Raw genomic sequence first — 72089 nt, forward strand, 5'->3', positions numbered from 1 at the left:
TTTGAAGTAGGAAGTTGGTGTTATCTCTTCCTTCAATTTTATCAATCGTTTCCAAAACAAGATATTTTAATTGATTAATGTTGTGTCTGTGTTCGGTGAAATGGCAAGCTACTGTTGACATTGTGTTCTTATTACGAATGCTGCTCTTATGTTCATTGAGTCTTTTCTTGATTTTCCTTTCTGTCTTCCCTACGTATACCATTCCACAAGGGCATTTCAAAAGATAAATTAAGTTCTTGGAATCACATGTAGCCGAGACTTTTAGATTGATGATGGTGCCTTTCCTTGGATGAGTCATCTTAGTTCCCAGAAACATATTGTTGCAATTATTGCAATTGTAACATGCTTGAGGGCCCTTGTATTTGATATTTTGGGTATTCCTTCTGGTGTTTTTCAATATTTCTCCCAAGTTTTTTTCTCTTTTATATGCAAAAATAGGTGGTTGTACAAACAGATTTTTGAAATCTGATTCCATCCTCAAGATCGCCCATTGTTTTTTGATTATCTTTTTGTATGCATAACTGAGAGTGGAGAATTTAGACACTAGTACCATGCATTTTTGGGTTGGTTTTAGCGTGTTTTTTATCAATTCTTCGCGAGATCTTGTATGACATCATAGTTGTGCTTGGTCTAAGATGGCTTTGGGATATCATTGTTCTGCAAATCGTGATAACATCTCCTCTGTTTGGTTTTTGAGTCTGGTGGGTTTAGAAACAATTCTTTTGACCCGTAGCAATTGAGAATATGGTAAGTGATTTTTAAGCGATTGTTGGTGGAAGCTGTTATAGTGAAGGATGTTATTTCTGTCAGTTTTCTTTCTAAAGAGATCTGCTTCAAAACCATTGAGTGTTTTTGAGATTTGTACATCCAAGAATGTGATTTGTTCTGGTTGAATGTCGAATGTAAATTGGATTCTGCCGTTGATTGAATTTAGTTCATTTAAAGCCGTCTTCAGTAATGTGTATGGTCCGGTTCATATGATGAATATATCGTCGATGAACCTCACATATAGCTTAGTGTGAATTTTCCATACCAACCCAAAACCGCATGGTAGTAGTGTCTAAATTCTCCACTCTCAGTTATGCATACAAAAAGATAATCAACTATCGATACTAAATTTGACCACGCTCACGATGACACTGTCTCCAAAACTGTTGCTTTCATGTCAGTATAGAAGTTAAAAGAAACTGTATTTTTCTATATTTTCTATATTTTTTTGCGAAGAAAAAATCTCCATGGGACATGGAATCACAACGACAGAGCGCTTCGGGACTCACTGACAAAGTTTTTTTTGAGTTTGGTCAGACACACATGAACACTTGGAAGAAGACAAAGACAGAGGCACTGAAAATAAAAAAACAATAGACATGAATGCGACAAGAGACATGAATGAAGAGAGACAGTCACTGCATCACCCGCTAATACAGCTCTAGTCTGCAAGGCACATCTTTGAAGAAAAAGTACACAGCATTAAATGATGAATTAACAGGTGACTAATAACACAATATAGCTCAACCACCCCCACCCCTGGCAGACATCACCAAAGAAAGCAACATTAAAAAATGCTTATTGTTGGTCATTGTTGGAGATGCCAGATGCGCACTAGATGGCCACCTTAAGAGATCCCAGAACAATGCTCCCTTCAGGACTCTCTTTTTTTCTGAAATACTCTACACTTCCACCGACATGTCTTGTGCCAGTTTCAGCTACAGACACTCAGTGCCAGATGTATCAATATTGGGGAATAGCGATAACCTAATTGTGAGTTTTTGCAAATCGCAAATCACTAATCACTGTTCCTAATGTATGAAATTCACAGAGTTTCATTTAACGGTTCCTAGTGGGCCACAAATTGACCTACCTCATAAATATTAACGAGGTAGGTTGCAATTTGCAACTCATTAGGAATCGCTAAAATCAGGGGCATGTCCTTAAAGGAAAACAAGTGTTGTTTAAAAAGGAAAAGGAAAAGTTTAATTTTCATTTTTTTTAGAGCAGGCATTGGTCCGTTGGACCACTGCCCGCCAGTGGCGGCCACCACAATGAAGAGATGGTGGGAGGCTGGAGGGGCTGCGGGGATAGTCCACAGGGGTTTAAAAATAAAAAATAAAAAAATTAAACACTTACCTGAAGCTGTCGCCTGCCTCCCATGTCTCGCCTCATCCTTCCTGGTCCCACCAAGCACTGGGGCAGCATCACGGACTCCCTGTGCAATCCCCGCACTGCTCTCATACTATGAGAGCAGAGCGGGGATTGGCTTGGGCGGGCTAGAAAGATGCTCAGACCAGGGAGTCTGTGTGGGTTTTGGTCAGCCTGAGACAGTCTGCCAAACACATATGCGCACTTAGGGAGTGCACATAGAACTACTCCTCCCCATGCACCACCCCGCCCCTCCCTGCACAAGCTGGCTCAGAGCCGGTAAATAAAAAATAAAACGATACTAGAACATAATTTTATTTTTCATTTGCTGGCTCTGAGCCAGGCAGTGGGGCGACGCTCCTCTGCCTTTGCGGAGAAGACGCCGCTGCTGCCTGCTCTGAAAAAACGTTTTCGCTACCATATTCAATCCCGTTTGCAAACGGGTTACCACCTACTTGAAGAAGGTGGTAAAATGTGAATGTTTAGCGACCGCATTTTGGTATTAGGAAGGGACTCCCTAAACATGCCCCTTCCTAATACCGAATCGGTATGTACTCGCAATTCCAAATTGAAATTCGGTAACATGTTACTAGATTGGAATTCATGCATACAAAGATGCATTTTACAGGTCGCAAATGCCCCAATTCTGCAAATCTGTCAGTTTGTGGTCGGTAAAATGCATGATACATATGGCCCTAAATGTAAATAAAGTCTAAACACCCCTTCCATTCCATAATACTTTCCGTGTAGTGTGAAAAACAACAGATGATGTATACCATCACTCACTCCTCTGTCTGCCTCTTCTAACTCTGCTTACTCTAGGTTGAAGTTCCACAAAATGAAGAAAATGAAGACAGGCTTTAATAACAAGAGGCGAAAAGCAGAAAGAGTACCGGGTCAGGGAAAGGGGTTCAGGATAGAGAAAAAAACCCTTTACCATTACTAACACCAAAGGACATTGTGACTGGTCAGCTTATTGGGAAGTTCTTTACGGGAGATTCCTCTCATTTTCAACATGTGGCCCATCATTCACCAAACATTGATGTCAGTGTAGAGACTGGGTCCCGACAGACTGTTGAAGACACTGTGTCTGCTGGTAATTTCACCTCACCTGTGCAGATCACTGACACTTCGACTGCCAGTTCCCGGTTTCCAGTGACCTGATCAGGACATGTGATTCAGGTGCCACGACACTTAATTAAAGAATTGTAGCTGCCTGTATATCTATAATTATCTGCATATTTATTCATGTATTTTTTGTGTATTTATTTATTTACTTACTTATCTATTTTGTAAAAGTTTTAACTTTTAGTTTTGTAACTTTAAGTTTAAAAAAGCGGGAGATGTAGTGTTTTGTAAATAAAAGAATGTTGGAACTCTTTTGGTTCCCACTGTACACCATAGGCCTGTGGCGTAAGTGTTTGAGAGATGAGTTGAAAGCAGGCTTAGAATGTTGAGTTTTGACTTACATGCAGCAAAAGTAAGATGTGTAATATTACTCTCTCTGGCTTGGTTATTGGAGAGTACCTGGGCTTGGCAGGACTTTACAGGGGTTAGTCCTATTTGGCCTGAAATCCTATTCTGGTGGTCATAGTCTGATCTGAAATAATGAAGGAAGAATGTTCGAATGGGTAAAAAATGTACCCAAGACTCAAGGTTAATTGGTGATAGGGTTGATTAGCTGAGTGTACTTGAATATTTTCAGATGGGTTGGGCTACTAGTGATAATGTAGTTGAATGTTTCTTGGGAGAAACGTAGCATGCCCGGTGTCTAGGGCCCTGCTTCACAGTGTCATTTCAAAAAGGGTCCTAAGAACCATAACAATGCATACCTGCTCCCAGCTTAAAGAAGGGCAGGCATATTTTGAAGTGCTATAAGTATAGTAGTTCAAAGGTCTTTAAATGTATGATCAAATGGTCACTGTAAAAAAAAATCCCAGATCGTTCATGAATAGAGAAAGGATTTGGATTAAACTTTATTATAGAAGCACCTCAGCCACAGTTAGTCCAACAATCTTTTCATTAAAACATACAGAATGTCTCAAAGTATAGATTGTATATTCTAGAAAAGAATACTCATTGTTGTATGATCATAACAGGCCTGCCACTGGGGCAGCACAGACAACCTCTGTGTAAGATACTACAGTTGCATATCTTGTAATCGCCGGGAAGGTGATTGGTTTAATCTAGAGACTATGTCTTGCGAGATTATAAGTGAAAATGAATGTGTGTAGATATATCAACCCATATGGAATAGGTCAGCAGAGAAGGAGAAGTCAAATGATGGCAACATGTCTTGGGACAGGCTGTATTTGCACAACAGAATGTGGTTTGTTTACAGAAGTTTTGAAAAGAAAACAAAAGTTGCATACCTTGAAAATCTGGCATGTGACGCATTTAGGGCAACTGCAAAGAATGGGTGCATACATACCTTCACCATATGGGCCTTAACAGGGAGAGGGAGGAGGTGAAGCAAATGGGAGGGTGTCAAGGTTTACCGGGTCTGGCAGTTCTAGCAGGCCATGTAATCCATTGCGTGCAGAGAATTCAGGCTGGATCTCCAATCAAAGAAGCACACTGTGTTAGGATTAAATCCAGCATTTTATGCTTCCTGTTGACCTAACTGATAGACACGCATTAGGGTCAAAGAAACGCAGCGGACATATTGGTGGACTAGAGTGACACCACAGAGAGCATACACTTTATATAGTAGGCTGAGAGTTTTTGCTTACCGTTTAGGTGAGAAATTTGTGATCAATTTGTTAACACAAATGGATATGCATAGACTTATCTTTACCGATTGGTTTGTTGCAGATTTAACCCATGTGAACACTATAGATTGCAAAACATTTTTACTATGCTGTAATTTGAAGAAATTTGAAAAATTTGCAAAGTTCAAATAGGGCATAATTTTGCCTCTGGTTCGTGAGTTCCTCACATCTCCCATGATAAGGCATTAAGAACCTGATTACATGTTGATCAGAGCAGGGTCCCTGGGTAGTATTGCAAGTGCCCCTCCTCCCCCCCATTGTTCCCCCACTCGGATTTCCCTGGTATGTGAACACAGGGCCTGATTTTGACAGCCAAACAAATCCAGCAAAATCAAATGTGGATCTGGCTGCAAGCTCAGCACAGCCCCGCCCTTCCCCTCTTACAGCACAGGGAAGCAGAGAATACTCAACCCCACTCCTGGCACCAGCCTCCCTTCTCTCATGATGCTGTCAATCACCGAACTCCCACAGACCTCCCCTCCAATTTACCCTTTGCTCAGAGCATGGGGTAAATGGCAGTTGATTTCAGGGCCTGGAGATTTTGACCTTGAAATTATAGGGCCACATGGACAGAAACATTACTTATGGACAAAAAGAATGCCCACACAATTGACAACTCAAAACAAGCTGTTGAAGCAGTCTTTTCGTTTTTTCCTTTACAAAGAGAGTATGCGTGTTATTGCTCCAATATGTTTAAATATTATGGATTAAAAGTAAAATAATTACCTTTAAGCGTATTTAAGCGTGTTAAATGTAGGCAGTATCACTGCCTACATTTAACGTCCCCTTGCCCATTTTTCACAACGCACTATTCCTTTTCCAAGCACAACATACCATCTTCCACTGACTCTTTTCCTAATAATAAAGGCTGAAATGAGGGCATCACATGCATGCCTCCTCTTCAAATACTGTTGATTTGAACCCATAATGTTGCAATTTTACCCAGCAAACTCTCTGGCACAATTCCAGTGTAGCCCCTTTGCTCTACTTTGTTTCGTATTTGTGTTAGAAATCCTATGTAAACTGGTCTTAACTGACCAGCGCAATGGTAAAATCACAAGACATGCTTTCAATGCATGACTGCTAAGCATAGAGGACTATAGTATCAGAGATTGCTTATGAACATTCATAACATTCATTTCAGGACAAGCATGGATGGATCGCCAGGCTGTAATGAGCTGTCATCCTATTCAGTTCTCATGATCTCTCATCCATAGACTTTCATTTTACCCACTTTAGTGCACAGAAAATATATTGTACTGAAATTTACTTATACAAAAGTATTGGAATTTTCGTGTAAAAAATATTGAAGTTCTAAGCAAGTAATGTGGTTCAATTGAACACATAAATTGCACAAAGAGAAGATTATCGATGTGCCACAGGAGTGGATGTCAGAGGGGTGGTTCAAGCGTATTGCAATACAGATAGAATGCTCCTCCTGGAAGATGTGTTTTTTCATATGTTGGGCTTGGCCAAAAGATTGGGGTAGGGAACTAAAAAGAGCAGGGCGGGCAAGAGTGGGAATCCCACCCATAAAACGTATGTTCAATTTTAAACAGATTTAGGGCCTGATTAGATCTTGGTGGATTATATCCTATGGGATTTATATTTCGGCGCACGGGATATCAGTTGGGACGGAGTAACCCGTCTGCCGAGCATAGATCTCAATCAGGCCCTTAATGTGGAGTGATGTTGAATGGGATTTAAGCTGTAAAACTGTGCTCCCTTAGAAATAGGATAGTGAAACTGAGCAGCTAAGCCTAAAACTCTTCCATATTTAAATTTGCAGATCCCCAGTGTTACAGTTTATCTCCCCCGTTCCTTCACGTTTGATTGCAACCTCTACATCAATTGCTTCTAACGGTAGGATTACTTTTTTATAGCTATGCCACTGGCACACTGGTAGTTTTGAGGCGCACATAATTTTAAACGAGATTATGCCTGCATTATAGAAATCTTTGCGGAAATCCAGTAGAAACCGACTCCTAACTGGTTGTGGTTAATCCTTTCTGAAACAGATTTGGTGCCATTATCTTCAAACAACAGATTACAAAAAAGTAAATTTAAAATTATGCTATTGGACATTTGTGTTCTGGGTGCAAAAAAATGAATTAATTTTGAGTTATGGGTGACTTGTCTACGTTAAAGGACATTCCTAGCACTCTTCTTTTCACACCTAATTCCTATATTAAATTTCTTGGATACACTTGAAAATTCCTGACGATCATCTATAGATACAGTTATTATTGGATCAAAATTATAGTAGTGTAATTCTTTGTTCCTAGGTGCCACTGAAAAACATCTAGACAGACTTCAAGAGCTACCAATAAAATCCGGCGACAAACTGAGATCACAGAGCACTTACTCAGAAGCGATTGCACTGGCTACATGCTGAGTAATTGTTTGGTCTAAGTCTGTCACAATTATCTATTAAGCATTATTCTTTAAGACCTCCAGTCATCATAAGCTTAACAAAAAGCAACAATTTTCACACTCGGAGACATATTTACTAAAATGTAACACATCCCCAGTGCAACGGGGTGACCCGTAAGGTGACACAAATCATAGCATTGATCAACTGTGTAAAAGGCTTTTTGTGACGCAAGTTGATTCAAATGCAGCACGGAACCAGCAATGCCTTGATTAATGTCAAACCTCCGAAGAACAGCATGGGTGAAATGTGGAAGGGACAACATAAACTCCTCTAGGATTTTGCACACAGCCAGACCAGTTAGAGGAACACAAAGCAGCAAGATCTGACTGTGCATAGAAAGCTAGAGTGAAATAAAAACATATGCAAGCAATGGCCAAAAGGTAAATCGTATTATATTTAGAGGCGTAATAAGTGTAATTTTGTGAAACATACCTGGGTAATTTTCTGAGCTTTAGGGTTTGTACAGAAGGATGTGCCTTAAACACAAATCTCACACAAGATACCCCCTCGATCCCCACTGTACCATTGCACAACACTACATTGTGTTCAGTGTTATGCAAATACAGCGGGCCTTATTTATGAGGCCTTGCGTCACTTTTACGCCACCGGTGCGTCACTTTTTGTGACGCACCAGTGGTGGAAAAAATGCACCATGTTGTGTCATATTTACGAAGTGACGCATCTAGGTAGATGCGTCACTTTCTACACCCCTGCACCAGATTATACCTGCGCCAGGCATAATATATGAAGGGGGTGGTGTATCTGACACGAAAAAGGGTCGTAGAAGTCACGCAGTGAAATCTATGAGATTTCACTGCGCCACTTCTAGGACGCAAATGCATCAATATCTTACGCCTGCCTCATGGCAGGCGTAAGACTGATGCAGGCACATTTAACATGGGACTTGCCCATGTGTAATGACCCATTGCTGGAGTTGCACTCCAACAATGCGTCATTTTTGCACATACAGATACGTCAGAAATACTGACTTATATGTAACTCCTTGCGGCATGATGCGTCATACTGTAAATATGACGCATCACTGGTGTCGCAAGGGGGCACAATGAAAAGTGACGCATTGGTGTTGTCTCGCAGTGATGCGTCACTTTTCATTAATGAGGCCCAGCATTTTTAGACCAAATGTGGAAGATTAAATCATAGTCACGTGATGCTAAGTAAATATGGCATGGCACTTTTTTCACTCATATGTGCAACAAAATGAGGAGATTTCCGACAGTTTTGCATTGTGTGAATCTTATAAACCTTGGCCTCCCTTTGCCATATTGACTGATCTTTGCAGAGACCTCCAAGAGTCGAAATTACTGGCTCAAGTAGTAGAACATTTGTTTTGTAGGCAAACAAACCTTGGATCAATGCTTAGACCATATAAGAACACAACAGGACCTGTTCCTGGTCCAACTTTCAATCAAAGGCTATTTAATCTAATCGTCTGTCCATAGCGAATTCCTGGGGAGAGCTTTTGTGCCAATTTTCAGATTATTGCAAGGCGTAAATTAGTGCTGATAATAATGAGGAAACTAAAGCTGATGTCATTGATGAGACCACACAGAGTAGCTTCCTCGACTCACTGGGTGATTGAGCCGAGATGACTTAGTATTAACCACATGGGTGTTGGTGATCTGTTAGAACAGATGTGTATTACGTATAATCAGGCCAGACGTCCCTGTATTCAATTGAGGAGTATAACAGTCAACTACAGGAAGAAGTTTATGTTCCCACATGATCTTACTTTTCTCGATTTGTCAGGAAATCACAAACCCTCAGAGGGCATGTCTCGAATTCGGGTCCAATCTGTGGCTTTCCAGGTGTCATCCTTGGAAAATTGCATCATTTTTTTATTCAGAGGTGATGGTATTTCAAAAATGTACATTTGCAGGCAGGGTACAATTGTGTCCTATAAAAAAAATGTGCATGGTGGAAACCCTTCCCCTGACCCACCCCGAAAGTTAGAGGGCCCCTCCCACCTTGAAAATGCCTCACTTTGGCCACCGACTATTTCTGTGACTATTTCCTGGGTACGAAAGGATCAGAGGGGAGCATTTGCATGACCCCAAACTCAGATGTCTGTGTGAGTAAATAAACTATCAGGGCAGAACCCAACATAAAATGACAGCTCCTCACACATTGCATGGGATTTTTGCCTGTGTATTATTATGCCATTAAAAGGTAATATCACATTGGTATAACAGGATTTACAAGTGCATGGTCACCTTTAGTGACATGCTTCAGCTGCAAATCTTTAAACACGTAACAAAGTTCTACAATTGCAAATGACTAAGGCCCTCAAACTATGTTGTCGGATGCAGTCATAAATACCGCTTTTCATCAAATGGTTGAATCACGGGTTCCTTGATATTTTGGAAGGTTTTTTAACGAGGGCTTACCCTCAGTTTAGGTTTGGAATGGCAGATATACACAAGGTATGGTATTGGGTAGCGTAAACTAAATGAACCATGAATGATCATAGTGTGAGGCTTATGACCACGAAAATCCTCGATAATCCAGCCAAACTCAAGAAAGATCAGAAAACATAACCCTTAAGAGAAGACTGGATGCTGATACCACGTGACGCAATGGCGAAAGTGAAGGCACGCAAGACTGACAGATGTCCGGCATGTGATTCACAGGTTATCTCCACTGTTACACTAACAGACAACTAACTACGTTTTTCCAGGAATCAGAACAAGCACTAGAATTTCGTGGGATAGAGAGTCAATATTCGATAAAACCTTGAACCTTACTAACCCCTCTACATGATACTGCATTTCATCCTTAGGCCTCTGTTAGGATGTGGCCGCTAAGGGGGGGTGTGGGGGGGTTGGAGATACCAGGCATCTGCCACGCCAGCTAAAGGCCTGCACAGGCTTTTGGCGCAGAATTGTGAATAATATTCGAATTAAGGATTTTTTGTCGGAAAATGTGCGGGGAAACCATTAAACTTTGCAGGGTGTGTTCCTGCACAAGCTAAATCTCGGAATCCTGCAGGGAGACACGCGCTAGAATAGGGTCCTTAAGGCTAAACACCAAAGCACTCTGAGTTGCCCATTAACTGCTTTGTTTGGTAATACATAAAACAAAGCATCTACATGAATGAAGTGACCAAAGGCTTGGATTACACAAAGCCGCTGTTCAAATGCTCCCACCCCTCCATCCTTGTCAGCAGCCATTAGCATTCTGCAAGGGTGCTGCTTTCCCCCTCCCCAGATCATGGCCCTATGTCTTCTCGCTGCCGCCTTCTGCAAGGAACAGCCGGCCTCATTAGCCTATGAGCAATGCCAGATCACACTGGGGGCCCGCGCTAGCTAATTGTTGCACAGCAGATGATAAGCTACTTATGATAAATGATAGGTGCCAGCATCTTTTCTGCCACCAATTCATAAATCCGGCTGTGTAAGCATAACCTGCGCCCTTCTAACTCGGGTAGATTTCCAAATGAAATCTTCATCGATTTGAGCGTGGTGAAATAAATAAATAAAGTTAGCAGTTCATCTTCTAACCAGTTCTCATAGTTAAAAAGAGTAAAAGGACCAGTAAAGAATTGGGAATTGTGTGCAAACCTTTAATGGGTGATTAATTTATATTTCTGTTACTGCTTGTGAATCCATAAAATACATGAACAGATAGTGTACTAAAAGCAACCAAAACTACTGACACATTGTGAAAATGTTTTGGGTGTTTTAAAAAAAAACCAAAAAAGCTTGCACATTCCCTCACTTTAATACATCTGGTGAAAATTGATCATTGTTTAGTGTGCAGTTACAACAGTGAGGGTGAACAAAACAAAACAGAGAAGATCAAAAGAAAAAAGTAAGAACGCAAAGAAAACAGCAATGCGACATGAAAATAAAACAGTAGAAAAAGTAAATGAACAATGGAGACAAAAAAATGTAAGGTGGGTAGGAAAAGCATCGCGGCAAGATAACAAATAGAAAGGGGCAATACAAATAAAACAATCATCAGGTAAAGAAACAAATCACTAAGATAAAAAACAACAAGTTGGAAAGAAAACAATCTTTGGTCGAAAAAAGGAAGGAGCAATATTTAAAAACAAGCATTTGCGATGCAATCGGTCTCACCTTTGGGACCTTATATGTATTTAGCTGTGCAGCACATTAGCCTGGGTGTTGGAACATCTACTGTGCTTTAACATGGAGGGAAAGTAAGCACCAAACTGTGTGACACACCAGGTATGGGAACACTTGGAGAAATATTGCCTCTCAGCGGGAAACGGTATAGTCCAAAGCTTTGTTTCTAATATAAAATCAGGGCCTTCGGTGGTAATATCACTAAAATACAAGATTTGAAAAAAATATTATTGTCTACAGGTGCTCGTAGAAGACAATTTCTATGGACTGGAATCTAGAGAAAGCTAAAATGATTCTAATATTTTACAGACTTCTGCTGGTCGGTTTCTATCAAGAAAGTTAAATAGAGGCATTTGTCAGAAAAATAAAAAAATGAAAGTCCCCCAGCAGAAAGCAATTCTGGTATTTTACTGACCTCTGCTGGTCGTTTTCTATCAAGTTAAATAGAGGCAGTTGAACGGAAAAAAATCCCTAAGCGGAAGCAGTCAAGTCCTAGGGCGGATCTCCACAGCCCACAAAGTACATACACATAAAGTATATAATGAGTATATACTAAAGTATATACAAGATGCCTTGAATGCTTGACCTAAACAGGGCTAAGGAAAATCAATCAAGGAAGAAAAAGGTAGGGGTATGAAAAAAATGGAAAAATAAAAAAATGGTATGATTACATAGCAACATAGGGAAGAAAAATATTTGAGGAAAGGAAAAGAGCAGATCCAAATCAACAAAACAGCAAACATATTTACGGAAGAAAAAAACAATAATCAGACGTAAATGTCAATGAGAAAAGTTGAGAACATTTAAAAATGATTACCATAAAAGTGATTAAGCAAAATAGAAATGAATGGGCTAATGATAAATCACTTGGGTAAACAAAAGAACAGTTGCATCAGAAAAAAACCTAAACAGCTATGTAAACAGCAAATAAACAAAAAATGTGTACAATGTCCTGTGCTTACACATTTTTTACTATACTAGGGAAAACGAAAATGTGATGCATCAACAATAGACTGTGAAGTCCAAAGGGAACTAAAAAATAAAGAGACAAAAACAAAAATTAACAAAAGGAATAAATTTACCACAAAGTGTGAGAGATGGGAAAAGAGTAAATAAGTAGGATAAATAAATCAAAATGGAAATGCTCTCATGGGTTAGAGACAATTGGCTTTATGCTGAAAGGCCCAGCAAATTTGCCAATGTCACAAATGTATTTGTGGCCATACAAAACACATTGGAATTTCAACGTCTGATGTAGGGTGTCCCACAGAAATCTTCATTATGCCCACTTTCGAAGAACTCCTCAAGCACTCAGAAGTCTCTTGTTATATTTTTGTAGACGATACCCAAATCATCATTGACTTAAGGCTCAACCCCCATGTTATGCTGACGGGTGTACAAGCCAACAAGAATCTGATAGTTAATCTCAAAAGTGAGGAGGGAAGACACCCTTTGGCATACCAGCACATAATTCGCCATAATGACCAGCACTCCCAAACTCAAGTTTTTACTCTCTACTGAAGAAAGACAAATATCCTGAAACATGTTTCTAGAGATACACAGCACCAGCTGCATCAAAGTAAGAGTTATCATGCACTGCATTTACTACAATGCATCTGGATAAATTGTGTGCTGATGTGTCAGACCATGTGCTTTCTCTCACCATTTATGAGTCTGATAGTTAACTGAATGTATCTGAACTATCTCAAAATAAACCGAACAAAATATGAAATATTCCTGGCTTTCACAAACTGAACTTTTACGATAACTCCTCTTGGCCATTCAGTCTAGGGCACTGTTCTTACCCCCGTCCCCACCCAACCAAAGTCAGAAACCTGGCTATCTTGCTCTATTGCAAGCTGGATCTGACCACCCATATCCCATATCACAAAATCCTGATCTAATCTAAGAAGGCTCCTAGGCAGAGTCCTGTCCTTCATATCCTCCCCTCAATGCCCTCTTACAAACTAGAATCGATTACAGCAATGCCTTTTACTTGGGTATTCCCAAGGCCTCCAGTGCCAGAGTCCAGAAGATACAGACCACCCTGGTTATAAGCATCTTTCAGCTAACAAGTGTTGACTCTACTACCTCTAACTGGCAACCAGGCGTGGCCGGCACAGGTAACAGTGGTGGGCATGGAGGTGGAGAGACGACGGGATAGGGAAGGTAAAATAAATAAATAAATACAACCACTTACCTTGCGCTCCCCGCATCGCTGAGTTGGCGATGCGGGGAGCGCAAGGTAAGTGGTTGTATTTATTTTACTTTCCCTCTCCCGTCATCTGTCCGCTTCTCCCTCACTGCCCCCCCCCCCCCCCGCCCTGCCTCACCGCTGGTACCTGTGCCGGTCGCACCTGCTGGCATCATCATCTGCACCGGCTTCCTGTGAGTAAACAAATCCAATTTAAATTAAACTGCACCAATATGAGATCTTTGCTTATACGGCTCCTGTGTTCCTAAGCCAGAAATTCAAGACATAAAAGCCATGATGCTCATTGAGATGCAACACAAATCAGTTTTTCGAGGCCACTCTTTCAAACTCTCTCATTGGGGCAGCTGCGAGTTCAGTTTACCAGGAGCCAAAGAGTGGAATTCTAACCCACCTGAAATGTGGGCTACTCCGCACTTAGAAGCCACCATTTAGAAAAGCCCTTAAGAACTAGCTATTCAACCAGTAACTTCCTACTCCCAGCTCTCTCCCACCCCCGCCTACCGGCGTTTGCAAGTGACACAATCACCAAGAGACTCTACAGGAGTGTAAGTGCACTAGATAAAACCCAATAAAGTAAATAAATAAACATAAATGCACAGTGCCTCTGTTTTGCTGTTAAGAACTGCAGGGTACACACTGCAAGCCCTTGCCATTCGCATGGGAAAGGCAGTGGCAAAGAAGCGTACCCTAGCTCCCTGCAATGTGCAATTAAACAAATGCTTTGCAACTGTTTTGTGACTGCAAATCATGGAATGGTTTACAACTCCAGAGGGCGGGCGATAGCCATTCTCATAGTGTGTAGGCTGTCAATGTTAGACAGCTTGCATTCTGAGTGTGCAGGCCATAGACATCAAGGGGAACAGACTGTAGTTCACAGACCTCTGAATGCTCTCCAAACACTGAATTCACAATATGGCAGTCTTTTGGCATTGAGACGTCTGTCTGGCTCATTGTGAATGCTGGAAAAGTGTTTACTCTTCCTTGCAAGCCACCGTCCCACCCCCGTTCACTACAGTTTGCAATGACTAGCAACAGACTTCAGACCATTAGTATCAGTGAGGCCAGGAAGTTGAAATTCCTCACAGTGCAAATAGTGAGGCTGCTCACAGCACCAGGCAAGGCCTCTTTGTGCATCAGGCCCACGGTGGAACTCAGCCAGCTGATCAGGGTTTGCAACAGAAGAAGAATAAGGTGAATTTCTCTCATAGAATGGGACATCAAGAAGACTGCCTACTTATTGGCTGTGGCTAAGGAAACCTACAGAAGGCTTAGGCAGCAGCAATAAACTAACACGGAAACGTACCGAGCATGGTCACTTAATCCCCCCTCATCTGTTATGCCTCAAGAGTTCAAGTATATGAGATCCTGCTGGCTATAGAAGGTGTGAATGAAGTTGTGACTGTTTATGATAAGCAACTCGTGTGCCTAACTCCATCAATCCTTGTCATTCTAGAGAAGGGGCATGGTCTTTGTGACAGCAGAATGGGGCAAAATAAGGAGTCTAGTCCTTCCCTACTTACACCGATTTATATTTGAAGCCCATCCTTCAGTGTGTATATCCACATGTCCACCAAATCCAGGTTTAAATTAATAAAAATGCTACACGATCTTTATATTTTATTGTTGTTCTATATTGAACCTTCCAGTAATATTTCATGTTCAATGTGCATTTTATGTGTTTTGCTAATGTACTGACAAAGAGTGCCAAATAACTACACTTGGAAGGAACAGAACAAAAACAGGAAAAAAACAATTGTAAAGCAAATAAAGTATTGACAAACCCAACTGTTTTGGTTTTTGTATGGGGGAAATTATGATTTGGAATTTAATAGGCAGGGCTGACTCTCTGCTAATCTCCTAATTCCTCCACCCTTCAGATGGCAGAGTCTTAGTCTTGTCTGCAGTCACAGAGCCTACGTTTGCTCCTTGTTCACAGTGGTGGATCCCCCACCCTATTTGAGGGAGGGCATCTGCCACAGCCTGTTTTCTGCCTTCGAATGTCATGCCTCGTGAACATAGAAATATGTTCAGGGAGAAAAGTCTTTGCGCATTCCTTTTTAAGTGAAACCTAAAAATAGGGAGATCTAAGTCTTCCTCTAACACCAACACAATGCTGACCATTTCAATAAGAAATCAAAACTGAATACACATTGAATCACACACAATCAAAATAGCTCAAATCAACAGAAAATACACTGCCAGAATAAACATGTTAGTTAATGGAAAAACAATCTGTGAAAACACATTGGGAGAAACAAATCCCATAAAAACAATTTTAAAGAAAGACAATTTTAAGGAAATGCAAATAAATCGAAATTTAAAGGACACCTTTTACAGGAAAGATAATTTTAAGGAGAAATCCAAAATTACATTAAACGGAGGTGCTTTTTTGGGTTCAGACATTGGCAAGGTTTAGGGGCGATAAGGTGTTTCTCGGGATAAGAAATTGGTGGAGTTCAGGCATAAAAAAGTGTTTTTTAGGTTTTAAGGATGAGTGGAGTTTAAGGGTGATCAGGGTTTTCGAGGGATCAAGAACAGCTGGACATTGGGTATGGTGAGGGTTTTTTAGGGTTTATGGATGAGTCGAGTTTAGGGTGGTCAGGGATATTTAGTGTTCAGGGATAGGTGGATTGTATGACTGTTGAGTGTTTATTAGGGTTTAGGGCTTATGAGGGTTTTAAGTTTCAGTGTTGGGTGGTGAGGCATGTTTAGGATTCAGGAATGGGTAGAGGTAGGAGTGGCAAGGGGCTTTAGGGGTCAGTAATGAGTGGAGTGTATGGGCAGAAAGAGCTTTAGGTTTCAGGAATGGGTGACACATAGGGTGTTGAGAGATTTTAAGGGTTCAGCGATGGATTGATTTTAGATGTAGAATGCGTTTTTAGGGCTCAGGGATGGGTGGTGTTTAGGGGTTGTGAGTGGTTCTAAGGGTTCAGGGACAGAGAGTTTAGGAAATGACCATCTATTTCATGGAGAACCACAAATCTGTTTTGCTGGCTGTAGATCTCTGTGCACTTTACTCCAACTAACCACTAGTAAAGTGACTGTGCTACCCTTTTTAAACATACTTGAATTGGCATAGCCCTAATTGGCATATTTAACTTACCTTTAATTTCCTAATAAATGGTACAAGGAGTACCCAGGGCCTGTAAGTTAAATATTATTAGTGGACTGCAACACTTATTGTATTGTCCACTACAGTGCCAGTGCAAATATGGCTTAAGACCCACCATTGTAGTCTGACTTTAGCAGTGTAATGGCTGCAATTAGACCTGTCAATATAAACCCTTTTGACAGGACAAAACCATCCTTTTAAATACTAACAAGTCACCCCTAGGAAAGCCTTGTCGCCTATAAGGCAGGGTGCATGATTTTCAAAAGCGGGACATGTGGAAATGTAATGTTAACAAGTCCTTACAGTAATCAGTGCACAAAAGTTATTTTCAGTGTGAGAGACCTAACTATCATATGTAGAAAACCACAGTACAGCTTAAAATGCTAATACTGCATCTTGGGAAAGGGACCAGCTAGAAAAATATTTAAACTACTATGTTTAATAGTTATTAAAAACCCAATTCAGTGATGAAGATGGATGATACTACTACTGTAAATTGTTAAAAACCCAATTCAATGGTGAAGTTGGATGTTTAGTAAATATTACGGAAAAGTAACTTTTAGACGGTTTACCTTTGCCTGCCTGCCTGAACTGTGAGAAGGCTAATTGGCATAAGCCTCTGCCTGCTACCAGACAGTAATTAGCCTTGAATAGGTGTGAGTAGGTGTGAAATGCCTCAGACGAGCAAACAATAGACTAAACTGAATGGGCAGAGATGACTCCCTTGAACTCTACAGATCATGAAGGGTGGGGGTTGTGGGCACTCTTTTTGGCACTGCAGTGTGAATTCCTGCTTAAGTGTCAAATCCTGCTTGACATGTCTTCTGAGTTTAGTGGCTTTGTGGGTTCTCCCTTACAAGGGTTGTGATTGTTCCCTGAGGTAGGTATTCACCCACCCCAAATAATAATGCAGTATCTTGTAGGTGTGGGTTAGGCATAAAAAGGGGTTTTAGGGATCAGTAATGGGTGGAATTTAGGGACAGGGGGAGTTTTAGGGTTCTGGGATGTGTGGAGTTTAGGGATAGAAACGGCTTTTAAGGTTCAGGGATTGGGTATAAAATAATTGGGGTATTAGTTGATGGGGGTTGGCACCCAGCTGAGGCAGTAACCACAATACTTGTCAGGATGCACCCTCAAAGTCACTAAATTAACCTAAGCTAAACCGCCAAGTAACTATGGAACAGAGCAGACAGGCTTAACTTAGAGGCAACGTGTAAAGTATTTTTGAAATACTACAACAGTAACAAAGTTGAACTGCAAAACAATCCAAATCCAAAATACTTATAAAAATAAAGTACAATTTAATTACAAAATAACACCAAGATGACACAAATTCAATAAGGAGAACCAGACGTATGTTTTTAAAAAACGTTTTAAATAGGAAAAGCACCAAGAAGCGCAAAGTGCCAATGATAGTCAATGGTTGTGGGAGTCCAGGACCTCTGCACAATTTAACGTTGACTGCAATGGAGTGCTAGTCGGATACACTGACCAGGTTTGTCCTGGTCAAAGATTTTACCTTCTGACTTTAATCCTTGAAGTCCCAATCCACCACATGATTACGAGGGGATCTCAGGGAAGGCAGTTAGAGACTGGAGAGTTCACTCTAGGTCCACTTGTCACTGGTCAGCTGGGTAGTTGCAGGAAACTGCCTCTTAAAGCTTGTTGCACCCCTGTTACTTGAACAGCAGGCCAGCCTTAAGACCCTTAAAGGCCACTTCTATGACCCGAGCACAAGAGAAAGAGAGCGGGTCTAGTCTTTTAGACTCTTCTCTGGTCTCAGACAGCAGGTTCAGTCCTTTTCTGATCTTCTACACTTCAGGAGTGTTCTGAAGTGGGTGTCTGAAGGTGCCACATTTATGCCTATAATGGGTTAGTGGTGGAAATGACCCCTGGGGATGTCTTAACCGGTGAGTAAAGGTTCCAGGGGTTAATCTTACACATGTTTTGCCTTTGGCCACACTAAACTTGGGCTCTGAGGGCTGGAGAGTGTACTATGGTAATCCCAGTGTCTGTCCAAATTTAACCTCAAAATCCAGTTTGGTGCAGTCCTTGTACCCACAACAACTTCACAGACAGAAGTTTAGTATAACCAAGCTGAGCTTTCAGCAACCAATAGTTGATGCACCCAAATTGTTTTAGCATTATGTTTCCCTCTTTTCAAGTGTGCATCAAATGCTACATGTAAATGTAACTGACCTGTCAAACAAGCTGTGACACTATAATGTCAAAAGAGGTCTATTGTGATTGGAGCCCGCTTGGCTGGGGGGACTGTAGAAGTGTCCTGACCAAGTGTCAGCTAATATTTCTCCTGTGATATGGGTGGTCTCTTTGAAGTGCACCCAAGAGTAAGATGAAAAGCCACGGCAGACCTTTCAAGCAGGATGTGACATTCAAGCAGGATTTGACACTTTTAGTAAAAAAGGGTTCTCCCGGGTCCTTTTGCATATTTTATAAGGTACAGAGTGGTCACCTCTGCTCATTAAGATCAGCCTATTATTTTGTTTCGAGGGGTAAGAACACACCTCATGAACACTTCTTAAATGCTATTTATAGGATAGCCGAAATGTTATAACAAAATGCATATTGAGTTTCCATGGGCTTCAGACAGGGCAAAAGTAACTTTTTAAAAGTTATCTTTACATAATATTAGTTTTCGGATTCCTGGAAAAGACAAAGAGTGTTCATGAACAGTTTGTCAGGCCAACTGGAAATTTGGCTCACGCATGAAAAGGACTGGGACTGTTTGCGAACAATCTGTCAGGCTAATTGGTAATTCGGCCTATGCTTGAAAAGGTCTGGGGCTAGAGCTTGTCTTCTTGAACGTTGTGCAGTCTTTTGGGCTGCCTACTTGTCTTGGTGCAGTCTTTGTTCTGGGCTAATTTGTGGTTTGACTGTTGCGTTTGAGTGTTATGAGGTTTGTGGACCGACGTAGGTGGTGGTGCTTGTGCAATGCTTGCGTGAGTGAGTGGTGACTGTGCTTTCCGGACAGCGGCCCTGGTTTGCAAACTGTTCTTGTTCTTTCATTTTTATTTGTATTGCATTTGTGGGCGTGTGTCTTATGTTAAGATGCCATGTTTCAGTAAGTTTGGATGTTTTGGATGCTGATGCTGTTCTAAGAGTGTGCGGTTGGAAGAGAGCCAGCCCGCCCCTCCGGAGGGTACCACGACCATTGACATGTATGTCAAACACGGTATTGGCCCTATTATGTTTAGCACATTGTGGAATAAATATGCGAGGGACAATACTGAGCTGCAATGGCCACTTACTGGTTCTTTCGATGAACAAAAAATGTATTTCCTGCAGGATCAATTTTTTGCTAAAAGGAGTAGACAGCCCATGTTTGATTCTTTGAGGGTGTGGCAGAAGGAAGCGAAGCAGCGGCGCATGAGGGAAGAGAAGGTGGCTAGACGGAAAGAGACACAAACGATTACACAGAAGGCAGTAGCCTATGATAGGGATAAGATAGAGAAAGGTATAGAGTGCGAAGACAGGAGGTTTCGGCTACAGGCTGATAAAACTAATGTGATTAGGGAGGAATTAGTTGAGGAGCTTCTGGATTCTCGTCCCCCGCCGCCCTATGCCCCACAGCGGATATATCCCGCGGTCCCTAGTTCCTCGGCCCAACTTCTGGGGCTGCTCACTCCGGTACTCCTGGCACTGTTGCATTAGCCCCAGCTCCTCTTGCTTCTCTTGTACTCCCGCCGGTAGGGAGTACAGACACCGCCCCTTCCCCTGCACTGTCCCTTCCTTCTCCTGACCCATCTCTGGGTTCCGCCTCATCCACTACACTTCCCCTTACACCCCCAAAAAACACCGACCCATTATATGATAGTGCCTGTCTCTCCCTCTGCTCTCTCCTCTGTGAGCACAATGCCTCAGACACCGCTACACAAGTTTCAAGTTTATTTTATTTGTTTGATTAATTAAAATCTTACAAAAAATTATTAAAATATCCTCAAATATAAAAGAATTAAAACACTATATTCACAATTGCTATCATGTCTCTAAATACAATATACAATATAAAGTATATAAAAAAAACCTAGATTCAATTATTACTGCCCTAATTTTTTTCCAACAGCGCTCAAACATTTTACAAATGCAGAGATAATAAACATATCTCTAGAATTTAGGCATGCCATCACTGCTTGCCTACATGTCCTTAGTCCGCGGTCATTAAATAATCTCTTTAAAATAATTTTCCTTTCCGTTTCTAACCCAGGGCAAATACATAGTAGATGTATAATATTCTCTTGACCACATTTACATAACCTACATTCAGTGTTGTCTTCTGTCTTTTTGCATATGGGTACATGACATAAACCCGGCAATAATCCAAAGCGTGCTCTGATAAAAATGTTCTTGTTTTTCTGTGACCATGGTATTTCTAAATATTCTTGCACTTCTTTTTTGATAAATCCATTTATGATTGGCCATGCATGTTTTCTTTTTACAAGTATGTCCTTGTCTTTTATCAGCGACACATGATTAATAAGTTTGTTAATTGTTTTTTTAAAGCTTTCCTGGGTAATAGTATTCTCCCAGATCGATACTACACCAAATTCTTCCTTTGCTTCATTCAGGTAAGACCAAGCCTGTAGCTTCCTATTATGTTTGACTTTTTGCCATAATAGCTTGGACATTTGGTTTTCTTGGTCGTTTTTTATTCGATTCCAGACTTTAAGAGCTTGTCCTTTTCTTGCAAGTAGCCGGTTATTTATCCCAAATTCCAGCCTCACCTGTGCTTGCGAAGCATTTTTCGGCAGGCAAAATAAAATTGTATACGTTTTTGAAATTGCATTGTTAATGGTCTCTGCATCTTTCCCATTTAATACCTCAGAGCTATATGTCAGGGTAGGTAATAGCTTTGCTGAAATGATCTTTAGTAAGGGGCGATAAGACAATTCAGTTATTGATTTCTGAATTATCCTAAATGCAGCAATCAAAGTATTGGCTTTTCTTGTAATTTCTTTTTTCTGCGGAATAAAATTCCCACTATCACTAAATATGACTCCAAGATACCGGTAGGAATCAACTTGTTCTAATCTAATTCCCTCCAGCATCCAATTATATTTATTTTTAAGCCTTATATTTTTCGTAACTACCATTACTTAGGTCTTTGTTTCATTTATCACCATATCATTTTTTTTGCATATGTTGATATACAGTCTATTAACCTTTTCAACCCAACTTTGGTGTGACTTATAAGAATAACATCGTCTGCATACAGGAGATTAGATATTCGTTTATCTGCTAATCTAGGCGGATGTGCATTTGCCTCATTCAATGCAGTTGAAAGAACTGCTAAAAATAAATTAAATAGCAGTGGTGCAAGAACGCACCCTTGCTTTAAACCTAGGTATTTTGTTGGTTAATGTTTGCCCGTCACCGCTACACACCAAGACTCCTACCCGTGGACTCCCTGATGCCAATTGGGCAGCGGCGCACGATCGCATGAAGAAAGTGTTAGTGCATTCAGCGGTGGGACTGGAGGAGAAGCAAGTGGTAGCGAATCAGGCAGCTCAGTGGGTTCGACACCCGATCTATAGTGTGGATGATATCTGAAGTGTGATGAAAGACTATGAGCCCTTCATACAACACCATGCCCTTAAACACATGTCGGCTACTCTGATACAGTTATGGGAGCAGTGCTTTCAGGGCACCGCACCGCAGATCATTTATGACATACGAGACCGAGTTACAGACATGGCCCGAATGAAGTTTTTAGTAATGTGACTATACTGGTGGGTTACCGAGGCCGATTACTCCAGAAGGTTCCACTATTAGGGACACAGTACCCCATGTGGGAGGTCCACCCCATTTATCACCCTGAAATACCAGAGTTGCGTAACTCTACAAATACTGTAATAAAAGGCAGCGAGTCGATGCTCGGTTTCAAGAACAATGGATCTATACCCCTTGGAAAAGGAGTGAGGTCCTTTCCCTAAAGGGTCAGCTACCAGATCCGAGAAAAAATCCCACAGCATATTATAAAGAATTGACAGAAGCAGCCTCCTAGACAGTTATGATGCTGGCTGACATAGAGTTATTCTTTGGTTTGTTGGTTCCGGTGGATGTATGGAGGCAGGTCCATACACAAGACCATGCAGCGGAATTGGGGGGCACATGGGAGGAGATTAGAGCATGGGATAAGAAGCGCAAACCCGGTGAGAAGCCTAAAGCAGAGTTGTTAGCTTTGCCAGGGCGCATCATCGCCTACATGCACTCCCTTATCCCACCGAAAAGAGTGGACTGGGATAAGTTGACTGCGTGTTGTCAGAAGAAAGACGAGAGTGTGTCTGACTTCTTTACCAGATTTCAAGGGGTGTTCCTAGATTTCAGTGGCCAGGATTTGCCACAGGAGGGTGGTGTCCGATTGTTTGTGAATAGGTTTGTCACTAATTTGCTCCCTGAGATTGCTGCTCGATTGCAGACCTCAGAGAGTACTTGTACAACGTCCTCCCCATCAGTTATATTGAGCATGGCTCAGTATTATGAGCATAGAGAGAATGAGGAAAAGGACAGAGTGGAGAGGAAGGCAAAAGATTTTGAAAGCGAGAGTGTTGATGCAGCAGGTTGCAAGAGGAGGAGGTAGAGGACTGGGTTCGGGTTTGGGGCCACGGGGCCCCAGGTCTCCCAGGGTTGGTGCTTCGGGTGCACCCGTGGGACCCAACCAATGTGTGTATTGCAAAAAGGAGGGACATTGGCAGAACGAGTGTCCGGCATTGTCGCAGAGAGGTGGGGCTCCGAGAGGCAGAGGTTTTGGAGGTAGAGGACGTGGAGCAGGTGGCGAGGGGGGACACAGTCAGACAACATGATGGACAATAGGCAGAGCGGGAACTATTTTGACGACCCTCGGTGACGACAGTACTATCATGGCGACTATGACATGGATGAGGTGATGCGGTTGTCTCACAGCTAGGACAGCCGAGGGCAAGACGAGGGAACAGTTCCTGTGCCTGTAGATTAGTGCGGATCCTACGTCACTGCGGATTTGCAAGGCTCCACTGAGAAATTTCTAGTTGATACAGGGGCTATGAATAGCTCTGTTTCCCGTTAACTGGTACCGGGGGCATCTCTGTCGGGCCAAAATAATATTTCGGTGGGTTTCTCAGGCGTGCTGGTTGTTAGCCCCATTTCCAAACCCCTGGCTTTGACTATTTGTCCCTTTACAGTTGACCCCCCATTTTTGCTGACGTCAAATTGTGGAGAGAATTTGTTGGGACTGGATCTGCTGAAAAGATTACATGCGACAATACATTGTTCCTCGGACGGTGTTCACATGACTGTTGGTCCACGAGTTGCCCATGCCAAACAATGATTTGCTAAAGATGACCCTCTTCCTCCTGAGTTCAATGAGGTGCCGCATACGTTATGGGTGGTGGGTGACACGGATGTAGGGCTGCTTCAGATTCCACCGGTCTCCATCCAGATAAAGAATAATGCCATGTTGCCCCGAGTTCCACAGTATAAGATATCCCAGGCCGGAGAAACTGCCTTATTGCAAATAATTCACGATTTGATTAAGCCTGGTGTAGTTGAAGAGACAACAGCGAATGTGTGTAACAGCCCTATTCTTCCTATCCTTAAGAAAGCACCTTTGGACTGCCCTGACCACCACCCTGATGTTTATCGCTTTGTAATTGACCTCAGAGAGGTCAATAAAATAGTAGTTTCCCAATACCCAGTGGTGCCCGACATTACAGCGATTTTTACAATGATCCCCCAGACAGCTTAGTTTTTCTCAGTGATCGACTTGAAGAATTCCTTCTTTAGTATACCAATACACCCTGACGGCTGTCACATTTTTGGATTTACAATTGCTGGCCGGAGTTTTAGATTTTATCGGGCTCCACAAGGCTATACAGAGAGTCCTAGTATTTACAGCCAGGCTTTAAAAAACAGCTGGATTTTTGGAACTTCCCACTGGTAATGTGGTGCTGCAACATAAAGCGTCCTTATCGAAATGTCAGTATTGTCGACAGGAGGTCACCTACTTAGGTCACCTACTGTCGAAGGAAGGTTGCAAACTAACACCTGAACGCATAGATACCATAACCAGCATGCACGTCCTTAAAACACAATGCGAGGTACGCGTGTTCCTGGGGATAACTTCATATTGTCGGCAATGGATCCCTAACTTCTCCTTTCTACCGAAACCCCTTCTTTACCTCACCACCAAAGATGTGCATGAGCCTTTGCCTTGGACACCTGCATGCCAGCAAGCTTTTGAACAATTAAAGACTGCACTTTGCTCTGCCCCCATGCTTGGTACTCCTGACTACCAGAAGCCTTTTGTGCTCTATGTACACGAGGCTGACGGTTGCGAGCTTTCTGTACTAACAACTGGTTTTGGTGGTAAGCAGAGACCCTGCACCTATTTTTCAGCTGTTTTGGATAATGTCGCCAGAGCGCTTCCGAGCTGTCTGAGAGCTGCTGTGGCAGCAGCGGTACGTATCGGGCAAACGGCAGGGCTCGTCCTTGATACTGACCTCACAGTAATGGCACCTCATGCTGTGGACACGTTATTGAACAAGACAAAGACACAGCACCTCACCAGTGCACGTCTTACTGGATACAAACTAGCCCTATTTGCTCCGCACATTACCATTAAACGATGCACTACTCTTAACCCTGCCACATTACTACCCTTCTCATCGGAAGAAAAGGACAGTGATGCCAATGATTGTTTGTTTCGAATGGAAGAGGAGAAGAAGGGATGGGTCGACTTGACAGATGTTCCCTTATCTGACCCCCAAGGGGAACTATATGTCAATGGCTCTTGTTTCAAACTGCCGGACGGCACTACAACTGCAGCCTATGCAATAACAACATTACATACTGTAGTTGAGACATCCCGTGTCCCATACCAGTCAGCCCAAGCTGCTGAGTTAGTTGCCCTCCTAAGGGCTTGCGAGCTGAATGAAGGACCCGACTGTTAATGTCAGTACGCCTTCGGGGTAGCACATCATTTTGGGTGCCTCTGGACGGAGAGAGGGTTCCTGACATCTCATGGTGAGAAAATACAGCACGGTCCCTTGATACTCAGATTATTGTCAGCACTGACTATTCCTGACAAATTAGCCATCATCAAATGCAGCGCCCATAAAGCAGTGGTAAAGGATGTGGGGAGGGGTAATGCCTTTGCAGACCAAACAGCCAAGGAGCCAGCCAGAACAAAGATGGATAGGATGTTTGTAGCAGGGTCTGCTAGATGGGTTCTAGACAATGCGATGTTTGAAGACACTGTGGAAAGCGTGAGGGAGATACAACGAGAAGCAACTGTAGATGAATTGGCAATGTGGGAGGAGAGAACAGGACGCTTAGATGAGGACGGGTGTTTGACTGATTTGTCAGATAAACGGAGGTTGTTGCTGCCCAATGCCTATGTTTTCCCTGTAGTCACTATGGCGCATGGCCCAGCACACATTAGCGCAAAAGGCATTTGTAAATTGTTAGATCCAGTATGGCAGAATTATAATATCCCTAAGGTTGCAACATAGTTAGTGAGACAATGTATTGTCTGTTTGAAGTACAATCCTGGAAAGGGCACCCATACACCTGCTGGTAACTTTGCCCCACCTTCCTTCCCTTTCGAGGTCATTCAAATGGATTTAATCGAAATGGAGCGAATAAACAACTTGAAGTATGTACTAGTGCTAGTTTGTGCATTTAGTAAGTGGGTAGAGGCCTACCCAACGAAAGAGAATACAGCCATAGCAACAGCGAAGTTACTTCTGAAGGAGTACTTCCCACGCTACGGATTGCCACGTGTGATCTGGAGTGACAATGGAAGCCACTTCAATGCTAAAGTCATTAAGCTGGTGTGCAAGGACCTACAGATCACACAGAAATTCCATGCGGCCAACCACCTTCAATTGGCTGGCCTTGTCGAGAAGTACAATGGCATTCTCAAATTGAAACTAGCCAAGATTCATGAAAGCACAGGATTAAAATGGCCAGATGCATTGACCCTAGTATTAATGTCAGCAAGAGTGACTGCACATTCTAGGACAGGATTATCACCTTACGAGGTGATTATCGGGCACCCTGCTAATGTTTGGGGAGTCCCGAGACCTAAACGTTTTTCAGGAATAGAATACCTCTTTTGATTGATTATTTGTATGCCTTGTCTAAAGATCTGCGTTCTGTCCACCAACAGATATCTGCCACCCTACAACCATTGCCAGAGGGCCCCGCACATCGGATTCAGTGTGGAGATTTCGTCCTTGTGCGCCAGTTTCAACGCAAGTCCTGTTTGGAGCCGTGGTGGAGAGGCCCTACCCAAGTGTTCTTGGCCACTCGAACAGCTGTGAAGGTGGATGGCAGAAAGCACTGGGTGCACGCCTCCCATATAAAGATGGTGCCTCTCCCGCTCCCGTATGATTCCTGGATGAAGGACGGGATTGTCGACCAGGATGGGGAGCTGCTTCCCCACTTTGTTCCCTTTTCTGATGCCCGGCTGAGAGGGGCACAGACCGACAAGGAGAGTGACGAGGTTTTGTTTGAGGCGATTCCCCCTGGGATAAGGGCCGCCTCGGATACTCCAGCCCCCCCAGGGCTGGTCGTGCAATAATGAGGGAGGAGCAACCTCTAGTGGCTTCTCTAATGCAGCAGAATGGCCCTGGGTGGTCTAGTTGGTCTCCTGGAAGTACATTGGTGGTAATAGTGTTTATTATAATGGTGACGATAACACTGTTCGAGGTAGTCTGGTACTTAGAGGAACAACACCCTGTGCATACTCTGCTAGGGACTACCCCTGCTCCCGCTGAGCATTCATTTATTACATTGGCTCCGCATAAAGGAAGACATAGACAGACTTATACACAGAATGCCTTCATCCAGATGCTCCTTGAGGTACACAGCACCACTAATGCCACGAAGTGTTGGGTGGGCGGGCTACTCCCTTCAGTCATGCATAAAAATGATTTATTAGTGTCATTGCCCCTATCATATTTAGATAGCTCTGAGGCCTGGTTTCAACTGTTCTCTATGGTATACATGCATTACTATGCGGATGCAATGAAGACGACATAAGCTGATTATGAGGCGGTTCTAGATGATATAGTGGTACACCAGGGGTATACGCCTGGGACAGATGGAAAGGAGGGTACCCTTCATACTGACGCATATATGATTGTATTTACAATTCATGAAAATGTCACTTGGTTACAAAATGAAGCACTGGATTGCCAGGGATTTAATGTCACTGAATATTTTAAATGTTTTCAGGAGTGTAATATCAGTGAATATAAAGCCATGCCCGTCCCCATGACAAATGCGACAGATAGTTTTTGTGTTCAAGGGCCAGGAAAAGTTTCAGTAAGACAGAGTCATTGTAATTATACCTATCGGTTGAACATTACCAGTAGTCCGCCCCTGCTGACACCCCTGAACGTATATTTCATCTGTGGGGAACAAGCTTACACCTGGCTTCCTACGGGGTGGTTAGGCAGGTGTTATCTTTCCTTCCTTCTGCCTTGCTGTTTATATTGCACCGTCCCCCTATCATAAGGACCACCAGTTGTATCGTAGGGATTTTCATGGTCATCGAGTTAAGAGAGTTGTTGATCCAGATGATATTGATCAGACTGATAACTCCTTGCAACAATTCACTGATATAATGAAGGATATTGTACCGTTCTGGGGCCCCATGCTCAATAGCCGCAACATTCGACGTCTTGAAAGAGTAGTCGAGGGAGTCATTAATACTACTGCAGGCATATTAACAAATATTACAGTTGAGCTCCAGGCTACAAGACTTGTCTCGCTTCAAAATAGAATGGTTTTAGATGTTATATTAGCTGATAGGGGTGGAGCATGCTGCGTCATCGGGAGCAGCTGCTGTGTATACATACCAGACACTGCCCTGACTGTCAACTTAGCAATTCAAAAATTACATAAGCTAGCTTCATAGATCCAAGTAGATCTAGGTTTTGGTCCCTCACTGGATGGCTCTAGTGTCTCCTAACGCCATGGGGTTGGCAAGTTCTGCTTGTTCTAATAGGTATTGCAGGTGTCATCTTTACTTGTTGTCTGTGTATCCATTATCTCCCGGTGTGCTGCACTTACTGTGTTACTCAGCTTACACCACCGCCTAGATCTTCTGGTCACAATAATAAAATATCTAAAATGATGCTGCAAGAAGTTCAGTCAATTATGCTCATTGATGAAGGCCTGTTTGATTATCGAAATGCTTGATTTGTTATTATCTTGCTTTGATCGATAGATGACTATGTACTGTTCCCTCCCCTAAGAATAGGAAAGACCCTGCAGGCTAGCAATAAAGGTTTTTAGCCAACACTGCTAAAAGGAGGGTCTGTTAGATTTAAATTTCCCTTTTCCATGATGCCTTTGCCGTGCCGTTTTAGATTAGCAGTGTGTGGCTAAATTACATGTATTGATGCTCGCATTCAGTAGCCCGTCCAGTATTCCTCGCAGTATGCAGGCCCCATTAACCAGTGTGACTCCATTTTGTATTTTGCAAGTCCTATAAGACTGTCTGTGTCGTGCCCATGTTATGCCTTAGAATTCAGAATCGCTTGCCTCAGCAGAACTTTGCATCTCGTTATATTTTCTGTTCATGTTCAAGGCTACGACTCGACTTGATAACAGTATGAATATTTTGCACTGCATTCCATACATGTCCTCCTGCTCCCACATTGAGAGGCGCTGAGACTCGGCACCATGGCCTTGGATCACAGATAGTGCACCCATCTGGCAGGTGTTAGCTCATCCCTCTGTGCCTTCATTGTTCGTGCCCGGCTCAGACTATTACTTTTCCACCAAGGGCATGGCTAAAGTCTCCTGAAGTGTTTATCATGTTTTAGTGAATGTTGGGGAGTCAGTCCCTCCCAAGCCATTCCAGGGTGCAGGTTATGACAAGCTCCTCTGCAGAGTAACAGTAATAAATGCTTGTGTGAAGTCTCTACTGTCTGCCCGACTCTTCATTTGGGAAGGCATAGCAGGTGGTCATCAGTACCCGCGTGGCCCTAGAGGGCCACATCCTTCACTTTACCCTTGAATTGGATTTTAATACCTATTAAAATAGTTTTAAAATAATTTTTCTAGCTAGTCCCATTCTCTAGATGCAGGATTAGTATTTAAAATTGAATACTAATGTATTCCTATGAAACAGCCAAACATGTTTCAGTAAAAATTGCCTTTTGACTGTAAGGACGTATTAAGCCTTTACATGCCCTACTTTTAAATACCATGCCTTTATAGACAATAAGTTCTACTTAGGGATGACTTATACATATTTAAAAGGAATATTTTAACAGGTTACATTTTCAACTTCAACTTCAACTTCAAAACCACTTTATTCGATTAATTAAAATCATAAAAGTGTACAATACATTCAACAACAATTTAACACTCCATATAATACATGATTAAAAAGGTATAAAATTCATAAATTAAACCGGTGGTACAATTTAAAAAACTAATTGATTACCTCTAAAACAGCCAATCTGACCCTCCTTAGCCTAATAGAGGCTACTAAAAAGCTAGCTACATAAAACATAATTGTAGGTGATTCCATTAGTTGTAAAAACATTAGAGCGGGTTTGACCTGGACGAAAGCATTCTTTCTCATAATAGGCAGGATGAACCTTTTCCTAGCATCAAGGTACAGCGGGCAAAAGAACATAAAGGGCATCGTGTCTTGAACTGCAAAATCATCACATCTACAGGGGACCCCATCTTCCGGCCTACACCAACCCTGTGGGACACTTAATATTAGGTGGATCTGGTTGAATCGAAACTTAGTCAGAAGCCATTTATGATAGAAGTTAGAAACAGTTGACAAGTATGGGTGCATAGTCATAGTTGAACTAAGCAAGAGGTGAGCCCTAACTGAAGGTTTACTATACTCATGGAATTCACGCTCAACCTCGCAGTGCTTAAGAAAATATGTCTTGACCCACATTATATCATCTTTACAAAGTCCATCAGGTTTAGAAAAGAGCTCAGGGCGTCCTAGTACTTTAAAAGTTGATTTAATATAAGTCAGCCACTTGATTCCCTTCCAGTTATCTAATTTACAACAATCTTTCAGAATCTTATGGTTCAGAGTAAGGTCCGGATTCAGCCAGGTTCTGATCCATAGCAGAAGTGGGGCTATTTTTATGGTGTCTGAAATATATCCCGTCCCTAATTCAAGATGGATCGAATGTGTCGCAGTGGATTGTGGAAGGCCCAGAAGTGCACGGAAAAATGTATTCTCTTCTATTTGGAAAGGTTCCGGGTTGGTGTACCCCCATATAGCAGCCCCATACCTAGCTATTGAGACAGTTTTTGCTTGGTAAATTTTTAGAATAGCCTCACAAGGTTTCCCTCCCAAACGTTTTGCAAAGCCCAATATGGCAGCCGAGGAGCAACGTACCGCTTTCACCTTAGTGGCTACTTGGGATGCCCAAGTGCCCTTTTCGTCAAAGACGACTCCCAAGTAGGTAAAAACTTTCACACTGGAGATAACGGCACCGTTGCAATAACAAGTTTTAAAATGATTTTTCCCCTTCCCCAGTGCCATAACATGAGATTTACCGTTGTTAACCACAAGGTCCAAGGAATTCATAAAATTCCCAAAGGAATTAAATAATCTTTGAAGACCGAGCGGAGTCCGGGCCAGCAAAACAGTATCATCCGCATAAAGCAGTACGGGTATAGGGATACCATCAATCCGAGGGGTATCTGGGGAAGCAACTAACAAGCTATCTTCGAGGGAATTTATATACAATGTAAATAGCATAGGGGCAAGGATACAACCCTGCCGAACCCCTCTACCAGACTTGAAACTGGCAGTGCACTTCCCCTCCTGCGACATCCTTATTGAGGCCTTCAGGTTTCTATGCAATTCGGCCAAAAAGTACACAAGGGGCCTATCCAAACCAAGTTCCAGGAGTTTAGACCAGAGCTTAGACCTGTTTACCAGGTCAAAAGCCGTGGACAAATCCATAAAACCTACGAAAATCGAACCCCCTATAGCTTTGGTGTACTTTGCGACAATTAAATGTAGATTAAGGCATTGATCCTCAGTGCCCCTCCCATGTCTAAATCCATACTGTGCATTAGAAATCACTCCTTTCTTGGATGTCCAATTACTAATCCTGGCCAGAATAACTTTACCCAAAATTTTAAACGAGGAATCTAGCAAGGATATGGGCCTATAACAACTAGGATCATCCCTTTGGCCCTTCTTGAACACAGGGATTATGACTGAGTGGGACCAAGACTTTGGGGGGGCAGCTGTCGCCGCCGAATTAAAAACATTTAGCAAAACTTTGGCCCAGTATTTAAGGTTATCCTTGAACATGTCCGAGGGCACTCCATCAGGGCCTGGCGCCTTACGCCCAGCCGTCCCTTCAATGGCTTTCTCAACTTCTTCAATACAGAAAATGATGGGAGAAAGGGGAGTGCTAGTGAATGGGGTCTCAAATACTTCCGTCTCAAGGTTACTCCCATAAATTTTTCCAAAATGACCTAACCAATCATCCTCAGAGATATTCACATCTAGCACAGAGTTCTGGGAACTGGATAGCAAAGGGGAATTAATAATTTCCCAAAATTTACAACTATCTTTCAGGATAGCATTATCAGTTAAAGCTACCCACGCTTCTTGTTTAATTTCCCTCTTCCGTGCCAGTATTGCTTGAGAATACTCTTTCCTTAGTTGTGCCACTTGTCCTTTGTCTCTTGGTTTAGCATTAAGGGCCTTTTTGAGTTGGTTTAAGGCAAAAGTGCAACTATGGTTAAACCAACCACAGGTTAGGTCAGTTTTAACAGTTCTGCCTTTCAAGGTAAGTTCTTTGGCCACTTGTGAACAGATGGCTTCAAAAGCCAATATTACTTCCCTATCATAGGAGGACGGATCGGAACATGTTTTTAAATAAGGGCCTGCCTTAGTACTGATTAAATTAAAAAAGTCTTCAGGAATTACCTTGCTCCACTTAAGGCGCCTCCCTTGATCTTTGGCGCTCACGGGAACCACCCCAGATGTCAAAGCACATTTATTCATAAGAGGGAAAACATTAGCCAGAGACAGGACCACCGGATTATGATCACTAAAACAAGACCGCAGGGCATTATAAAAAAGGACATATCTTAAAAGCCCTGCAGATAAAAATATGTAATCAATTATCGATTCACTATCCCTAGCTGCATAAGTGGGGACACGGGTATTCTTATCCTGGAACCCTACTTCAAACAAATCATTGTTTGACAGAAGGGACTCCAAGGCTTCCCCTTTCGAGCTATGTTCAAAATGTTGTGGGGTAGTGAATTGTGGACCATCAATATCTCTAAGGTGGCAATTATGATTGCATAAGTGAACATTAAAATCACCCATCAAAATATAATAAGAAAAAGTGGTTTGATTGTCCTTATACGATTCTAAAAACTTTGTCAACCAGTTAATATGTTCGTTAGGAGACACTTCTTGCTGGGAGTTATAGCAGTTGATTAGTACAAACTTAATATTGTTTGGCAAACTAACCTCAAGTATAAGACAGTTGTGGGAGGAACATTCCACCTTCTTCACGCTACCCAAAATATTTATTGAGATAAGGTACATGAGACCTCCCCTATCTCTTCCCGCTATAGAGCTCTGAGCTGGGACAAAGTAGGAGATAAAACCATCCAACCAGAAATCACTGTTCTTGTCCCAGGTTTCTTGAAGGGCTATAATATCATATTGCTTTAGAAAATTAAGCCACCCACTATCACTCCTTTTAGACCGTAGGCCCGCAATATTCCAGCTCAACAGTTTCACTATTTTTCCATTGTCAGATTTGGTATTATCTGCATTTGGTTTTACGCTGCCCGGGTTTGTTGTAATTACCGTAGTATCTCCGGTATCCTCAGTTACCAAACTAACTGTCCCCTGAGCTCCTAAGTCCTTGCATCAATCGCAGGCCTCCAGACCCGAGAGTGCCCCAAATCTATTGTGGGTTATAACATTGGGTTCATACCTCCCTAAAGTATCCTCGTTTGACCCACAGGGGGCTACAGGTATCCGAAATTCCCTAGATATAAATGGTCTAGGGCTCATGTGGTTCGGAGGTCTACCATGGTGCCTGTAAAAATAGCCCAATGGTCGTACCGTTACATTATTAACATCACAAACCTGGGATGCAGCACGAAGCAGAACAGTATTGACATGGTGGGGATATCTAAAGTTAACTATAATGCAGTCCCCTCTATCACTTTTCCGGGATGGACCGACCCACTTCGTCCTTCTGGTAGATAAGATGTGATCTGCATATACTAAGGGGAACCCGCATTTTCTATTGAGCCAAAACATAGTTTTATTTATGAGTGACTCATGTGATTCCTCATGGGGCTGTACTTGCTGCTCCTGAAGGGTGGGCACATTTGTCAAAACAACCACGTATGGGGCACACTCTGGTGGAAGATTAGTGAAACTGGTATTAGATCCAAAGCTAGGGAGAGATAAGTCATCTTGGCCTGCAGGGGTATATTTAACTGGACCACTAGGTAAAGAAGAATTAGAGGGAGCAATTTGCGATAGAACTAAAGCATGAGGGACTGGCGGGGAAGAATTACCTAAAGTGCCATCGGGAACACCATCAATGCTTACATTAGTAGGCTTTGGGTTCCCACTACCAGCCAAAAGGCTTGCTACAAGAACACCAAGCCTCATCACTTCATCGGTAGCATTTTTTAGTTGGAGCATTAAAGATTGGGTATGCTCAGCTAACTTAGATTCAAATTTAGCCTCAAGGGTAGCTACTAATAGTGCAAAGTGGTCAGGTGCTACAAAAGTACCGGCTGGAGAGATACCTTCCTGGGGTACGATTCCAGAAACATCACTATGTGTGGCATCCACGCGTTTTTTAGTATGCTTCCCTCTTTTACTACCTTGTTTTCTACATGTTCTCACAGGTCTCTCATGTCTAGGGCTAGGTGGAGCTTCCTCAAAAACAACAGTAGACCCGTCCTGGGAGACCATAGATGCCTCAGCACAATCCTGGACTTCAGTCGGAGTGGGATCGTCCAATAAACCTGAGTGAGTTCTCCTCCTTGTTAGGCCCTCAAATGAGCCGTCAACCTCAGGGTAGAAAGTAGCATCAGGGGGGGCAAGAAGGTCCCCCTTACCCAGGGAAGCTCTACGGTCTTTGTTGATTTTATTGACCATTTTCACAAGATAGTTGTCCAATGGCCCATTTCCAGTTACCAGTTTATCCTGTTTAGCACTAGGCATGGTACAAACAATAATGATATTAATCCAACAACAACAGTGACCTTTAGGGGATCGAAATGTCACCTTATAGTATATTGTCTCTCAATTGAACCACAGGGGATTGAAAAATGGTATATTGAGTTCTCTTACACACACCCACCACAAAGTCAGGCCTACTCACATCAATGAAGGGCCGATACGATGATCAAGGGTCTGTGGCCCAGCCCAGCCGCGGCCAGCCACGGACGGCCACAGACGGTCCCGCCCTTGTCCCGGGCTTCTCCCGGCGCCACCTGCGCGCTACCCGTGACGCGGGGGTCAGGGTCCGTTAAGTAGCGCCTCCGGGCGCGCTGGCAGCGTGTTTCCGGCCCCAGGGGATCCTGGGAGATGTGGTTCTGGCGTGCGCTCTCCCCACACAGTGGCCACCACAGCAAGCGACGGCGGGAGGGAGACGCTGCGGGCACAAGGGACCTGGATGCGCCAAGAGCTGAAGCAGACTCCGGTAGGTTTCGGAAGTTTCTCCCCGCCTTCCACCAGATTTCCGGCAGGTTACATTTGCAGATGACACCTACACAGTCAGGCTACTGGTGGCAGGCCTGCAGTCATATTTGCATTGTCACTGTAGTGGATGGCACAATGAGTGCTGCAGTCCACTTGTGACATTTAACTTACAGGCCCTGAGTACACCTTGATACAGCATACTACAGATGTATAGGTTAGTTAAATATGACAATCAGGAGTATACCAATTTTGCCATGTTGAAAGCACAAGCAAATTAACACTGGTTAGCAGGGGTAAAGTACACAGAGTTCTACAGCAAGCAAAAATATGGTTCAGCGAAAAAGGCAAAACATTCATGGTGACCCTATAGAAAGGGCAAATTTCTAACAGTGGAGTTTAGGGGTCAGGAATGGGTGTAATTTAGACATGGTGAAGGATTTTTAGAGTTCATTGAAGGGTGGTAGAATGGACTTTTAGGGTTCAGTAATCAATAGAGTTTAGAGGGCAGTCACTGGTGTAGTTAAGGTGTTGGGAGGAGCTTGAAGGGGTTGTGTGAGGGTCAGAGGTGGATGGTGCTTAGGGATGATGAGGGATCAGCAAATTAAAAACCTCTGAACTAGCAGACAATGTAAAAGATATGAATCTGAAATATTGTTCCCTGAAGTACAGCACTGAAATAAATAACCTCTGACATGAAAGTGTTTCTAAAAGTACATCCTGCAACCATTACATTAACAGCTTAAAAAATAAGCATGCAAAAGCCAAATTTGAACAAAGACATCCTATAAGTTGGTTTCTATAAATGTTAAATGTCATTCATCCTGAAAAGTTCCACTAAACAGTTTATGTGAAATGTTTTCTCAGAAATGTTATTCCTTGAAATACTTTTTCTATGAAATCACATACAACCAAAAAACAGTAATTGCAGAGCAAAAGAATTAACCAAAATAATAAGCAGCCTGAAATGTTCACAGTACAACTGCGTTTGACAAAGGTCATGTCTAGTCATAGCTAGTTTGAGTGCGTATTCTTTCATTTGGAACCTCGACTACAGCATGATTGACTGGTCTGAGTGACTAGCTGTTGCTACTGACAGGGAGTAGAAGTTGCCTCTCCTCCAAAGATTACATCCAGAATTTTCTTCCAGGCCTGCTGGGAGCTTCCCTAGATGACACACCCTACAGCTTGGTGCTTGGACATGTTTTCTAGTCTGACTCAGAGTATCTTACTTGAGACCCTTGGCACTCCTACCCAAGCGGATCCTTAGGGGAACACCTGGGCTGAGATCCACACCTCTAGTTGCAGCAAGTGCTGTGCCAAGGCACGGTTACTTATGCTCTAAATATACAACTTTGGTGTCTTACACATTCGATTATCATTGTTAAGGGGCGTGGTTCTTCCAATGTTCTCATCGGATCAGCTGTTTTTGGTGCAGTGTTGACAGACTGCAGCATACATTAGATGTTCCTGCTGCACAACTGGAAAAAGGGAGAAAGCACAAATGTAACCCAGGGAGGCAAAACACTGATTTGACCACAGAGCAGAGTATGAGGGGGCCAGGTAGGCAAAGGTCGTTTTTAGATAAGTGGTTCAGAAACTGCCGTGATACAGGCAGATAAAAACAACTTTCAACGGATACAAATATAAAAATATATATGCTGAAATAAAAAAGTAAGGTTCACAAATGTAAGTGGGTGCCGATACAGTGTACAACACAACGTTCCATGGTATTGTGCCAACATAGCTACTTGAAAACTCTAAGACATATGTCTCACTGTTTCACAACCAATAGGTTTTTTTTTTAGCATTACCCTATCAGTGAAATATTCTGTCTATGTTACAAGCAACCAGATTTGCTTTTCACAATATCCTTTCGGTAATTATGATTACAAAAGCAGGTTGCTGCCCACAATGAAAACATAGTCCAGGTTTAAATATTCTTTTTCTTTCCCTCATTGCTGTTGAGTTTATTTCAATGATTTTGAGCTGCTTCACTACTCAAGCCACCTGTTAGATTTCTTACTTCATACCCATTCCACAGCTTTACAAGTAATTTTATATAGTGGCTCTCAGTTCTTGGTAAAGGGGAGAGATGTCTCTTAAGGAGTATGTCAATTACACTTAGGTGAGCCCGAACGGCAGACTTATGAAGTGAGTGGCAGTATTTCTCTGACATAGTTTAGAACTTTGGTCCTAATTCCAAATATGGAAACAAACTACTTTTTCCTACAGGTATTAAATCTTCAGATCAATTTAGATCAAGATTTCAAATGTACTACAGTTCTGAAAAGCACAAGTTTTAGGACGCACTATGTAAAATGATAGAAGGTGGAGAGTCAAAATGAGAGCAAGAGAGAATGAAAGGTTATGTGTTCAATTACTGTTGCCCACTACAGAGTATGCTATTTAAAGCATCATTTTAGGACGTGGAGGATCCTCACCTACAGTACACTTAGGACTCAAAACACATATGGACTATAGCCCAAAAATGATTTCCCAGTTTTATATTATGCACAGCAATGCATTGAAAATAAGTTGCTATCTCCAGGGTGGAAATGTGAGGACTATTTTAAGTGCGATGGTCAGTAAGAGGCTGATTCCACTCGGCATTTACCAGTGGCCGACTGGAGCCCGTGGGGGCGGTTTTTAAAGCCCTGGGCAGCAACTAGTTCCTCTGTGACTGTCCCCAGCTTCCGAAGTTAATCGTAGCAGGCAAGAGAGGGCTTCATGGCAGAGAGAGAGAGAAGGAGGGAGGGAGGGAGGACGAAGGTAGAGAGAAAATGGTCAGAGAGGGAGAAGAAAGGCAGGAGAGAGAATGGATGGATGGAAAGAGAGAGATAGTGCAAGTAGACGAAGGGAGCAGGCCTGAAGTGAGCATTTTTTGTACGTCTGCTTTTGGTTCCCAAGTCCAGTCGTGCCCTTGCTCCCCTCCAAAGGATCTCCCTTTGAACAACTTCACAAAATGGCATGCCACTTTGGCTAAACTCAGTATGTAATCAAAAGAGCCTTAGATAATTACCTGCATCATTGATAATAAGCACATTCATATCAAATCTACCCTGGCAAGCTTTAGCGCCGATGGCGCCCAGTGTGACAATCTTTGCTGGTGCCGCCCCAAAAGACCTCCTTCTCCATTAAATCCCTCGCTCCCGGCTCCAGCAGTGTCTCTCATCTCTCCATAGCCCTTCAGTAACATGCATTTTATTTGTTTTATAGCGCCTCTCATACCAGTGTAGGGTGTCAGAACCCTTCACGTTATACACAGCCAATGAATCATACGTGTGTAAAACAGTCTATAAGACATGTTACATAAGACAATGAGGATTATACGGCATAGGAGTCACGTCACTGATACTAGTAGGCAGTATACTTTACAACTGTTTGGTCTGGAGAAGCACAAACTGAGGATTTAAACGTTCAGTGGTTGGGGTTGGCTTTACTCCTAAGAATGTATTTCTACCCAAATGAACCCTTTTTAGCAACATTAGAATAATGAAAGACTAGGAAAAATAACTTAACATTCTAACCTATATCCTAACCTATATCACGCAGCTTGCATACAGCTCTTTGATGACAGTTCAAAGCTCACTGTGCTACTTTAGGGTTGTAACTTATGAACTGCAAGAAACAAAAGGATCTCTGTGACAAAGCAGTTGCATTTGAATTGAGTGATCCACATAACATACAGTTCTGTGATTTGTGTGGTAGTTCTTTGCAACAGGCTTCTTAACCCTCTGCGCTACTTTATCGTGAGTGGAAACTGCCACGGCTCAAAACAATCTTGTTGCAGCAGGCACATCAGTCACCAGAGATATCTTGACATTTTTATTGTTGCCTAAAAACTGCTGGACACATAAGGAACTCTGCAGCAGGTGCTTTTTAAACCTGTCTTATTTCTAAAGACAGCCCCCATGGTAAGCACCAGGTGAGGCTGTACCTGTCGCATCGCCCTAGAGCCGGCCCTAGGATCTGTGCCATACTGATGAGGTAATGGTGCGCTAAAGCATCGTAAGCACACAAATGATTCACATATGATATACAACACCCTCAGGGTACAGTACCGTAAAATTGTTCTACATACATTTTATGGCCGGAATATCAAGCACCAAAGTACTGTGAGTTCTAGAATATACAGTTTACTATTGGTTCACGATACTTAACTGCACATATACTTTTACCTACATATTTACCTGTACCTACACATCTTCAAGGTGCGTGGACAGGTATTTAAGAACAGTAAATCTGTACTCTTTATATGCACTTACTTTCACATACTTTGGGGTTTTAGGCCACGATATTAGATATTTCTGCCTTTGATATTCAGATATAGAACTACACGCAGTGGTGGAAACTGCAAAAACCAGATTTGCTTTACTGCATGGCAGGACCTTTTAGCGCTCAAACATGTCCTAGCTTTGATCTCGTGAACAATGGCGCGCAGGCGCCCATTAGAGCCCGCGGAAGAAACAGGCCTAATGAGAATCCGAGTGGATTGAAGCTGCGTCATAGCCAGGCCGTCCTAAAATAACCCATCCCACACCTCCGTGGAAAGATGAGCCTCGCTCTCCCGCCGACCTGCCCTTAGCACATTTGATGGTTCTCGTATATTTTTTATGAGTCTGGCCATTACAGCGTAGTTCCCGTAGTTACTCGTACAAGGCAATACATTTCCGGGACTCCATTTGGTCAGTGATATAACCCAGCGCTGATAAAGCTGTCCAAACAGCAACAACATGGCGTCATAATGGCAAGTGAAATGTTTTATGCTTATAGCATCCTATGTGGAGATCCGCTCTCGCCCCTTCAGGGAGGGAAGGCGGGGTTGGGGCTCGCTCACTCCTGCGTTGACAGACCCTGGCAAACATCCTTGGAGCGGTTCTCAATCACGCAGGGGCAACTGCGGTTTGATTAATTGGCCCGCGTGATAATGACTTCCGTGTCAGGCCCACAGTGTTGTCAACTGCAGGAGGAATCTGTGTGCTTTTTGACGGCCCTGAAATATGAGCGTTTGCTCCGTCGCTAGCATTCCAGTGATGAATTTATTAGGCCCAGGGGAGGCTGTTACAGGCACCATGGCGAGGCTGTAACCGTTTTCTCTCATCATATTTTTCCTGTTTTATGGGCCAAAGATATGTGTATGGGTCTTTATATGACTGATGTGCTGTACATCATGCACTGATATACTGCAGTGAACATCACTGAAAAGATGGAAGACCATTACAGGTTAAGAGGGACGACTGTTGCTTCTTTACAGTGAAACCACAGAGAACAGGCTGGCTGATGAACGATGAATAACTCTGATTACGACACATAATATTACTGCACTGGGTTTGAGAGTCGTAAACCAGGATGCTGCAAGCTCAAAGCGATCGCAGGTCAGAAACAAGGGAAACCATTCCTAGAATGTATTTCAACGAAAAGTAAAGTCAAATGTTTCCTGAAAATTGTTCCAGCAACATTTGTCTGAAAACAGTAGCCAAATATTGCAGTTTGTTAACATTTACTGCAAGTCTTACGTTACATTTGCTTAATTAAATAAGTACAGCAACTGAATCAGAAATAATCAGCTTTCTCCATGCATTCAGAAAAATTGACTTTACAATCTGGTTCAGTAGCACTTAACCCAGACCCCACAAGTAGCACTATTGTGATAGATCAAAGATGCCCCAGAGAAGTTTATAGATTTGTGGCGGAGGCGCTATTACTTGTAAGACATAGAAGAGCTGTTGCAAATTTTCCGAACTGTGCCCCTATGTTGTCCCCATCACTGTTGGCCTTATGATTACCTCTAACTGTACCCCTGTGCATGCCCCCACTGTCAGCAAACAATCAATTAGGATTTGTAGAGTATGGCTGCATCACCTGTGAGGGTCTCTAGGAGCCTCCATAATTGTTCCCCTAAATTGTTACTTGTGTCAAAAGCCTCCATTTCCAGTGGTACCCTCCCCATCAGTACCAATTTTGAGGATCATAACCCTTGTGAATTTTTGATGTGACATCTCATGCTATTGCGTTACATCTCATGCTATGGGCACATGCAACCCAGCAGCCATTTTGAGTGTGGCCTTTAAATAACTCACCCAATCAGCTACAGGTTGCTTGGCTTCCTGGGTTCTCACTAAGAGTAGTGCTGCCTCAGTTAGAAAGAAGAAACTTACCTGCTGGATCGTCCTTGAGTCCCATCCACAATCCCAGTAGCGGCTCGTGGAGGGAGTTTGGTGGGGCAGTGAGACGGGGCGGGGAAATGTAAACACCGGAATATGGATGAACGGAGGTTAGTACACATTTAAATTAATAAAACGAATTTTGTTGCACTCGATGCAGCGCGCAAAATAAAGCAGTCTTTTTAAAAGTGCAGCCTGTTTTCCGTTATGTAGTAACTAATGTAGGCCACAGGGAGCCCCCTGCCGTGAAATCCCTGATATAGTGGTGCAACCCGGGGCAAACTTTGCTCACAAGGCTGATATCAGAGCCCCAGGCCCTATGTCCCGACCAAGGGCTCAGCGTAGGAGCACCCTTCGCGGGGTGGAGGCAGCCGCAGTCGTGCCCAGTGCACACTGTCACAGTTCGAGAGGGCATGTACGATCAGGACAATGACAAGCCTCCCCCAGCAGACACGGAACCCAGGGCTCGCCAACCTAGCCCTGGAGCAAGGGCATAGCCATGCCCAACGTTGGTGTGAGGCCAGACGGAGAAAGCAGTGTTCAAGATAGCCGCCCCAACAGTCACCACACCGGTCGGAAAGCAGCGTACTACAACTGCCGCAGCACTGTACAGGATCAAACCATGGCCAGGAAGCTTACAGGTGACGGGAGGGGTCCAATAACTGTTCGCTGCACTGCTCGGGTGGGAGGACCATGACCTATCCACTCAGGCGAGGCTCCACCATTATATCACGGTCAGGGTAGGGTGTGAGGCTGACGCCGATGCACCACTCACTGCTGTTGTTAGATAGGTCTGGGAGACTCTGGTCCACACTTCTCAGGCCGGAAACCAGGCCGCACAGTGTTTAGGCGGCTCACAGCAGGTTGCACCTTCGCACTCTGCGCCTCCCAGCACCGGGAGGCCCCACAACATCACAGGATTCACCCGTGCTCCAGGCGCTTGTCTGGGATCGTTCTTTGAGCCAGCCTGGCAAGCCCCTGGGGCCCTCATGTCAAAGAGGCGAGGTCAGCAAAGGGAACCCAGGTACGTCCACTGCAGGCCGAGAGCCAAGCCTCACGGGGCGTTCGAATCCCAGGGCAGGCCGCGTCCCAGCACTCCTCCTCTCCCGGTGCCAGAAGGCGCAACAACGCAGCAGCGTACAGCGAGACTCTGGGCACGAATCTCAGCCCAATTTTTCCTTCACCAGATAACTCAGCACATACTGTGGTACTTGGCAGCTTTTCAGACGGCGGGCCCCGGGTGATATGCAGATATTAGCGGATAGAATTAGACAGCTTGCGGTGCAAGCTCAGTCAGCATCTCTGAGCCTGGCAAGCTCCGCCCCCCAATCCAATCAAATATTCAATAACATTTGTGTTCAGTTTAGCAAAGATACCATAAAAGATAGCATATCAATAAAGCACATACATTACAATAATAAACACAATTCATATTCTTTGCTATTTTTCATGATGCAGGACAGAATTGGGTAAAAAGCACCCATTGTTTTCCTTTTCACTGGAGAATCCTTTCAAACATGAGGTAGGTGTTACTATAGCTCTTTCTCTTTCACTTCCTCCATCTCTCTACTCCCTCCTCAAGACGATCCTTTCCTATTCCTCTCTGCCAGGCCCTAATTCCCCTTGCAGGCCCTGCTAGCCTCCACCAGCCCCATTATTTTACTGATATCCTCTTTCATTCTCAGGTTATTATCTTTCCAGCTCCCACCTTTCCTCTTCTGTTTTCACATCCCTGTCCAGCTGATCAAACACCTAAGGTGGGTTACTCACAAAGCATGACCAGTCCATCAACAGTTGTAGTGCTAGAACCTTGGAGTAGATTGTAGTATTGACAAGGATCTTCCATTGTCACCTGAGCTTTCCATTCACCTACCTCTCCCAGCACTTTGAGGCAACCTGTGCTTTACAAGCAAAAGATGTTGCATACCATAGAAAATCATAAACTAGGACAGCTTTGCATAACATAAGATGGCAAACCCCTCATATGAGGATAGGTCTCAGTCCAGGGGCCCAAGACAAGTAATGTCATAATGCCAGGAAGTCTTCCAACTCTTGAGACTAACTACATTTGTTGTGGCTAACTTTTTTGTCCTGAACAATAGCTATTCTCTCCTCTCCAGCTCTATGGCAAAGCATGGCTCATTACCTCTCCCATTCTGCCTTAAAGCTACATTTAAGTTTTACAAGAGATAAGTGGACGGCATCTGAAGCAGATCAAAGATTGACACCAGTGTCTTGGGACACCTGTTGTTACCCAGTCTTGACCAGACCAATTGGGTATGGATTGCTAGATGTTCCTTTGTGAAGTGGCAGAGGACTTGCATAGGAGTCTGATAAAAAGGTTAAATTGCTCAGAGATCAAAGAATTATTAAAAAAAGACCCAACTGGTGGGTATGCGTGACTGAAATAAGTCTGAAGTATTTGAAATGGACCAAAAGTCCAGGGCCTGTGTTGACGTGCTAATTAACTAAATTAAGGGGTTCAGTGCGAAAGGCCAGGACTGTCTGAGTCTTCAAAAGACTTAGTCCAAGCCTAATAAATAAATCTGTGTGAGACAAGATTCCAGGTTAAAACCTTAAGGGGCCCCCTTGTCCCACAGCTCAGCAAGATGGAGCACCCCCCACCCTGAAGCATGTGACAGCCATTGTATCTCACTAGCCAAACTTACAGGTAGGTAGCCATCTTAACAGGGAGGGGTGTTTGTGGGTGGGAAGCCAACACTACAACTCCCACAAGGCCCCCTTGTCCCACAGCTCAGCAAGATGGAGCACTCCACACACCCACAACCATGTGGCAGCCTTTGAATCGCACTCATCGAACTTACAAGTAGGTAGCCATCTTCACAGGGAGGGGTGTTTGAGGGTGGCAAGCCAGCACTACAACTCCCACCAGGCCCCCTTGTCCCAAAGCTCAGCAGGATTGAACACTCACCCCACACTGAAGCATGTGGCAGCCATTGTATTTCACCAACAAAACATACAGGTAGGTAGCCATCTTAACAGGGAGGGGTGTTTGTGGGTGGGAGGCCAGCACTACAACTCCCATCAGGCCCTCTTGTCCCACAGCAGAGCAGGACGGAACACTCTCCCCAACACCCACAACCATGTGTCAGCCATTGCATTGCTCTCTTCAAACTTACAGGTAGGTAGCCTTCTCATGCTCTCTTGTCTCACCCCTGAGCAGGTTGGAGCACTCCCCCAGCCAGAACCATGTGGCAGCTATTGCAGTGCTCTCTTCAAACTTGCAGGTAGGTAGCCTTTTCATGCTCTCTTGTCTCACCCCTGAGCAGGATGGAACACTCCCCCATCCAAGAGCCATGTGTAACCTATTCCCTTCCCCAGCTCCACTTCACAGGTAGATAGCCATCTTAACAGGGAGGGGTTTCTGTGGGTGTGAGGCCAGCACTACAACTTCCACCAGGCCCCCTTGTCCTGAAGCTGAGCAAGATAGAGCACTCCACCACACACCAAGAAAGATGTGTCAGATATTCACCACAAATGTGCCACAGAACAGGTAAGTAGACAGTGCATGTACCCAGCCATCACACTCAATAAGCATGGAGCCATATGACCACACCAGCTCTCACATCCCATAAAACTTGGCATAGATCCAATAGCCATTTCCAGTGTGCAGGCAGCTAAGCGTATGTAACTGTCACTGAAACCAAAGTGTGACTCATCAAATCACAGGAGTAAGAAATTCAGGGCACAATCATGCACAGCACGGAATGCTATCTGTAAGTGTCATGGGGGCAGAGCGTCAAGGCCCATATGAAAACAAAACAAGCAGGGTCAGTATTAAAAAGAAAGCAAAGCACATGAAATGACAAATGTATGCATGAGATTACAATGGCTAGTTCATGTTCAGATGTAATGTCTTCCATGCAGAGTAAACAACAAAGATGCTTCACATAAAGTTGTTGTGCTGCTAGTCGTTAGATGATGACAGGTCTGTGTAATCACACAATCTGTACGTGGCGCATGGTATCCATTGACATGTCACACCATGGACAATTAATGTATGTACCTCCACATCATGTCATGATGCTCAGTACCGTGCAGTCATACAAAGTGATGTCAATGTAAACTGTGTGGTGTATAACATGTAACATCCAAACCTCTAGCACCGAGCATGTGGGGTGCACTTCAATGACCATTCCCCCTCTGTTCCATAGGTGACCAAGAACTGACAGCTGCAGACAACAATACCAACCTGTAGAGCCAGTCTCCCCCCCCGGAACATGGACTCTCTGATGCTGACTCCCTGGAGTCCTTGGATGCGGACCCTGAAGCCGGCTCATCAGGCATGCAAGGGCACAACTGGTCCCAGGACCCCACTGTCTCCCCCGCCACCACCTCAGTAACAACAACTGTGCTGACCTCTGCTGTAACGACCTGTGCAGCCTCCACCACCACCACCAGTGCTGCCAGCAACACTGTCCCTGCCTCAAAGGATGCCCACACCACCCCACAATTTGAGGAGGGCAGAGTGAGTACGCAGGTGCGTAGAGTGGGGATGCCACTGGCCCGGGACAGCAGGGCAGGTGGGAGGGCAACTGGGCACCAAAAGCTACCCGACACTGGGACCGAAGCTCTGGCCAATATCGCCAGAGTACTTGGGGCATATGAATGAGCCCAGGGACACACAGGCCAGGCTATGGAAGATTTACGTGAGCTCCGCCTGCTGCTGAGATCCATAGACACACGAATGGGCCAAATTGTGGACCTCTTGGGCCAGCTTGTGGGTGTCCTGAGAGACAGGTCTGTGGCCCCAACACAGTTCAACCTACCTCCAGTGGCCCACAGGATGACAGTCCCTCCTCTTCCCCTGCGGCCACAGAGAGGGGTGAGTCCTCAGACCCCGCTGAGCCCGCAGCAGAGGCCCCCCTGCCAAATACTCAAGGGCCGTCCAAGGAAAACTAAGGGAGGAACACGTGGCAAAGCACCAATCCAAACGCCAGTCAAGGAGCAAGCCATGATGGCACCTCTCTTCACCTTGCCTTTGACTTTGTTGACTGTCCTTATCCACACTGCCACATTGTTGGCAGGCGTCTGTTGGACTGTGTCACCACATCAATGTGGTGACTACTCTATTGTCTCATCTACTATCACTGACAATTCATTGATTTCCTTTTCACCTTTTCGTAAATATTCACTTCCCTGTCACATATACCCATTGTAAATAAACATTCCTTACACACCTATGTCTTTGTGTCAGCTCCATGTTTATCACAGGATGTACAATGTTGACTCTGATTACAGTGTACCAGGAGCAATAATTGTTGGGTGGCATTGAGAGGCTTAAGGGACGCAGGAAAACACAAGAGAACAATATTCACTTGTCAGGTGATGGCATCATAGCCATTACACAACACTTGTCATCAAGGTACTCAAATCAGCACACATTACAATGAGCAACAGTACCGACATAGACATGCTGTAGCTGTGCATAACTACCCTGTCCCAGAAACATTAGCCACCAGCACAGAGCCAACAATAGGCAGCAGTCACAAAGCTCCCCCAAGCCTTTTCACCAACAACAAAATTAGCAGACAATGGCACCGTTGTACATTTTCACTCACCTTCAAGGGAAGTAGCGGTTGATGAGCTGTTGATGCAGGTCGACACCTTCCTCCTCTCCACTATCCTCGTCACTGGACATGTGTGGTTTTGCATGCGGGGGCCTCGGCTGCTCATCATCGTCCAGGATCAGGGGGATCTCTTTGCGCAAGGCCAGGTTGTGGAGCATGCAGCATGCAACTACGATCTGACACACCTTTTGGGGACAGTACATCAGTGCACCTCCGGTCTTGTCCAGACTAAGGGTGGGCGTCAAATTCTGGTCCGCCCGCAGAATTGCGTTTTGACATTTTCGCGTTCCGCGGAGAGCGTGAAAATGCCAAAATTTCCACTATTTGCCGCGTTGTGAAGATTTTTTTCATGTGCACGCTTTGAAAATGCGTTCTCGCGCGCGCGGTCGCCTTACCGGGATCCCTGCGTTCGCCGACGAGTTTACCAATCCGTTCGCGTGCGCCACGAGATGTTGATAGCCGGTCGCGCTATCCCGTGAGAGTTCGCGATCGCGATCAGGTCATTCTCCTCGCCATCAGACTCCGCGAGAGTCTGCGATCGCGAACACGTAATTTTCCAGCACGAGAGAGAGCGTGAGGTCGCAAACACGTCAATCTCTACCGCGACAAAGACCATGAGATCGCGAACACGTCATTTTGGACGCGCCATCGACATCCGGCGGAAGTGTGGTAAAGGTCGCGGTCGCGAACACGCCAAATTTTCGATTTGGAGAAGAATATTAACTCTAGCTGCATAAAACCTTCTCTAAATGATGATTTTGATGGAAAAAACTCCTCTGATTGACATTTGGCTGTCCTTTTTTGTGCAAGGAGTCCTTTTTAAAAAAAAACCTTTTGGGGGGAGAGGGAGGAAGTGCCACAGAGTCTCCAACTTCCTGTTCCTGTCCACCAGGCTCCTCCCAGTGCTTTGTCCATCTCCTGTTCATTCTGCCTTTGGATTTCAGCTGGAAGGATCACCCTTTGTGTCTGCTGCATCATTACCATTGGATTTGAGGACTTTTGAATTTGATATTTTACAATTAAGTTGGTGTTGTGTCTGTTTGATTGGGGGCATTGCAGTTGCTGCAACTACAATTTTGGTACTTATCATTCTTTTTTTTAAATTGTTGGGGGTAGCCAGTAGGCCCAGAGCTAGTCATGGGTGGGTGCATGATGAAGCAACGGTTCCTTTGGTGTGTGTTGAATGTTTTTCAAACATCATTTAGGGCATGGATGGCATTGGATTGAGTTGGAAAATGTGTTTTTTGGGGGTATTTCTGTTTTTGGGGGTGTGTTAAAGAAATGCCTTTGTTGTGTGTGCCTGGTGTGTTGGTGTGCACCCTGCAGACCTTGTTTTGCCCTGTGGATTTTCGCTTTTGCATTTTATTGCATTAAAAAGGCACAGCAGTGTGGTTTAGCATGTATCTTTTGCCTGCCTTCTTTATAGGCCTTTTGGCAGTTCATTGTTTCCCATGCCTCCTGCTTGTTGCTTGTGAGTGTCCATGTGGCTTGTGGCCTTTTCTGGTGGGAGTTAATATGGGCTTGCATGGTTTTCATATTGGCTTACTGCTTCCATCCATCCCCTTTGCCAGCAGCAGCTCCCTTCCATTACATTTGTATTTTTGTGGTTGTTCTTATTCTTTCCTATCCTTCCTGAGAGTGTAGTGTGTGTATACTGTACACAGTAAGTAGTATACCATAGCCCTTGTTGCCAAAGTCTCACAAATGGCTACACTATATCTTCTATTTTTTGTTTGTACTAGTAGTAATTGAACCACAACAACAAATGCAATATTTCATTGATGTTCTTCTCCTGGCTTATTTGCTGTTAGGTGCACAAAAAGACACAGGAGGAGGTGTGAGAAAGTGCCATCTTTCTTGCATGGTATGCCCCCACTTTTTGCTAAATTGCTGAATGTACTTCGATTGAATGTACCCTGGGTTCCTGCCAATCAGGTGCCCAGGGCCTATGTTCCTTCCTTAAACCACACAAACTCCAAATTGGCAAACCCTAGCCACATGTCAGCCCCTAGTAAATGGTACCCTAGGTACCCAGGGCCTTGTGGCCAGGGAAGGCCTCTAAGGGCTGCAGCACTCATTGTGCCACCTTCAGAGGCCCTGTACCCTTACACACACACTGCCCTTGCAGGCTGAGTGTCTGGGTGCAGGACAAAACAAAGAGTCGACATGGCACACATCACTGTGTACCATGCCCATCACCTACACTGCCAAGGCATATGTCAGCCACCCCTCTAGCTGGGTGCATTACGCCTATGGTGTGGGCACAGGAGCAGGAGCCCTGTGCCCCTACAGTACCCGGGTCCATTCCTGGGCACTGTAAGTGCAGTGCTGTCATTTAAGAGTACATGGTGCTGAGAGCTCGTCAAACACGAGCTCCACAGCACCATATTGGCAACACTGAAGCCTGGGAAGTTTGGTATCAAACTTCTCAGCACATTGAACCCACACTGATGCCAGTGTGGGATTTAATGTACTAAGCACCCCAGAGGGCATCTTAGAGATGCCCCCTTACAGCTAACTTACAATCCACGTCTGCTCTGAGGCTGCCCAGGCTGCCACACAGCAGACACGTTGCTGGACCCCTGGGTGGGAGAGCTCCTGCTCTCCCGGGCCTGCAACAATGCACATCCTGGGTGAGGTGAGAAATCTCCTCCCCCAGGATGAGCAAAGGGAAGCTTCAAAGGCATGCCGCCATTTGGAGTTTCCCCAGGCCACTGCAACCCCCCACTCTGGCGGGAAGCTTGGCCGGAAACCCCATACAAGGACAGGGGATGTGCCAGCCTGCCCACCCCACCCCTCAGGTGGGGGAGGCGAGGTGAAGCACATCTCCGGGCTCTCGCCATCTTGAAGATGGGAGGCCCTACCCTATCAGGATTAGGCTACTGCCCCCCTCCCACAGGAGAGAGGCAGGATAGGGGGTGTACCCACCCCAGGACAAGGACCCATTGGTCCCTGGCCTTCACCTACCTGTAACGCCCCTAAATCTAGTATTTAGGGGCACCCTGAACCTTCCTTCCTCAGATTCCAGATAGAAAACTACAAGAAGAGCAAGAAGAACAAGGACCTGCCCTGCAGCTGCTAAAAAGAGAAGAAGACACCAACTGCTTTGGCCCCAGCCCTACCGGCCTGTCGACTCTCGAACCTGCACCAGCGCGGCATCTCTCGTGGCCAGCAACCTCACCAACCCCGGAGGACCTGGCTACCTTTTGGCTCTAAGCCCCTGGGACTCCCATGAGTAGAGGCTCTACTCAAGAAACCTATTTTTAACCCCTGGCAGCAGCCCGGAACCGCGGACCCAACACACTCTGCACCAGCCAAGCCTGGCCAGTGCCGGAGTGGACAAAGACCCTGAGGACGACCCCACTGCGACTGTGACCCCGAGTCCGGCACCCAAGGACCCCCCTGGACATCCCGAAAGAAGCCCGCAACTTCAGAACCGAGTGCCACCCCAACCGCGATCAACCAGAGAGTAAGATTTCCGACATCAAAAGGCACCCCTGCACCCGGCGCCCTGCGGCCCCCTGTGCCCAATCCCGGGGTACCCACCTAACCTACAACTACCCAACTTACCTCTCGAAGTGGTGGTGGCACCTGAAGCATCCTCGTCCCCGAGCCTGCAGCCTTTTTCCAAACCGGAACATTCCCTTTGATTTCCATTGAGCGCCCGAGTGGCCCTGGCAGTGCACTCTCTACACTAACCTACTTCCCCACTTGCCCTGAGTAAGTGACCAGGAGCCCAGCTCCCACAGCCGCGTGGCTTGCCAGACAGCAGCCACCAACCAAGGCCCCCCTATCCCTCGAAGGATAACATTGGGCCTAATTCTCTCTGCATCCGGCTGTCCTGAAACCGCTGAGGGTGAACCAACTGTACTTACCTGACACTGGGGGGCCCCTGAGTCTATGCCCGGAATTTCAACTCTGCCAGTCGAGTACTTACCCTTAAACCGCTAACTTCATTTTCCTCATAGGGTAACATTGACTGGCTTTTTCTTCAAAAATCTTCTAAGTGTGAACTTTTCAAAACTGCAAATATTCACCAAAAATCAGCCAAGTGACAAAAACGAATTTACTCACCTGCTCCTAGGTGAGCTTCCAGTGCTGGACCTTGGTGCCCAGCCCTGACTCTGAAAAGTGTCCACAACTATACTTACCTCTAACTCATTTTTCTCCCATAGGAAACCATTCTCTGCTTTTCTGTGAAATTTCTTCTAAGTGTCTATTTTTGCAAATTTGAAATATTCTTTTAAAATCGTACCATTTCTGCAAACAAAATTACTTACCTGTTTTTGATAAGGACCCCAGTCCTGGGTCTAGGTACCCAGTCCTGGATTACTAAAGTAACGATAAAGTACTCCACCTGCAATTTGAATTTCTTGCCATAGAGATCCATTGAATGTTTTCTTTGAAATATTTTCTAAGTGCTAACTTTTGAAATAGCTAAATATTATTTAAAAATCATTACAGTTATTAAGTCGACTTTCATCACTTGATTCTGAATACTGACCCAAGGCTGGATCTAGGAGCCAGACCTGGAATTCCAAAAGTAATCTGAAAAGTAATTTATTAAAAATAACCTGAATTTACTATTGAGCTCAATGCATTGTTATGTTTAGGAAATAGGATTGTTTATTGCAACCAACTGTGACTGTTTACATAAATTTATTGCTTAAGACAAAAGTATTTATATTCAACCTCTCATTCTGAGAAAGTATATTTTTACCCCCTTTGTGGTTCTAAAAATAAAACAAGCATATATTTTATATATATAAACCATTGGCCTAGAGTTCAGTCATTGAGTGTGTGAACCCATTTGCTGACTGAGTGTGTACAATAAATGCTTTACACTGTCCTCTGGTACTGCCTTACTGCTCGACCAAGCTACCACTTTTGAGAGTAAGGTCATACCTAACTTTGACCTCTATCAGCCTCTGGGGGACTGTGGACTCTGTACACCCTGTACCTATTAGGGAACAGTATATACAGAGCCACTTTCTCACATTGGTGGATCAGCGGTGGGATACAAACTTGCATTTGTTGGACTACTTGGTTACCATCTGATCACACAACAGAACTCTTAAAAATTGCCTTTAGAATTCTGATTCGTTTTTCCAAAATTACTAAAAGTCTTGCTAGGGCCTTGCTTAAGTCCCATTAGAATTTTAGAAAAATAAAAGTCACTATAGTCAGGGTAGAGGGTTAGAACTGTCAGGTTAGAATGTCTCAAACAAACCCAGCTACTAGTGATAATAATAACATGGACCTGATGGAGGAGCTCGACCTAACACCTTCCTTACACTTGTCTTTCAAGGAATTGAGGTCCTTATGTAAACTCAAAAATTTACAAATGGGTCTGCATCCAACCAAACAAGGGCTCCAGGAGCTCCTGGCTGAGTATGCTAAAGACCACCCATCTGAACATGGTGATGGCCAGTCAGATGAGGAAAGGGAAACAGGGGAGGTGAACAACAACCTCCCCATACTATTCCCTAGGGAGGAGATGGCACCCATACCCTCCAACTCAAGACATAGCATCTGGGCACCTAGAGACCACACAGGTGGCTCTGGTCCCAGAGACAACACTGGGGGACCCCCCAGTGAAGAGGACAGCCTTGTGAGGCTGGCCAGAAGAATAGATCTAGAGTCCAGACTCCTGGCCCTAGAAAAGGAAAGGAGAGAGATGGGTTTAGCACCCATCAATGGTGGCAGCAATAATAAAAACAAGGATAGGGAGGAAACTTCTGACCCTAAAATCCCCAAAGGGATTGTCCCTAAATTTGAGGAAGGTGATGATATCACCAAATGGTTCACAGCCTTTGAGAGGGCTTGTGATATCAGGAAAGTAAAGAAACCTTTCTGGGGGGCACTCCTGTGGGAACTGTTCTCTGGTAACTGCAGGGACAGGCTTCTGACTCTCTCTGGGCCAGAAGCAGGATCCTATGACCTCATGAAGAAAGCTCTGATTGAGGGATTTGGATTCACCACTGAGGAGTATAGAATTAGATTCAGGGGGGCTCACAAAACCCAGACCCAGTCCTGGATTGATTTTGTAGATTTCTCAGTGAAGACACTGGATGGTTGGTTAGCTGGACACGGTGTGCAGGATTTTACTGGATTGTACAATTTATTCATGAAGGAACATATTTTGAGTAACTGCACAAATGAAAAGTTGCATCAGCATTTGGTAGACCTAGGTCTAATTTCTCCCCAAGAATTGGGAAAGAAGGCATACCACTGGGTCAAGACTAGGGTGACCAAGACAACCGCTGGGGGTGACCAAAAGAAAGTGGTCACAAAACCTCCCCAGGGGAAAGGTGGTGAGAATCCCCAAGATAAAAAGTCTGAGTCTTCCAAAGGGCCCCAAAAACCTGTTCAGGTGGGTGGGACCCAAAATACTCCCTATGTGCCCCAACCATATAGGGGGAAGAACTTTGATCCCTTAAAGGCCTGGTGTAATACCTGTAAAAAGCAGGGACACCTAACTGTAACTTGCCCCCAAAACAAAGCCCCTAAGGCACCCAGTACAGCTACTCCTGGGGCAGCAAGTATACAAATGGGATCAGAGGTGTACCCTGAGCAAATCTGGGAACACACTGAAGCAAGTCTAGTCTCCTTGGGAGAAGTGGAGTTTGCCACTGTGGCTGTGTGGCCCCCCAACTTAAAGAAATACTTACAGTACCCCTGGGTGAATGGAACTAGGGTAGAAGCTCTGAGGGATACAGGTGCCAGTGTCACTATGGTGAAAGACACACTGGTTTCCCCTGAGCAATACTTGATTGGGAAGTCTTACCCAGTCACCAACGCTGACAGTGTCACCACTAGTCATCCCATGGCCATGGTAACATTAGGCTGGGGGGGGGGGTTACTGGCCTGAAACAGGTAGTGGTCTCTCCAAAGTTGCCAGCTGCATGTCTGCTTGGAAATGATCTGGAAACCTCAGCCTGGGCTGAGGTTGAGTTAAAGGCCCATGCAGCCATGCTGGGCATCCCTGAATTGGTGTGTGTGCAAACCAGAGCACAGAGCAAGAGGAAGGGTGAAAAAGTAGGTTTGGAGCCTGGAATAATGGCCCAACCAACCAAGAGGAAGGGCAAGAAGACTGGGGGGCCAGCTTCTGTACAGCCAAACACTCAGAACCCCTCTCCCCTGGAGAGGATGTGGATACCCCTGAGGGAACTGAGTCCATGGAGCTTGACCCTTACCAGGTTGAACTCTTGGGCCCAGGGGGACCCTCCAGGGAAGAGCTGTGCCAGGGTCAGCGAGACTGTCCCACTCTTGAAAGCCTGAGACAACAAGCTGCTTCAGAAGCCAGGGGAGATGTCAGTGGTACCCATAGAGCTTATTGGGAAGAGGGATTACTGTATGCTGAGGCAAGAGACCCCACTCCTGGAGCCACCAGGAGGGTGGTAGTGCCACAGAAGTACAGGGAGTTCCTCCTAACTTTGGCTCATGACATCCCCCTAGCTGGACATCTGGGGCAATCCAAAACTTGGGAAAGGTTAGTGAGTCACTTTTACTGGCCCCAGATGCACCAAAAGGTGAAGGAGTTTGTCAGCTCCTGTGTTACCTGTCAGGCCAGTGGCAAGACAGGTGGCCACCCAAAGGCCCCCCTCATTCCACTACCAGTGGTGGGGGTCCCCTTTGAAAGGGTAGGTGTGGACATTGTAGGTCCACTTGAACCTCCCACAGCCTCAGGGAACACATTTATTCTAGTAGTAGTGGATCATGCTACTAGGTACCCTGAAGCAATTCCACTTAGGACTACTACAGCTCCTGCAGTAGCCAAGGCCCTCCTGGGTGTCTTCACCAGGGTGGGTTTTCCTAAGGAGGTGGTTTCAGACAGAGGTTCCAACTTCATGTCTGCTTACCTAACACACATGTGGAAAGAGTGTGGAGTGCAGTACAAGTTTACTACACCCTACCACCCACAAACAAATGGCCTTGTTGAGAGGTTCAACAAGACATTGAAAGGTATGATCATGGGACTCCCTGAGAAACTCAAAAGGAGGTGGGATGTCCTGTTACCATGCTTGCTTTTCGCTTACAGGGAAGTGCCACAGAAGGGAGTAGGTTTCTCACCCTTTGAACTTCTGTTTGGTCATCCTGTAAGGGGACCACTGTGTCTTGTAAAGGAGGGCTGGGAGAGGCCTCTTCAAGAACCCAAACAGGACATAGTGGACTATGTGCTTGGCCTAAGGTCCAGAATGGCTGAGTATATGGAAAAGGCATCCAAGAACCTTGAGGCCAGCCAGGAGCTCCAGAAGCACTGGTATGACCAAAAAGCGGCACTGGTTGAATTTCAACCAGGGCAACAGGTGTGGGTTTTGGAGCCAGTAGCACCAAGGGCTCTCCAAGACAAATGGAGTGGCCCTTACCCTATCCTAGAGAGAAAGAGTGAGGTCACCTATCTAGTTGACCTGGGCACTAGCAGGACACCCAAAAGGGTCATCCATGTGAACCACCTTGAACTCTACAATGATAGGGCTGACATCACCATGCTGATGGTGACTGATGAAGAACAGGAAGCAGAGAGTGAGCCACTCCCTGACCTCCTATCCTACAGCCCAAAAGATGGGTCAGTAGATGGTGTGATTTTTTCAGACACCCTCTCTGCCCAACAGCAGACTGACTGCAAGCAAGTCTTGCAACAATATGCTAGCCTCTTTTCCCTGACCCCTGGTCTGACAAGCTGGTGTACCCATGATGTGGACACTGGTGACAGTGCACCTGTCAAGAACAAAATCTATCGACAGTCAGATCAAGTCAAGGAAAGCATCAAAGCTGAGGTCAGCAAGATGCTGGAGTTAGGGGTCATTGAGCCTTCAGAGAGCCCCTGGGCTAGCCCAGTGGTTCTGGTCCCCAAACCTCATCAAGAGGGTGAAAAGAGAGAGATGAGGTTCTGTGTGGACTATAGAGGGCTCAACTCTGTCACCAAGACAGATGCTCACCCTATCCCAAGAGCAGATGAACTGATAGACAAATTGGGGGCTGCCAGATTTCTCAGTACCTTTGACTTAACTGCAGGGTACTGGCAGATTGGCATGGCCCCAGGAGCAAAAGAAAAGACAGCATTCTCCACCCCTGATGGGCATTATCAGTTTACTGTGATGCCCTTTGGGTTAAAGAATGCCCCTGCCACCTTCCAGAGGTTGGTGAACCATGTCCTGGCTGGGTTGGAGTCCTTTAGTGCAGCTTATCTTGATGATATTGCTGTCTTTAGCTCCACCTGGCAGGATCACCTGATCCACCCTGGGAAGGTTTTAGAGGCTCTGCAAAGTGCAGGTCTCACTATCAAGGCATCCAAATGCCAGATAGGGCAGGGCACTGTGGTGTACTTGGGCCACCTTGTAGGTGGAAGCCAGGTACAGCCCTTACAACCCAAAATCCAGGCCATCATGGACTGGATAGCTCCAACAACCCAGACCCAAGTCAGGGCATTCCTTGGCTTGACTGGGTACTACAGGAGGTTTGTGAAGGGGTATGGGTCCATTGTGACCCCCCTCACAGAACTCACCTCCAAGAAAATGCCCAAGAAAGTTAACTGGACAGTTAGTTGTCAAAAGGCTTTTGACACCCTAAAAGAAGCAATGTGCTCAGCACCAATTCTAAAAGCTCCAGATTATGCCAAGCAGTTCATAGTGCAGACTGATGCCTCTGAGCTAGGGATAGGAGCGGTCCTATCCCAGACCAATGATGAAGGCCAAGACCAACCTGTTGCTTTTATAAGCAGAAGGCTACTTCCTAGAGAGCAGCGTTGGAGTGCCATTGAGAGGGAGGCCTTTGCTGTGGTTTGGTCCCTGAAGAAGCTGAGGCCATACTTATTTGGCACTCACTTCCTAGTTCAAACTGACCACAGACCTCTCAGATGGCTAATGCAGATGAAAGGGGAAAATCCAAAACTACTGAGGTGGTCCATCTCCCTACAGGGAATGGACTTTGAAGTGGAACACAGACCAGGGACTGCCCATGCCAATGCAGATGGACTTTCCAGGTTCTTCCACTTAGACAATGAAGACTCCATAGGACAAGGTTAGTCTCATCACCTTTCGTTTGGGGGGGGTTGTGTGAGAAAGTGCCATCTTTCTTGCATGGTATGCCCCCAATTTTTGCTAAATTGCTGAATGTACTTCGATTGAGTGTACCCTGGGTTCCTGCCAATCAGGTGCCCAGGGCCTATGTTCCTTCCTTAAACCACACAAACTCCAAATTGGCAAACCCTAGTCACATGTCAGCCCCTAGTAAATGGTACCCTAGGTACCCAGGGCCTTGTGGCCAGGGAAGGCCTCTAAGGGCTGCAGCACTCATTGTGCCACCCTCAGAGGCCCTGTACCCTTACACACACACTGCCCTTGCAGGCTGAGTGTCTGGGTGCAGGACAAAACAAAGAGTAGACATGGCACACATCACTGTGTACCATGCCCATCACCTACACTGCCAAGGCATATGTCATCCACCCCTCTAGCTGGGTGCATTATGCCTATGGTGTGGGCACAGGAGCAGGAGCCCTGTGCCCCTACAGTACCCGGGTCCATTCCTGGGCACTGTAAGTGCAGTGCTGTCATTTAAGAGTACATGGTGCTGAGAGCTCGTCAAACACGAGCTCCACAGCACCATATTGGCAACACTGAAGCCTGGGAAGTGTGGTATCAAACTTCTCAGCACATTGAACCCACACTGATGCCAGTGTGGGATTTAATGTACTAAGCACCCCAGAGGGCATCTTAGAGATGCCCTCTTACAGCTAACTTACAATCCACGTCTGCTCTGAGGCTGCCCAGGCTGCCACACAGCAGACACGTTGCTGGACCCCTGGGTGGGAGAGCTCCTGCTCTCCCAGGCCTGCAACAATGCACATCCTGGGTGAGGTGAGAAATCTCCTCCCCCAGGATGAGCAAAGGGAAGCTTCAAAGGCATGCCGCCATTTGGAGTTTCCCCAGGCCACTGCAACCCCCCACTCTGGCGGGAAGCTTGGCCGGAAACCCCATACAAGGACAGGCGATGTGCCAGCCTGCCCACCCCACCCCTCAGGTGGGGGAGGCGAGGTGAAGCACATCTCCGGGCTCTCGCCATCTTGAAGATGGGAGGCCCTACCCTATCAGGATTAGGCTACTACCCCCCTCCCACAGGAGAGAGGCAGGATAGGGGGTGTACCCACCCCAGGACAAGGACCCATTGGTCCCTGGCCTTCACCTACCTGTAACGCCCCTAAATCTAGTATTATGGGGCACCCTGAACCTTCCTTCCTCAGATTCCAGATAGAAAACTACAAGAAGAGCAAGAAGAACAAGGACCTGCCCTGCAGCTGCTAAAAAGAGAAGAAGACACCAACTGCATTGGCCCCAGCCCTACCGGCCTGTCAACTCTCGAACCTGCACCAGCGCGGCATCTCTCTTGGCCAGCAACCTCACCAACCCCGGAGGACCTGGCTACCTTTTGGCTCTAAGCCCCTGGGACTCCCATGAGTAGAGGCTCTACTCAAGAAACCTATTTTTAACCCCTGGCAGCAGCCCGGAACCGCGGACCCAACACACTCTGCACCAGCCAAGCCTGGCCAGTGCCGGAGTGGACAAAGACCCTGAGGACGACCCCACGGCGACTGTGACCCCGAGTCCGGCACCCAAGGACCCCCCTCGACATCCCGGAAGAAGCCTGCAGCCTCAGAACCGAGTGCCACCCCAACCGCGATCAACCAAAGGGTAAGATTTCCGACATCAAAAGGCACCCCTGCACCCGGCGCCCTGCGGCCCCCTGTGCCCAATCCCGGGGTACCCACCTAACCTACAACTACCCAACTTACCTCTCGAAGTGGTGGTGGCACCTGAAGCATCCTCGTCCCCGAGCCTGCAGCCTTTTTCCAAACCGGAACATTCCCATTGATTTCCATCGAGCGCCCGACGGCTCAAAAGCACCCTGCACGCAGCCGCCCGAGTGGCCCTGGCAGTGCACTCTCTACACTAACCTACTTCCCCACTTGCCCTGAGTAAGTGACCAGGAGCCCAGCTCCCACAGCCGCGTGGCTTGCCAGACAGCAGCCACCAACCAAGGCCCCCCTATCCCTCATAGGATAACATTGGGCCTAACTCTCTCTGCACCCGGCCGTCCTGAAACCGCTGAGGGTGAACCAACTGTACTTACCTGACACTGGGGGACCCCTGAGTCTATGCCCGGAATTTCAACTCTGCCAGTCGAGTACTTACCCTTAAACCGCTAACTTCATTTTCCTCATAGGGTAACATTGACTGGCTTTTTCTTCAAAAATCTTCTAAGTGTGAACTTTTCAAAACTGCAAATATTCACCAAAAATCAGCCAAGTGACAAAAACGAATTTACTCACCTGCTCCTAGGTGAGCTCCCAATGCTGGACCTTGGTGCCCAGCCCTGACTCTGAAAAGTGTCCACAACTATACTTACCTCTAACTCATTTTTCTCCCATAGGAAACCATTGTCTGCTTTTCTGTGAAATTTCTTCTAAGTGTCTATTTTTGCAAATTTGAAATATTCTTTTAAAATCGTATCATTTCTGCAAACAAAATTACTTACCTGTTTTTGATAAGGACCCCAGTCCTGGGTCTAGGTACCCAGTCCTGGATTACTAAAGTAACGAAAGTACTCTACCTGCAATTTGAATTTCTTGCCATAGAGATCCATTGAATGTTTTCTTTGAAATATTTTCTAAGTGCTAACTTTTGAAATGGCTAAATATTATTTAAAAATCATTACAGTTATTAAGTCGACTTTCATCACTTGATTCTGAATACTGACCCAAGGCTGGATCTAGGAGCCAGACCTGGAATTCCAAAAGTAATCTGAAAAGTAATTTATTACAAATAACCTGAATTTACCATTGAGCTCAATGCATTGTTATGTTTAGGAAATAGGATTGTTTATTGCAACCAACTGTGACTGTTTACATAAATTTATTGCTTAAGACAAAAGTATTTATATTCAACCTCTCATTCTGAGAAAGTATATTTTTACCCCCTTTGTGGTTCTAAAAATAAAACAAGCATATATTTTATATATATAAACCATTGGCCTAGAGTTCAGTCATTGAGTGTGTGAACCCATTTGCTGACTGAGTGTGTACAATAAATGCTTTACACTGTCCTCTGGTACTGCCTTACTGCTTGACCAAGCTACCACTTTTGAGAGTAAGGTCATACCTAACTTTGACCTCTATCAGCCTCTGGGGGACTGTGGACTCTGTACACCCTGTACCTATTAGGGAACAGTATATACAGAGCCACTTTCTCACAGGAGGTAACTATCAACATCATCCATTGTACTGCCAGACAGAAGTCCTGCTGCGCACCACATCACGTCCAACTGTGACCACAGACATCTCAGCAACTTGTGCACCTGCGTCCTGTCTGACCTCTGAAGAAAATGGGCCCAAAGAAAGGTCCTCCAGTACCAAGAAAGTAGCCGGTGAGAAGAAGGAACAGAAAAAGCAAGAGGCACTAACTACGACTGCAGCATCGTTGTCCGGCGGGAACCAAGCTGGGAGCAGCACATCCGCACCAGCGGGCCAACGCCACCAACCTAGGCCCAAGCCCATGAGTGTCGCAGAGGCAGCCAGTCTACTAACGAGCAGCGATGTTGAAATGTCAGTATCGCAAAGTAGTACACAATCAACGCATGCGGAAACTCAGCAGAGAAGTCTGCAGCAGCACAAGCAGCCGCAAGAACAGCAGCAGCAGGCGCAGCCGCAAGAACAGCAGCAGCAGCCGCAAGAACAGCAGCAGCAGGCGCAGCCGCAAGAACAGCAACAGCCGCAAGAACAGCAGCAGCCGCAAGAACAGCCACAACAACAGCCCACAATAATAGTTGTTCCTCCTGAAGTAGGGGCATTTCAGGAAATCGAGTTTCCTGCAGACGAAGAGGGGCAAGCCACTGCTTCAGAAGATCCATTGTCTTCCAGACCCCCATCAAGGAAAAGGAGGGTTATTCCATCATCTTCTTCTTCAAGCCCCGCTTCTGATGATCTTGATGCCACTTGGAAGCCACCAGCTCAGTCTGAGAGTGATGAACGCCACAAGACAAGGCTAGTGAAAAGGAAGGTTCCAGAAAGCCTTAGAGTTATGGAGGTAGATGTACAGGAGGGGGATGATGATGATGAGCCAATCATCACGGACATCACTCCCGGCCCAAAGGATTTGGAGACCAACATTATTACCCTATCCAAAATGGCTGCAAGGGATGTAGCACGGATACCACCAACACAGGTAACACCACCACGACCTCTAGCTTCCATATTTTCATTTGTAAAGGAAAGGCAGGGACCTACATCCAGCTCAACCACCACCTCAGTAGGTAGTAGTAGAAGTCGCTGTGTAGCTGCTCAGAGTCACATTCCAAGCACACCCTCCAGTTCACCTGGTATTGAAAGTGGCAAATCCAGCAGCACCAGAAAGTTCTCCTCCCCAGTTTGGGACTTCTTTTCGGTTAGCAGTAAGGAGGAGAACATTGCTATATGCTCAATTTGTCGACATGCTGTTAGGCGGGGTAAGCTTGGTACAAACTATGGTACCGGAGGCCAAACAAGTCATCTCAAAATACGCCACACTATCGTGTGGGAGGCTCACCTACTTCGCTTAGAACAAAGTACAACTCAACCCATTGTTGTGCATGAAGAATCAAGGGACTATATTATCGCTGTGGAAGGTGAACAAGAGGGAGACAATTCTAGCCCTGTACCCTGTAGTGTAGTAGTACCACCCACATCCTCCTCAGCAACATCTCAGTGGCACCGCAGTAAGAGTCTGAGTCAGGCTGAGACACCAAGGCGACCAAGTAGTACTGCAATGATTATGAAACAAAGTGCATTGTTGAGCCTAACTGGGTTAAAGAGAACTGCACCACAAAGGAAAATAATCCTGACTACCATTGACAGCATGCTTAGGTTGGAGGGGCAGGACCATTGCAACCACCCAACGGCACGGTTGTACAATGCGAAGCTGGCTAAAATGTTAGCGCAGGACCTTCTCCCTTTTTCATTTGTGGAAGGGGTGGGTTTCCTTGAATTTGTGTCAACCATCTGCCCTAAATGGAAGGTTCCCAGCCGGTCCTATTTTGCAAGAGTTGCTGTTCCAGCACTACATCATGATGTGCTGGAATTGGTTGGACAAGCTTTGCAGCAGAGTGCTGTTCACAATATCCACCTAACAACAGACATGTGGACCAGTTGCCAAGCCACTGATTAGATGTGCATCACTGCACACTAGGTCTCATTTGTCGGGGTTAGAGATAAGCTATCTGAAGGTGCTGTTGACGTAACTGAGATTTTTTAAGCTACTCGGAAACATGCAACTGTATCCATGTTTGCCATGGAGAAATCTCAGACTGCTGTTAACATATTGGAAGAGTTTCAGAGCAAGGTTTTTGAATGGCTGTGCCCAAGAGGGCTTAAGATTGGTTTTGTTTCCACGGATAATGGCAGTAATGTACTTAAGGCCATGGAGCTTGGTTCCTATTTCAGGGTTCCGTGTTTGATGCACTGAATTAACATTATAGTTCAAGACTTTCTGAAAAAAGAAGCCATAGTCAGCAACTTATTGACCATCTGCAGAAGAATATGCACTCATTTCAGCCATTCTTTTAAAGCTCGGAAGCAGCTGAGGATCATTCAACGTGACTATAGAATGCCAGTCAAAGCACTCGTCCAGGAGATGGCAACACATTGGAACTCAACTTATTACATGCTTGACCGTCTGTTTGAGCAGTACAGGCCAATCAGTAAATATGTCATGCGAAGAGGGGATGCTACTGTGAAAGGCATGAGCCTTCAGATGGACCAATGGTGCCTAGTTAAATGCTTGACTGAGATGCTTCTTCCTTTCGAGGTCTTCACACGTGAAGTCAGCAAGGAGGACTGTACTATGGGCCAAGCTATCCCATTGTTGCAAATGCTAGAGCATCAGTTGAAGGAGGTGTCTGAAGCATACAAAGATTTAGAGGAAAAAAAAGAAGCATGTGAGTTGGTGGAAAGCTTAGCTCGTCGCTTAGCTGACAATACAAGGGTGCAAAATAAGATTTTGTCACAAAAACATTACATTTGTGCCACAATTCTGGATCCACGGACAAAATGGGCACTAAAGACATTAATCCCTTTTTCAGAAATGGATGTTGCCCGGTACAAAACGTGGATAGCTGAGTCAGCGAGTAAGTTGGAAAATGAACGGCTGCTAATTAAAAGCCCGCTAGATAAACCCACAACAAGTACTGCAGCAGGGCATCCGGCCTCAAGTTCAACTTGGGAGCCTGAGGGCAGTGCGTTTGGCTCAGAACACTCACAAACACTATCTACAACAGCAAGAACTGTATCTTCAGGCCCAGTAAAATCGTTACAGGATTGGTATTTACAGCAAGGCATTGGTAAGTCCAGTGCTGATACAACAAGAAAAGAGCCCGAAAAAGGTTTTGCACCCCTGAACATTGAGCGGATGGTCCAGGCCTATCTGGACGACCCAATAGAGATGTGCATTGATCAAAACCCATTGAGGTATTGGTATGGGAAAAGGGCCCAATGGCCAGTGCTCAGCAGGCTGGCGATAAACTATCTGGCTTGCCCTGTCGCAAGTGTCTCTTTGGAACGTGTTTTCAGTGCTGCTGGTTCCATTGTAACAGTGAGAAGGACCAGTCTCTCACCCAAAAACGTGGAGAGGTTAACAATGATCAAAATGAATCAGCACTTTATACCACCGAATTACACAATACATGAATCAAGGGAGGAAGATGAGGACAGCGGCTCAGGTGACGGAGCTGGTGTGTTAGATGATGATTACCTACTTCTGGTTGAACCCCCAGAGTTTGAGGATGAGCTATACTTCCCTGACAATTAGGCTAACACTTCCAGTTCTTACTGTCTTCCTCACTTATTTTCTTTTATTGGTGTATCTGTCTTTCAGGTTAGAAACTTTGAATCACAACAAATCCATCACCACTGTCTTCTAATTGTTTTATTGCCATATACAAGTTTCGGCTGGCTGCATATCACAGTACACTCCTCAAAATCCTGCTCCTCCATCCTCCTGAATCTCCCTAAATCCATTACCCTCAAGAAGTCAGATGATGATTGGATGATGCAAAATAGAAGAAAAAAGAAAAAATATTTCCAAGTCCCTCCAAAATAAGTGGAACATGATTGATGATGACTACTATAGCTATCCTCCTTTGTGATCCAAGAGAGACTGCCCATTAACTGAAGATGAGAAGGAACAGGTACTGAATGATGCCATGCATTGGACGCTGACTGAGTGATTTTGTTGTTGTTTGTTGTGCATGAAGTTACTTCATTGGGTACTTTATGTAATAATCTACACACTAAAAGTAACTCAAGTCCCTTTTCCCTTCTTGTATTTTTAAAACCAAATTTGTACTTCTACTGCAGGCAGATACATTGCATTTTGAATATAGGAAGGGGACTCACTCGGTACACCCAGACTGAGTTGAACAACACCATCATGATGACCACAGTGACATAGTATCTTCACAGTCACTCAGTACACAGATCGGAGATGATTGATGGAATAAGTCAGGCCGTTTCATGAGTGGCATATAAGGTAAACAAGTAAACAACAACCTTAGCAGACCTAAAGGTCTGTGTAGCAGTGGAGTCAAGTGTAGCGGTGGTATGACTGCGGTAAATTGTAAAATGCTATGTTGCTGGATATTTGCTTTGTCCAACTCTTTCAAAAAATGTACGATAAATGGAGGATGTGCAAAGGGTGCCGTCACCGTGGGCCTGCTCTGTCCTGTTGGTGTTGTAGGTTAATGCTGGAAACAGACTAGAGTAGAGATGATGCATCCATGCCGCCTCAGAAAGTGTTCTTGTTGCACTACACCATTAACTTGTCCATTTTTTTCAACTTGGTTTCAATCTCAATATCCCTTTTGTTTTTGCATCTACAATTACAGGCCAGCCTTACCCTGTGCTATACTTGGGAAAACAACAATGCACACTTATGTTACCAATGAATCTACATCTGCCAGGCAGGCAGTGGCGTCACCCAAGATTGATGGACGGAGCATTCATGGAAGGGAGGACCAAGAGGAATGTCGAGATTCAACTCACATTTGACCAGGATAACACAGTAACAGTATCAACTTTCATCTTTTAAATAATTTGATAAATTTTTTTGTCTACAATCATTACAACAGTGTGTTCTTGTTGTTATTACTATTATTATCATTAGGTTTGCTCTCTGTCTATAATTCATCCCTACAGATATTTTAAAATTTTCTTTGCTGTCTGTAAAATTAAGCCCGGTAACACTGAACACAAACTGTATGTAATTCGGATCTCTCCTTATCATCAATCATCATGCATGCATTATTTCCTTTTTCTCCCTTAACATATTGATATGGATATGGTAGTCTACAAAAATTCTGTCGTTTGAAGTTTGTCCATGCATACTGTTTTTCTTTCTCAAACCTTTCCCCAAAACTCCCTTCCCAACCATTCAACAAACCCTAACCCTCTTCCCCCAGGCTGTGTGACTTATTAAGGTATGACTACATTAAATGTACACCAATAATTTATCACACGCTTGCTGGGGCGGATGTGGCAAAAGCAACAGTACTTCAATTTCAAGGCAGGGCGGGGATCTTCTTCTGCTTGCCCACCCATGAGCAGTATATTTATGAGATAATTTTTTTACCAAAGGAACCTGGCTAATACATCAGCATTAATTGCCGGCATTGATTGGATTAATGGATTTCATTCGATGTCATCCTCCTACACAGCACTAACAGTTACGCTTGTGTCCAGTGTGCTGAAGGCCTAGTCAAGTGACTCGACACAACTAGTGTTTATATCTTTGTGTACTACTAGGCTATCTCCACCAGCATTATGTTTTGTTGTATTTGGGCATATTATTGTTTGGCAGTAAGTTCCGTACTGTACTTCATTCTACTACTCCTCGAAGAATTTCTCTCAGGCTACTGACTGTCTCATTTTCTTTTTTGGCATATGCTGCTGCCAGTGTCTACTACTACTACTACCACCACCACAACCATGGCATGTTAGGAGAGAAAACCATCATCACCATGCAGCCAAGCAAAGGTAAGAGAAGTTTGGGGGAGGCATAATTAATAATGGACAAGTTTTCATTAATTCAATTTCACACACCCCTTTGAGTCTAGTTGCAGAGTGCCTAGAGTAGAAGAGACTGACAGTACTAGTAGGACAAGTCACTCAGTGAGGGGTGCCGCATCTATCTGTTTCTGTCTTACAAAGTCATCCAATTATTAAAATAAAACACTGGCTGTGGGCGGCCCTGCACCAGCAAGGAAAGAAGGATACAGTGTGATGTAAAACAGTAACCCCACCCAGAAAACATTAACAACATTGTATGTAAACTTAAGTAGAAATATATTATTTAATACCCTAACAAAAATAAACTATGTAAAAAAAATCCCACACCTGACCCACCCCTCTCCCTAACCCCAACCAATGTCCGTAAAGAAAATGTCGAATTGTCCAAAAGAGAAAACCCAACGCCCGAATCCCACCCACCCCAAGAATAATTTAAAAAGGGGCAATAAGAACAGGGTCTAAGTTCGGTGGGCTTTTGTCAGGAGGACGCGAACTTGCTCCTCCAGGCGGGCAACACGGCGCTTCAATGCACGGCAGTTGCATCCACAGGGGGAGCAGCACTGATGGAGGGGCGGGCGGTTGCCAGACAGTGGCGCCGTACCACTGGAGGGCGGTGGCTGGGGCCCGGGGCATTGGAGGAGGCTGCAGCTGCTGCCGCCTCCTCCTCCTCCTCTTCCAGGACCACCAGCCGACGATATTCGGTCTGTATGGCCTCCAGTTTCCAGCGCCGGGCCTTGGCTGCCAACTCCTTCCAGTCAGGTTTCCCCTTGGAAGGAGTAGCTATATATGAAGAAGAAAAAACAAGACTATTGTAAAATATACTCTTAGCAAAGCAGTAAGACATATATTTCTACACATAGTGTCACGGTAGCACTAGCAAGCACATAACATTTGTGGTACGTACTATCTATTCTCCCACTTTCTTGGACTTTAACATTTGTGGGAGTTTCAGGCATTCAACCAACCATGCATCTGATTCCTATCAGCCACTAGTATGCATGCTGCGTGCATCCCACGAATCCTTCTCTGCCAGTCATAAATCTTAAATCTCGCCCGTCCTTCTTCCTTCCACTCTTCTTTCCCTTTTCGTTCAACCCATCCATCAAGGTCATCTCATCTGACTTTTAGTCTTCTCCATAAAATTTTCACAGCTCAGTTGAAATCATCAGATAGAAGAGGCCATTGGTTACTCAACAACACTCCCGCCACTAATGCTTTTACTAATGCTAAGTAAAGGGTGTCTTCAACCGTTCACAACAACCTCTTACTTAGTAAGTCAACTGTACAGTATTATACAGTACACCCTTGCAGTGAGTGTAATGTCAATAAGTAAGGATTAGGAATCTAACTTACCACCACCCGCCACTGCTGCTGGCTCGCCCCCTGCAGCTCCTCCTGCAACTGCCGCCTCCTTCTCTCCACCATCAGCAGCCGCGTCGCTGCTGGCCCCGGCACTGGTGGTTGGTAGTGCACCTTGAAAAATCATTACATATTTTTTAGGTGTCATATCCCCCTCCCCCTATTTTTCACTTGCAAGATTGAAAAATGAGTTAATAGTAATACATCCATATACAACATACATCACTAGTACAAATCAGGTAGTAGTAGAGTAGACACCAGTAGTTATATGGTCCCTAGAGTCATTCTAGTCTTTGCTTAGTTAGCCCGAGCCATGCTACCATTTTACCTTTGTGTCTTTTATTTTAGCACACGCGTCGTTACCTCGCAGCTTCTTGTATAAAGAGTGACGCCTTTGAGCCCACATGAGCTCATACTGCTACTGTCTAAGCGCTGCGTACAAGGTCAATCAAAACAAGCCACTTTGTTATGGAGTTCTGGTGTTAGTCCATATTGCTTATCCAAAATGCTACTCTTTTTGCCACGACTGAGAAATGCTTGCAATATACTAATGCACACCATTTTTCTCCTAACAGACGGAAGAATCCATTCTATGAACCAGAGCTTTTCAGAGCTTATGATGTAACCAGTACTAGCTTCTTCTAAGGTGAGGGGTCCACAGAATTCGCTCAGATCTTCACTTATAATTTTATATAAACTATATTCCTATTCCTACAAAGGGGATGGTGGTGCTTCCACCACTGTTCACTTATTATTAATCATGATTTCGCTTTTTTTTTCTTCGTTCTATGGACTTGTAGTTGTTGTAAGTGTAACTAAGTGCAACAATGTTTATAGTTTTAATCTTATGCATTTTGCTGTTGATTATAGAACAACGTACATAGCTTGTCAGTTGCAAATAAAAATTTTGAACTTACATAGACTCGGTGGTATTTGGTGTGGATGGACTTACACGAGTGAGCGAGCGAAAGGAAGGGTGTGTAAACTGTGCAAGTGCATTGCTTCCATGATTGAGAGGTTGGGAGTGTTATGTTCTGGGTTGTCTACTCATTGGGTATCTTGGGGGGGTTCGGAGAGCTAATAGTAATAAAACACTATTATAACTAGTCGGGCAGGGGATTGTGGTGGGTTCTGTTCTAATTGAGGTGTGAGTGTGAGGAAGGTCCAACCTCCCATCACCAACATCCTATTTTCTTGTGCAACTGCAATGTTCTGTATGTGGAAAATCCCTACAACAGTAGAAGTATGTCCTATCCTATCAAAATAGTCAAATCTGGTTGGGCATTTTGTTGGTGGGAATTGTCAAAAAACATAAAGATTAATAAAGCCTCAAAGATTAAGAAGAATAGAAGGAGTACAAGAGGACAACCCAAAGGACTGGACTCATCAATGGCTAGAGCTACTGGTGAATCTGAGTTTTATTTAAAACCTTTTAAATAAAGAGTGGCCAACTGGGCATGCTTAGCTACAGACAGACTAATAGTAGTAGTACAGAGAGTCATAGCAGAGGCAGTTAGAGGCAGGGATAACAAGAATCTAGAAACAGATAGTCTAGATCGAAAGGTAATTGTTGGTAAAAAATAGCATTAGGAAACGGAAACAATAGTTCGGGGAAAAAAATACGGTGCAGTAAAAGTTAGTGAATAAGAATTAATATTAAAAACAGGAAGACTTACTGGGGCCAGCAGAAGAGCCCTCGTTCTGGTCCTCCTGTCCCACTGGAACTGCTACCGCCGACTCTGCCCCCGTCTTCTTGCCCCTGGGTGCTGATCATGAAAGATATAAGAAAGGAAAAGACAATCATTGATGATTGGTGTGAAACAAATAAAATATTTTTATAAGACTGTCAAAAAAACATTTGTGTAAACAACAATTGCAATAAAATTGACCTATCTAATCTGGTTGACAAGTAGTATCTGGGGATTCGCGGACCGACTAGTTAATATTTATCTACACTTATCCAGTGTTCCATTCTGATTCCAGAATACTAACTAAGCCTAAGTAGTACGTACCACCTGACCAAGCCCACCTATTCCAGGCGTACCAATTGTATATTAAGTAAGCATTTCCACTTCTTTTAGTCCTCAAAAATTCATAAATGGAGGACATATGCCTGTATTTTTGCATACACAAAATTGTTGGTTCGTTGATGCAGATGTTCTAAGCCTATTAGCACTCACTGAACAAACTACAAAAGGTTCTACTAAGGACCGGGGTAAGCACTAGCAGCACTCAGCAGCACGTGACGTAATAGAGGGGGCGTCGCAGACCACTAAAAAATTACAAACTTATAATAAGTAACTAAACCTAAGTATCAATCCACCCCTATCTCTTAGAGACAGGACAAAAGAAGGACTAGAGTCACTCTAGCATTACCTAACTTAAGTTTTCTAAAATAAACTCTTACATAATCATGCAAAACGAGCGCAAACGCAAAGTTGCAAATAACAAGATCAGTAGCGCAGAGCACCAGTGTCATAACAATCACAGAAGACTTTTAAACGTAAATTACCTGTAATGTATGTAAGCAGAAGCATTCTAGCTGGTCGGGAAAAATATGTATTTGCAATATATAACACAGAGCAGAAGAACAGACACAAAGTAGTAATAATTAAATAGCTACTCACAAAGACCCGGGACCTCCACTCCTAGCAGGTCCAGCAGGTCCTGCTCCTGGTCAAGGATATTGGACCACCGGTGCATCAGCTGGTTCTGGCTGCGCCGGACACCCGAGCAGCGAAACACTGCCCGGCGCACCTTTCCCCACTGCTGCCAATGCTCCCGGAGCCCGTACCCAGGCCTGCCGCCTGCTGCCAGGGTTAAGGGGAGGTGGCGCTGCACAAAAAAAACCAGTGCAGCCAACTTCACATCCCCAAATAAGGCCCGTGGCTGCACCCCTTGCGGTCGCCACCTTCCGCAATGAAGGCGGTCGTGGCTCAGGCTGCGATGCCCCCTGTGGCCCTCTGCCATGGTTCTGTACCGCTTTTGTACCGCTTTGTTCGCCATAAGTTGGCAGGGTATGCTCAGACGTGAGTCCCTTGCTCACTTTGCCACTGGATTCAAGCAAGCCTGGCTGAAGACGGCTGAAATGCCAGAAACCGGTCCTAGGAAGCTTGTTTCCGGTCCAGGGAAGGCATGGCTTGGCAGTTCGGGCTGGACTGTTCCCATGAGGAACAGGGTCAGACTGATTTGCATATGGCCATGTCTGAACTGGGGTGGCAGAGTGGGCTAAAGAACGGTGATGGATCAAACCCAGATCTGTTGACTGGGTGTGAGTGTTTGATTGGTTCTGATGCTCCGTCCATCACCACCCCCTTTTGTACCGCTTTGTTCGCCATAAGTTGGCAGGGTATGCTCAGACGTGAGTCCCTTGCTCACTTTGCCACTGGATTCAAGCAAGCCTGGCTGAAGACGGCTGAAATGCCAGAAACCGGTCCTAGGAAGCTTGTTTCCGGTCCAGGGAAGGCATGGCTTGGCAGTTCGGGCTGGACTGTTCCCATGAGGCACAGGGTCAGACTGATTTGCATATGGCCATGTCTGAACTGGGGTGGCAGAGTGGGCTAAAGAACGGTGATGGATCAAACCCAGATCTGTTGACTGGGTGTGAGTGTTTGATTGGTTCTGATGCTCCGTCCATCACCACCCCCTTTTGTACCGCTTTGTTCGTCATAAGTTGGCAGGGTATGCTCAGACGTGAGTCCCTTGCTCACTTTGCCACTGGATTCAAGCAAGCCTGGCTAAAGACGGCTGAAATGCCAGAAACCGGTCCTAGGAAGCTTGTTTCCGGTCCAGGGAAGGCATGGCTTGGCAGTTCGGGCTGGACTGTTCCCATGAGGCACAGGGTCAGACTGATTTGCATATGGCCATGTCTGAACTGGGGTGGCAGAGTGGGCTAAAGAACGGTGATGGATCAAACCCAGATCTGTTGACTGGGTGTGAGTGTTTGATTGGTTCTGATGCTCCGTCCATCACCACCCCCTTTTGTACAGCTTTGTTCGCCATAAGTTGGCAGGGTATGCTCAGACGTGAGTCCCTTGCTCACTTTGCCACTGGATTCAAGCAAGCCTGGCTGAAGACGGCTGAAATGCCAGAAACCGGTCCTAGGAAGCTTGTTTCCGGTCCAGGGAAGGCATGGCTTGGCAGTTCGGGCTGGACTGTTCCCATGAGGCACAGGGTCAGACTGATTTGCATATGGCCATGTCTGAACTGGGGTGGCAGAGTGGGCTAAAGAACGGTGATGGATCAAACCCAGATCTGTTGACTGGGTGTGAGTGTTTGATTGCTTCTGATGCTCCGTCCATCACCACCCCCTTTTGTACCGCTTTGTTCGCCATAAGTTGGCAGGGTATGCTCAGACGTGAGTCCCTTGCTCACTTTGCCACTGGATTCAAGCAAGCCTGGC

This window comes from Triturus cristatus, chromosome 4_1 (assembly GCF_964204655.1).
Source record: "Triturus cristatus chromosome 4_1, aTriCri1.1, whole genome shotgun sequence".
In the NCBI taxonomy this organism is placed as follows: domain Eukaryota; kingdom Metazoa; phylum Chordata; class Amphibia; order Caudata; family Salamandridae; genus Triturus; species Triturus cristatus.